At 35.4% G+C, this 72,089-nt stretch overlaps 2 long non-coding RNA genes across 2 annotated transcripts; one reads left to right on the forward strand and one right to left on the reverse strand.

Annotated features, from left to right (window-relative positions):
* Window positions 1–42,165: 42,165 nt before the first annotated feature.
* LOC141482989 (uncharacterized) lies at window positions 42,166–42,464 on the reverse strand. Its single transcript, XR_012465836.1, has 2 exons — window positions 42,338–42,464; window positions 42,166–42,279 (listed from the first exon to the last, which is right to left on the reverse strand). It is a non-coding gene; the product is annotated as an uncharacterized lncRNA (long non-coding RNA).
* Window positions 42,465–43,397: 933 nt separating this feature from the next.
* LOC141482990 (uncharacterized) lies at window positions 43,398–44,629 on the forward strand. Its single transcript, XR_012465837.1, has 2 exons — window positions 43,398–43,503; window positions 43,794–44,629. It is a non-coding gene; the product is annotated as an uncharacterized lncRNA (long non-coding RNA).
* Window positions 44,630–72,089: the final 27,460 nt, after the last annotated feature.

Below are 72,089 nucleotides of genomic sequence, written 5' to 3' on the forward strand. Positions count from 1 at the left end.
TAGTTGGTTTGATCCGATTTAGGAATCTCTCCCACCACTTTTCACCTTTAACCAACCTTGACCTACGCCACAGGACGCAGACAAGGTGACTTTGAGGTGGTGTTTTGAGTTCGACTCCAATTGAACTTGATATGCGCCAAATATTTTCGAGAAGATGAATTTTATCATGAATGAACTCGAATCAGTTACGCGGTTATCTTGAAGCTCCAACCTGATTCGACCTGGAATGACCTTCAAGTATGTGGACTAAGTGGCTTCTAGAGTCATATTTTTGATTACTTTGACCTTTAATGAAATGGAGCTATGTCACGTGACTATTTAGAAGATTTGAGAATTCTACTTTCAGCTGCATTGACGGAGAGGCTTTTGGAGTGCGTTTCTGTTTGACTTTGAGTGAGTTCCTGTAATATTACATGCCTTTGCTAAAGTGAGTTTGAGGGTGCATATGCAATCTCTTTCACTACCCCACCCTTTGAAAGAACATGAAAAAGAGGGGCCACTCACTCACAGGAGTCAGTTTGATATCACGTGTACTGAATATTCCTACAAATATATGAGTGCGGTAAAAGTTTCAGTTGTAGAAATAATATGCGTCGACTTCAAAAGTAGTTCTGCAGGCCGAAAGATAAATTCACAGCTCAAAACATTGAAGTACAGAATTTGAAAATGGTGTGGAAATCATCAAGAGCGCATTAAATTATAGGATCGTTGGCTACAGGGGCGCATTTAGGCTCTGAATTATTTTTTGATGAAGTAAGGCAGAACGTTTTAACTTCGACTGATCGAATTATGCAAGTTCATAACTTTTGGAAAGTGAACACAGAGTTGTCTGTGAGGTACATCCTTCAAACATAGATAAAATTGGAGGTGAAGTATTTCTACAGCCAAAGTCAAAATTTTGATCAATCTAACGACTCCGAGGAGGTATATAGGGATATTTGCCGACACATTGTCAGCAAAAGCTGTGGAATTTAAGAAACGTGATTCAGGTATATTATCTACATGAATCTGGAAGTTTTCTGTCATAAAACAAATATTTTCATAGGTTGGACTCTGGAAAAAGTTGTATTTATCGGAGTAAACATCAGCAGATACAGTCCCCTCGGTGAATCTTCCTACATAAAACTTCCAGAATTAATCGTTCTGAAGAATGCAGTTATTGATGTGAGAAATGAAGAATACTCCTGCTTCGCTTGGGCGGTGACATCATCGCTGCGACCAGCGCAAACTGAAGTAGCATCATATCCATCCTTCAGAGATGTACTGAACGTTGAAGGTATAGATTTTCCAATGAATTATGTGATATCACACGAAATTTGAAAATTTAAACAATTGTTTGGTAAATGATTTTGAAAACAACAAACCGAAATATAAAATTGTTGGTCCGCCTGATTATACACGGCGGAAACTCGGACGCCATGTAAATTTATCACGATGTGAGGTGAGTACTGACTGGATGTATTGTTCCATTGTACCATTTATTGTACCGGCCAGAACTCGAGTGATAAAAATCCAACTCGAATTGACTCAGAGTCTGAATTTGTCAGTTAAGTGTGATCCACCTAATAAAAAAACGTTTAATATTTTTTCTTCCTGAGCTTACCACAATTGATCAAATTGCAATTTTCAGGTTGATACCGGAAGGATAACTATGGATTACGATTGGCAAAAGACAGTTGTCAATAATATCCCCCGCAAATGTTTGAATAGTGGCTGTACCTAACAAGGAAATGCGACTGACCATCAAATGATTTGTTCATTCAGACTAGTTTTCTGTCCAATGATATTTCGAATTGGTTGTGCTTGGATGGCTAATACGAAGAAATCGAATGCATATTGATTTGATGAATATTGTGGTCTTGTATTCTCAAGTTCAATGGAAATTGAGCTACGTGTTTTCAGGCACATATAATTGGAGCCTTCTAGTATATTCGCTGGTTTGGCGTTCGATAAAGTGTTCAGATTCTCGATGGATTTTAAAGCACTAAACAGATCATTACGGACCGGTTGCTATTATTTTGGGGAGCTACCAGAAGAAATAAGTTTTAGGTACGAAATATCGTTTAGCAAAAAGAGCAGTCACGCCTCAGATCCATTATTCTGTATTATTTATTGCCCTGTGAAATATGAGTATAATTTTTTTGATGGCAATTGCTATTTATGCATTGATTACTCATACTGCTAAAATCATTGCGATGATACTGGGACATTGCATCTAGGAGTAATATTCGATGATACTGAGGAATAGGAGTCATGAATTGTTGATGTATTGAAGTAGTAATGGACGTACCTACTTGAAATAAATCATAGTTTGGTAACTATACGTAATAAAAAAGACGAAGATCGGTTGCGTTGATTTATCCCATAAATCGTTTGAGTGAAGTTGGTGTAGTGTTATTGAGAATTTTGTACTTTCTTCCTTTTGCAATTTCTTTTTTAGTTTTATTTTTGAAGATATGTTTTTAATATTCAGGTACTAAAAATTGAATATACTTATTCGTAATTATTTGTGTATTTTTTCCATTGATTGAAAAGAGAGCATTCGTATCAACAGAACTGTTAGGTTGTAGCACGAATATTGTCGTCACGTGGTACGTCACTTACGATGAACACTTATAAAAGCTCTGTCTATTTTATGGGGCCCTTATCACAATATGTGTATTTATTCGATACTATTATCATTGTATTGTTATTGTATTTTTCAAAAGTTGAATAACTATCGTTATTTATTCATAACAATTTAGTGCCTGTTTCGTTCAACTGAATTAATGCTCTATTTCTATATATTGGGAAAGAACGAAGAAAGCCACATTCCATGGGTTTTTGTAAAATATTCTCACCCATTTTTTATATTTATATTTTAGAAATATGTGGGAAACTTCCACAGGAACAAAAAAAAAAAAGAAAACTGCAAAAAATCCATCATAAATATATATGTTTAAGTGGAAGCCATATTTTTTTAAATTTCATCTACATAATCATCTTCAAAGCTGCCGTCTCAAAAACGCTTTCAAAGTGACCCTATCAGTTCAATATATTTTTACTGTTCCGTTCCAGACCGACTGAATTCAATAGACAAGTATATCTGTTTCGTGGAAGGAAATGATTTCTCGAATACATCGTTTGATTTCAGAATTTCTGTATATCTGCTAGGAACGTGATACAGCTGTATTGCACATGTTTCATTTACATTAATTGAATCAGAAGTGTGCTTCTGTTACCACCTAAATCGCTCCAATACCTGTGGGGGTTCGCAGAAAGTCAACAAACTTTAATTTCTGTTGAATTTCGATCTCAACTTTTTGTCTCTTCGTTTTGGGAAATTATATTTATTGAATCGTTTCCACAGAAGATTTCATTAAGGTTGAAATTCCGCTCACAAATTTGATTCATAATTTCAGTCGGAATATTTCCTATCACATTATGAGTAACTATAACAGAATTAAAGAGTTTTCCTCAAATTCCACTGATTGATCAAAAAATAATTTGAAATAATTTAATGCAAATTTTATTCTGTTTTTCTTGGCTTATTTCAAACGAATTCAATGAGACTAAAATTCAGTAATGATTTTCTACAACTTCATTGTTACTATTCTAAGATTTGTAGCAGAATAATGAAGATTTCATTAAGGTTGAAATTTCGCTCACAAATTTGATTCATAATTTCAGTCGGAATATTCCCTATCACATTATGAGTAACTATAACAGAATTAAAGAGTTTTCCTCAAATTCCACTGAGTGATCAAAAATCAAAAAATGATTTGAAATAATTCAATGCAAATTTTATTCAGTTTTTCTTGGCTTATTTCAGACGAATTCAATGAGACTAAAGTTCAGTAATGATTTTCTACAACTCGTATTGTTACTATTCTAAGATTTGTAGTAGGATATTCTTGATTCGTGAATTGATGAACAATTTTGCCTGAAATCTGTTTTGCAGATGGGTTTTGTATAATGAAACATGTGTTGCGTCTTTTTCAAATTGTTGAGTGAAAATCGGTCCTATTGGAAAGGAAAACTTATCAATCTGTACCAGAAACTAATTATCATATGTGTATTAAGAAGTGAAAATCTTAGCGGGGCAAAAGGTGTAAATTGGATTGCCTACTCCTCAGGAAACTTTCTTTAAAATCAATTAGGATTACCTTTGGTGAAATAAAAATTCAATGAAAAGTACAGTACGCTTTTATAAACGCTACAAAATGTTGAACGTTTTATTTAAGAAAAAACAGAAAGTTCGCTGTCGCTCATTTTATTGAGGAAATCAACAAAAGTAATTAAATGGCAAGAAAATCAACGGATAAAGTTTTCAAAGTGACCTCCATCTAGTTCCATGCAATAATACTTTCGAAAGCGTTCCTTACATTTTTGAAGACGTCCGGAGTCAGAAATCGGCATTCTCGAACAATTCTCTGCCGCAGGTCTTCTAGATTTGTAGAATTTATTCAATTAGTAGTAAACGTTCTGAAATAGACGACATATTAGTTTTTTCTGCACTGGTAGTTTTTGTTGAATCTAGTTGTCGCAGAACAAAAAATAGATCAAGTAGCCATCAATACTTTAAACAGTTAATGGAAAAGTTTCGAACTTTAGGTTCTGTTCACAACAGAAAACATGAAGTATTCCGTCCTGTCAGAAATGACGAAGTTGAAGTTGCAGTTTTAGGACATGAATAATTGGATGATCGACAATCTATCATACAAGTAGCTAGAGCGTCTGGTGTATCAGCTACTAGTGTTTTTCGGGTTTTGAAATCCTACAGTTTCATACTTCCAAATTTCAGGAATTAAACGAAGATGATCCTGATCGTCGACTTCAGTTTTGTGAGGTGTTCAGCGAGAAATTGACCAATAACCCAATACATAGACGAAAGTTCTTTCACGTTGAATGGTGAAGTGAATAGACATAATTTACGTTACTGGAGCGATGTGAATTATCATTTGGTGATGGAAACATATTCACAAACTCCACAAAAATTCAATGTCTGGACTGGCATTCTGGGAGATTATATTGTTAGACCATTCTTCATTGAAGGTCATCTCAATGATGGAGACATATACTTGTATCTGTTACAAGACTGTGAAGATCCTATAATTACAGACATTTTAAAAAATGATGATAATTCGGTAGAAAATGAAATAATATTCCAGCAGGACGGTGCACCTGCAACTTTTGATATTCTGGTGAGACAGTTTTTAAACGAACATTTTCCAATGCATTGGATCGGCAGAAGGAGTCAAGTGGAGTGGTCACCTGCTTACCAATTACAAAAAAAATTACATAGATAATATAGGGACAAAAGATCTTTCAAGCGATGTATCACCTCCACCAAAAATAGGGGAGGTGAAGTTTTGGGTGATTTCTGGGTGATGATTTCTATATCAGAATTAGTTTCGGTAGATATAAAAATTGACGTCTTTTTCAAAATTTTCGATTACACGTTCGTTTCTGACTGAAAGGGAGGTCAAGTTTTCATTGTAACGCCCAGTATGATGATTCGGTGCACATTTTTTTCAATTGATTCACATTTGTTGTTTTTCTTGAGAAGGACAAAGAAAGCTATATTCCATGGGTTTTCGTGAAATATTCTCTCCCATTGTATAATTTTCCGAAATATTTCTATTGTTCGAAAAAATGCTTTTTGGCTTTGTACTTCTCTAGGATTTAACAACAAATGTGGTAAACAGCAAGGCAAAAAAATAACTGCAATAAAAACCATATATTTTTGAAATTTCATCTGCGGATTTGTTTTGTCTTTCTTAACTTTGACTATTATTTTAGTTTCATTGTCTTTATCCAGACCGGGTGACAAGTCCAGACAATAGACAAGTCTAGACAATAGACAAAGTCAGTCTGATGAAAGACAATAATACCTCAAATACATCGTTCAATTCCAAAATTTCTGTTTATTCGCTAGGAACGTTATTCAGGTGGGTTGTGCATGTTTAATTCATCATAACTGAATCAGAAGTGAACTTCTGTTACCATTTAAATCACTTTCCAGGACTCCAACTGTTTGTTATGATCACATAATGCCAATAAACATCAATTTATGTTCGTTTTGGAAAATTTTATTTGTTGTGTCGATTGCATAGGCATAGAAGATTTCATTAAGGTTGAAATTTTGCGCACAAAAACATGATTCATAATTTCACTCAAAATCTTTCCTGTCATATTTGAGGAAATATTTAACCTTTCAGAATAAAGAAGCTTTTCTCAAACTTTACTGACTGTAAAGAAGAAATATGAAAAAAATTCTTTCCTTTCCTTAATTTGTCTTCTCGATTTCTGATGATAATGGAAGCGGGTTTGAGAAGGAAGGGAGTAATTGGGAAAACACCACCCTGTAGCCTAATGAATAACGGATCGAAAGCACCCTGTTGCTAAATCATCAAACAAAAACTCTTCATTCTAATAATGAAAGACTAATGTTTCAACATACCTTCCATCCTGATTTTTTTTCAGCTAACTTGTTAACACCATGAACAAATAGTTGTACTGAATCGGTACAACAATAACAATATCTGATCCATTATGATAATACGAAATGTAAATATCCCCAAAATAAAAATTTCATGAGGAATATCAATTCAGTAAAAATGAATAAAACAATATGTGAAATAAAGATATAAAAAAAAAAAACTCATTTTATTGAGTAGGTAAAGGACACACCTTAACCACCGATCTAGAGTAGGTGCCTTTATCAGTCCTTATTGTTGCAATACGAATAATTCCATCCTTCTCTGGATGAACATCAATAATAATAATAGCTAATGGCCAATGAAGCGGTGGCGAATTATCATTTTTCATAACACCGGTTGTTCCGACCTTTATATAGGGACATTTTGTATTCCATTTCTCATTCACTTGTAAAGTGAATACTCTAAATGCCAACGTTTCCAATGATCTTGAACCATCCTATCTATTAGCTGGACCCGACCAATTCTGTTTATATTGATATCTGTCAAATTATCTGCAGATAAACCTTTCAATGGAATTGTTGTCAAAAAATACAAAGGAGTCAATGCCTCAGGTGCTGATGGGTCCGCTAATAAACTACAAAGAGGACGAGAGTTTAATAATGCTTCAACTTGTATCAACAAAGTGTTGAAACCCTCAAAAGGTGAAAGTTGAGTGCCTATCACTCTGAAGATATAAGTTTTCGCACATTTAACATGGTTTTCCCACAATCCACCCATGTGTGGAGCCGCCAAAGTATTGAGTTTCCACTCAATAACATTTATAGCTAATTCTGTTTGAAATGCCTTTTTGTACCGGTCGGAATTGACGAACTCATTAATTTCCCGAAGAACAGTATTCACGCCCACGGAATTTTTTCCCTGATCGGAATAAATAACACTGCAAGGTCCTCTCCGAGATAAAATTGCTTTAAAGCCTGGAAAAAACTATCTGTTGATAATGAGCTAACAAGTCAATACCCGTATGAGAGAAAACTTTAGCTTGATGTAATCTTGATGTCGGCAAATCGGCCATCAGAGGATTTACTGTCTTGGGTTTCAATCTGAAATACCTATTACATGCATGAACTCATTGTCGAATGACGTTTCTGGCTCCCAATATCCAAAACGTTTGCCTCAAAATGGTTTTCATCAAATATGGACCGTTATGAAGATGTATTTTATGATAATAATCTATTAATTTCTCCGCGAAAGGATCTTTACCAGGCAGAATGCTAGCGAAAGATACGGGAGCATTCTCTAACCTACCCCCCCCCATAAGAACTCCGTTTTGAAGAAAAGGGTTCAACTTGCGCAATCTATTTGATATTTCTTTTCCCAGATCAAAAAGTTTGATATCGGATGCAAAATATTGCCATCGGAACTGGTCTCACCAAGACCAGTTCCGCTCTATTCATATCACTTGCTGTGATTATTTTTTTCACCGGAAGGAGCTTCACGAAACGAAGCACTCTCATCATCATCCGCAAAATTGTAATATATGATGACGACCTCATAACCATCTCATACAATGGATGCGTTTCCCGTTCCCCAATTGAAACAAGACATTTTATGGAATCGATGTCTTGCCCATAATCCTCAAAACACCTTTTCTCACTAAAAGGCCAATCTGCCCATTAGTGAGTAATTTTATCCAAGTTGGACCTGAAATCCACCAGCAGTTTTCCATCAATTGGAAAGGAGTTGCATCCCTAGAGAAAATATCCGCAGGATTCGTTAACACAGATATATGACACGCAGAATTCATCCATTGAAGAACTGTCGTAGAATGTGAAAATGCAAATATTTCTGAAATACATATTTTATTATTGAAAATTTCCGAAACATGCTTGACCAACCGAGATAGAAGAAGAGCTGCCACTAATTCTAGTCTAGGAAATGTAACTATCTTGAAGGGGAAAACCTTTGATTTCGCATATAACAAATTGATAGCAATTTCTCCTTTTTCTGTTACTGTTCGCACATATACCGCGGCTTCATATCCATCCATACTGCCATACGCAAAAGCTACTAACATTACTGGAAATGTTCTCACGGTTCCCATGTAATGCAAAAACTGAATCTGCCCAAGTACCGACTATTAATCTTTCAGATTCAACCACTTCTGGGAAATTTCTTAGGGGACTATATCATCCCAGCCTGTTTTGAGTTTCCATAGCTCCTATATCAAACGTTTCAAATACAAAATGAACGGTGCCAACAATCCTACTGGATCATAACGTCGCTCCACCGTGAACAAGATTACTGTAGTTTTTCAACTCAGTTATTCATCTCGTATTCCAACGTCCCTTTATAAATAATTTTTTTAGGGTTTTGTAATCACACGTAGCTAGATTTATTAATTACTAGTTGTTGCCCGCGACTTTGCCCGTGTAGAATTTGGTTTGTCACAATGAGTTTTGTGACAGACCATTTCAAACAAATAGTTACAATATTTTTTATTAACCCAAAACTTCAGGTTTCCAACTTCAAAACCGACAAAATTCAATCCAATCTTTGAACCCCTATTTTTTTCCCTTGGAGTGGAAATTCCTGATTCCCTTTCTTGATCCTTATTTACGCTATACAAAGAACCTACCTGCATATATTGAGATTCTAGTTTCAGTAGCTTCGGCTACACGGTAATTTAAGAGCGGGCAACATATAAATTTATATTTCAACAATAGAAATCCAGTTACTGAAAAAATATGCCAAAACTGCGCTAAGTGATGAATAGCTTCGAGAATTATGTTACCTAGAGAGAAATTCGCAAAACTAACACAACCGTCAACAACGTCTGCCTTCAGGCGTATGCTTGCGTACGGGTCGCGTTCTCGGCAATGGCACTTCATTGCTTAGACCGCCCCTCTACCACTGCGCATCTTCCCCTGTTGCCTTTCAGTAAACGCGACGCGTGGCTTACTGCGTTGCGCCAAGTTATCGTGATAACTTTTAGTTACTCAATGTAAAAGATAATGTTTTTCTGTATTAAATACCATATCAAATATTATTAAATATTATCTATATTAAAAAAGACAATTGTATTAATTTTTATAAGAATTTGATAGATATTTTAAAATGTACATTGAAAAAAAATAATCCAATTCAATTGTATTTATAGCTCAGTATTTTGCATATATTGGCTATCGCGAACTTTTATTTACGGTACATTATCTGCGTGTAACTCCAATGGTATAGGCAGCAAGAATTTCATCGACTTACTTAATACTTATCGTTATATTACGATCAAAATTACACAAAACCTTTGTAAATTGTAGCCTATCTCTTTGAACCCCTATTTTTTCCCCTTGGAGTGAAAATTCCCGATTCCCTTTCTTCCTGATCCTGATATACAAGCTGTGTTTTTGTACCTGGCAATGCGAACTTTCAATGGCCTCTTACTTTCACCGATGTATGATTCTTCGAATTCGCAAAGTATCCGGTAAATGCCATTCTTGGAATCGTAGTCCGCGTTTGGTGTCCTGATTTTCGTGAGGCTACTACGGATAGTCATCCCAGATCTGAAGCAGATCTTGGACCCAATTCTTCTTATTCTTTCCGACAATTCTCTGATGTAGGGAAAACTTACCAATACAAGTAATTATGCAATAATAAGGATGCTGTGTACGAAACTACTACTTCCAACTGAAGGACGAATTCTTTACGCAAAATGAGGGAAGGCCCATGGGATCGTCACGTTCACCGGTTATAGCCGACTCTGGTTTGAAACTATGGGAATGCAGAACTAGACACCTTCCTGAAGCACATAAGTAAGTCCTTTCATCACTTTCACAATGGAAAAGGAAGTCCACAACGAATTGCCGACTCTAAATGGGAAACATCTGTATACTGAAAAGCCACTCACACGGGACAATATCTGAACAAGAAATCCAACTACCATCAATCGACTGAGAGAGTAATCATCAAGACTCTAGAAGACCTCACTTTCGGGCTCTGTAATACAAAAGAAGATCTCGAAAAACAACTAAGCATCATTAAAAATAACCTTCGACTGAATGGTTACTCCTGAGTGGTGGTGGAGCAGGCTTTAGCTAGAAGACAGCAAGAGGCTCACAAGGAAGAGAAGCCGCCACAACCAGTACTTGTACTTCCCTACATCAGAGAATTGTCGGAAAGGATAAGAAGAATTGGGTCCAAGTATAACATCAGAACCTGCTTCAGATCTGGGAATACTATTCGTAGCACCCTCACAAAAACCAGGCCACCAAACGCTGACTGCGAATCCAAGAATTGCATATACCGGATACCCTGTGAGTGCGGAGAATCATAAATTGGTGAAACTAAGAGGCCATTGAAAGTTCGTATTACTGAGCAAAAGAAACACACACAACGAGGAGAAACCAGCAAATCGGGCATAGCAGATCATGTTGACTCATCAACATAACGTCAAGTGAGCTCAAACTGAAATCATCCACAAGGAGGAACACTGGTTTAGGAGAAAATTCAAAGAAGCCCCTTATATATTGTCCAACAACGCATTTAGCCAAACTAGCATAGATATACGCAATATATGGAAACCACCAAACAAGCGGAACACGACTAACTCCCGCCAAACGGTCAGTTTCCGCTAAAAGCTATGAAGCGGAGAAAGGGAAGAGGGGATAGGTGAAAGCCCTCAAATGACCTATAAATAGTCAGATCTCAGAGGAATAAGTCATGTTCTCATCCTAAGACAATTGTGGATACTAACAATCGAAACGTCGTGAAGTAACTTGGTTTGGAATCATTTAAATTTTTTGAATTGAAGGGGTTATATTTTTAGGAGTGATTAATTTTTGGAAAAGAAAGTTTTTGGCTTTCTACTACTCCATCTTGATACAAAAAACAAGTTTGAGGGAATCTTCCAAGGAAAGGAAGGAAGTAATCAATTTTAAAATAAGTAACTCTATACATGGATGTATAGATCATGCAGAGAATTACTTTCAGACACAAACTGAAAGAAAGTCCTCCTGAAACAGCTACTTTCATATAAACATTGAATTACACGAAAGAAAAAAATTCTTTCGAAACAAATACTTCTATATGAACACTGAATTATACAGAAGATACTTTTCTCTACTAAGTTTGTGTGTCAAACATTCGTTGTGGAATAAAAATTAGATATCATTCACATGAGTTCTACTTTAAATGAATGGTAATGAATTGCACTTACATGGAACACTGTCTCCCTCACTGGTATACACCGATGTTTCGCCTTAAGACACTTGTTAATGATTTTTTTTTGTTTTTTTTTTTAATTTTCATCTCCTGCTGATATTTCAATTCTTTGATTTTTTGGTTATTGCTTGTATTTTATTTCATTGTAATTTCAGTTTGTTTGCTTGATATAATTGTTATTTTTCAGCTAATCTTTTTAATTTTTTACAGATTCTTCCAGGGATTTGAAATCATTTTATATCGTATTAGACGATGGAAGTCCTAACTGATGAAATGCAAATCTTTGAAGTGTATGGTCCGTGTATTTTTCAAATTATCGGACATTTCTGCATTATCTTATATTCATATATTGTTCATTCTCCAATTTTCGCCGTCTGAAACTTTAGCTGGGAAACTTATGTTTCGGTGTCATGTGGTCCGCGAACATATTAGATGTTCATATTACATATAGGTCAGTGAGTTTACCAATCTGGACCACCAATTGGCCCACCTTGCTTCACTCCTTATTTTGAGATATAAGGAAAGACGATTTGAAACTCTGAGCAATGCAGCTGTTGGAGTGGTTTTCATTGCTCCCGTTATTATGGCCACCAGACCATAGATGCATATGTGATTTTGCATTTAACCATCATGGTGTAGAATCATGTTTCGTTTCAGTCACATATCTTTCCATATGTATGTTGGCATTTCCAAATTCGCGACTCTCTTTACCACCAGGGAATTTTTCCTGAACGACCTTTTAGGGGCGAGGTTTTGTGTACTTTCCGGTGTTTTCTTAGGTTATTCATCGAGTATCTTCATGAGTTGTCCCTTATGGCGTTTTTATATTGATGCCATACTCCTGAATTCCTGGCATTTTCTGAAACGTTTCTAGTTTGCTGTGTCATAGGTGCCGGATCTCTATTTCACCAATCTCTTAGATCTCAGGTTAACTAGTCCTGTATTCATAAGTCCGTCTGGTGTCAACCAATCCCCAAGTCTACCTTATACGCTTCCCAGTTAGTTTTTCGGATGTTTTGATAGGATATGATACTCTCTGATGTCAAAGTTTTGTATTGTTGATCTGAACAACTTTCCCGAACAGATACATTTCATTTCCGAGTACAGTTTCCTATAAATGTAGTACCTAATGTTATTTCAATTGCTTTTTAAGTCTCGTGTTCACGAAAATATGGTTATTTTCTAGAGTGTCTAACTTATTTGTCATGATAAACTGTCGTAAATACTCACCTCTTCCGTTGCTGTTGGTACTTCCCCAGGTGCTGGTGTACATTGTTATCACAGCTGGAATATATCTGTTCACTAAATCTTTTATATCCTAGTTGGTGGTCGATCTGAATTATCGCTCACCTCTCGGTGAGCTGATCCGATGATGATTTCAAATCTTTCCTCGCGAGACCCCGCTTCAGTTCAACTAGAGTCAAGGCCCTGAAATAAATATTACTCAAAGATAGTATGTTTATTTGTTTACGAATAACTATGCATATTCCGGGTGATCTCTGAGTTTCTGCTGATTCCCCATAATCCCGTGATTGGGAGAAATCAATATAAGTGATAATATCGGGACCCTCAAAGTAAACATGCTTAGCTCATAATGGGCCCTGACCATACTCTCCTCCAGGGTCATGGAGGATCTTTTCAATTGAAGTGGCTAGGATTTCCTTTTCCTCTTTTCTGCTGAGGAGAAGCCACTTTTCCACTCCCAGGAATTCTTTTTACTGATACGTATCCTCATTTTTTTGATCTGAAATGAACACTAGGACGCTTTGGAAGTTTATTGGCCTCGACCATTATCGAGTACGCCTCTTCTCAAGGCCCCGATGCTGAGCCATTTTTTTGTTGTTTCTTCATTAGCACAGGTTATCCATAGAACCCTCGAGCCATGACCTAGTATGTATATGAAGACTCCTGGACTTTTTTATTTTCTCTGTGGGGGATTTTTACGCCCTGTGTTCGACATTTGCCATTCCTGCAATTACTGCTTACTATTGAATATTCTTCACATATAGTACCTCAGGCTTCTAGAGTAATTCAACTTGTAACTTTTATAAAAAAATTCAATTAGAATTCCAGATTGTGATATATCTTCATTATTTTCATTTTCTCTTCTAAAACTAATCGAAGGAATATGTCGAAACTCAGCTAACCTGTCAACTCAACATGGATGATATTCGGCTAACTTCGGCTAATGATAACTTGGATTTAACTTGGCATAGTATAGGCATAGGGTTTTTTCAAATTTCACTAAATGTATGGGCTGATTAATTAGATTAAAATTAAGTCTCTCAGCTACTGTTGATAAAATTTTGCGAGAGCAGAGCATCGGTATAATTCTTGGAAAAGCACCGCCTGGAAGTATCCCTTCCCTCCCGGTAATCAATGTTGTACATCTAGTGATATCTAATATGCAATGATTTTGACAATTCCTTTTGCAACAAGCTGACTGATGGTCGTATCGTGATGTTTCATGCAGTGCTGTTTCATATTGATTTCACTCCAACTTGTTTTAGTATAGCTAATTCAACCATCTGAAGTGAATTCCCAGACAATTATTAATATATTTTGCCGATTGAGTTTATATAAAGATTAAACGTTCTAAAATTCGAATCAGAACTTCTGCGATTCCAAAGAGTCCACCTGCTTGACAATGTGAAGCACCTTGTTGATGTTGATCTTTGTTAAGACCAATATGCTATATCCAACTCATGCTTCGCCATCTGGACTCTCATTTGTGAGACAATGGACAATCTCCACAACGGAAGGATTCATGTTGAACCTGATATCTCTCAACAATTGAACTGCATTAGGATAGTTTCTGCTCTTTCAATTTGGACTGATCTATAATTATTACTATTCTTCTAATTCATTTTCATTTATTCTTCCGCCCACATATCCGGTTTTTCGGAGAATAGTTTTTAAGCTGTAACTTACAAAAACGTTCTGTATGGAGTTTTCTTCAGGAAAAAACACAATCACCACAGAAAAAATTCTTGAGGCGCCCTAAGAGCGGTGCCTGTGCGAAAGTAGCGATTCATATTGCATTTGAATCGCTGGATTTTAAATCCATTTGGAAAAACGTTCTCAGGAAGTTTATTCCACATAAACGCAGTTTTCCAAATGAAAGAATTCTTGAACAATGAAGTTCGAGGTGTACTGAGTTGAACCACAAAACGATGAACAGCCATAGTCTGTTTTAAAAAAATTGTTTTAAAATCTGTTTTTCCGTTAACTAGCTGACGCTCCCCTACGAACGACAACCCTCAGAAGTCGAATCTTGTGCAAGCCAAGGTAAGGTTAGGTTAGGTCCAAAGTGAGTGGATCTATTCGACCCTCCACCGCAACCTGCAAGGGTTTATTGTGGCTCACACCTATTCACACTCGACTAAATAAACCCAGCTTCTTAACGAAGCCAATTAGTTTGTATGTTGAGTGGTCTTTCAGGTTAGATGGTGAGACTACGGTCCTGCCGAACTCTAAATACATGATTCGGTCCCCAATAGAGCAGGCACAAAGTATATGCTCTTTTGTTTCATCGTTAATGAGGTTGTCGGATAGTCAAGGTGAAAGATTCCCACCTTGATATCCGCGATAAACTTTCCATATGAGGGTTTTTGCACGTCAGCTACTCCTGATGATGGCTTAGATTCACCCGTGCAGGGCTTTTCGACTCTGGTTTTGGTAAATTTTCACTTGAGCGCAAACGTTTGCTAACCGGCTCATGGGGTTTTTTCCTCCACCTGTGACAGATTCTGCATACGCCGCTCAAGAATTTGGTGCAAGGCGGTTTCATATGGTACCCCGCTCTTGAGGAGATGACTCAGTCGTTTCCTAGCTGCACTACCAAACCTTATTTTTAGGTTCAGTTATTGGATCAGGAGTTCGAGAGTTGAGAAGCTCTCGCTCCTGATCTTAATTTACAGGGAGGTCAGTTGGAGTCGTAAGCTCGACATTCACCTGCTCTGTAGACTCAGCGTTAGAAAGCATTTTTAAGTTTACTCTGTTCATGAAAGTCCCACGAGTAGCTAGGGGAAGAGAGTCATTCACGGCAGAACCCCGAATTACCATGACAAGGCGATGCCACGACAAGAGGGCGCCCGGTATCTCGAAGGTTTCGTAGTAACAGCTGATAGGCTCAGTGTCATTCATCCTCTCAGCACGGATACACACACCTTAGGAGTAAGCCGTCGTTCATAGTTGGGATGCCATTCAGTTAGGAAATAACAGAAACACAAGTGATTCTGTCATTCCCGTATCCAGCGGGGCTGGATGAAAGTAGGCATCCGATGGCCAGTTTGCTCAACCCCTACATCCCAAGCCAATGCACTCGCCAAAAACAGCATGCACAGTGGTTCAGGAAGTAAAAGATGAACAAGGACAGTCAACCCGTCGCGAGCTAAGAACTAACGAGGTCTTACCGTTCAATGTGTGATTCCTAACACGTGCGTCGCGTATTTCTGATATGTACTGCCCTTGGTGGAATCAAATGTGCCGAGAGTCTTGAACACTTTTCGTGAAGGTATCTACAGGAGATGGAAAAATCTCCAACCTTTCTTCGATGTTCCAGATTATCAAGTTTGCAAGTGTTCTTCTCGTCTCCAATTAGGCAGATTGCTCTTTTCTGGATAGAATCCAGCAGCTTCAGGGTATGATTAGGGGCGGAGTTCCATACATGCGAACAGTACTTCAAAAATGTTCTGATCTGCACTTCATAAAGTATCAAAAGTTGCTGAGGTATGTACAGTTTTCTGGTTCGGAACAGTGTTTCAAGCTCTTGAGAAACAGCCTTTGCAATTTCAATGATATGATTGTGTCAAGACATATTGGTGTCCATTTTAACCCCCAACAAACTTATCGAAGCAGAACGCGGAGTGTTAAAAGTTAAATGTCTCCAGTTTGGAGACATTTAACTTTTATAAGAAAACCGATGCCTGGGGTTTTGTGGCACTGAATTGAACTTGGTTACTTTCATCCCAATTCGAAATGACTTCTAGATCCTCATTAAGGTATGAAACCTCCTGCTGCCGGTGAAGACGTGCATCATCAGCCAATGTCCTGGAATCCAAATCGAATGACGAGACAAGTATGCTGTCGTCAGTGAAGCAAAATATTGGATTCTTCGTTTTTTTCAATAACTCATTGATATACAATAGGAAGCGGGTTGAAGAAAATATGGATCCCTGAAGAAAACCAGCATTGATAGTAATATTATTCGAGAGATATCCATCGACGGCCACTCGCAGGAAACGTTCCTTCAGATAGCTGGAGTGCCTAACACAAAAATGATCCGAGAAGCCATAGCATCGAAATTTGGCCAATAAACCTTCATACCACCCACGGTCAAGTGTCTCAAAAATGTGAAGCTCTTGACTTTCCATTTTTCTTGATTGCGTTATTCCAAATATGGGTGACACACGATAGAAGGTTGCTTGTGCACTTGGAAGTTTTTGTCAGAAGGCGAAATATTAAAAAACAGGTCAGAAGGCGGAATATTAAAAAACAGTTCAGAAGATGCTTTCGAAATAAATGCATTACTTATCAAAGAAACATTGGAAGTAGCAGATTACAACCGTTTCTGGGCCTCCCCCACCACTATAACGTATTTGCTTTTCATTTGTTTAGTAAAATCAAGGCGATGTGACCTTGAAGTGTCTGGTGCATAGATCATTCAGAATTTTTTTCATATGAGATTTTGTGTGTGTGTGTGACATAATGACGTAATAACACTTGGTTGATTAGGGTGTGAGAATGCACGGTACAGGGTTTATCATGTGCGTGTCTGTGAACAAACATACGTCTGCATACTTCAAAGATCCTCCAAGTAATGCATGTTCCATCGATGTGAGCCCACCAAGTTAGTAGTGGTGTGATGTCACAGCAGCAACCGTTCAACGGTAGGAGAGCAAGATATTCACTCCACGGCGTGTGGCTGAGTAATGCGTATTCATTGGTGTGTCCTCACCTCTCTCTCGATGAGGCGATGGCTGTGACGTAACGCATCGCTCTACCGTCGCTGTCGATGGTGACGCGCAGGCGGCGAGGACTGTGTTAACGTCTGTCTTCTACGAGAGCGCAACGAACACTGTTTGTTCGTATCGACATCTTTTAACGCATCCAGTTGGGAGGTGGGTTGGTGTGCATCATCAGACTGTATTTAAGAAGTGGACGAGTGTTGGTTATGTCAGTTTACATCAAGTGAGTTAGAGAGAACGTATCATAGAAAATGTATTTCTGTGACTGTGGTAAATCTTTCACTCGTAGTGATGATCTTCGTCGGAATCAGCTCCAGAGTTGCTAAGGAGGGTCTTCAGTGAAACGGATGAGAGTGGACAATGCAACACCTATGTATACATGCAATTGTTGTAATGGGACAGCCTATGACCCAAGTGAATTCTCACCAAAGAACCATAAGTCATAAAAATAATGCATGTGTTCAATTGTCTGAAGGTGTTCAAATCATAACGAATGCATTCAATTGCCGCATTGCTACATACAGGGTGGAGAATTCGATTGTATCCACTGACTACATGTCTTTTTTTAATGATATTAGGCAGAAGGTCATTGAATTACCATCAGGATCCATGAAATTATCAAAGTGAATATAGAAGTTTTTGGGAATTATATTCTTCAGACTCAAGATTTGAGGGACACGAAGTCATTCAATTCTCAAAATAAAATAATGGAGCAATCTTCTGATTTGAATGCCGTTTTTTATGGATTCCGCGATGTTATTGTGGCTCAAACGACTGAATTCCAGGAACATGACTCAGGTATTTATTTTTTTGTAAATTCCAACGAGATTGAATAGTAATATTTATTTTTTTTGTAATTTAGGTTGGACTTGTGAAAAAATAATGATTCTCGAGGTCAACATTAATAAATACAGTTCACTGGGAGGATGTTCATATGTGAAGCTGCCCGAATGCATAATAATAATAATAATAATGATGTTCATTTATGATGCATCTCTATAGGAATTTGCATCACAAATCGTCCGTTCTACGGTTGTACTTCTCCCGACAACAGAGAGGTCGTGGACTTTTGAGTTTGGAGTGTCTACATGACAGAATGGTACTGGATACAGCCTGTAAAGTCGTCAGGAGTTCGGATCACCTTCTCTGCATGGTCTGTGACCATGAAAGAGCAGGAATTGGAGCATTTCTCTTTAGGGCAACTGCCTGAGCAGCTGATGAACTCGGTATAGTTTTCGACTCTGAACGAGGTGTCGCCGAGTTGGAACCCGTTCAGCAAAAAGCTCAGATAAAAACCGCAGAGATCACCTTACTTCTGCGGAGACGGAAGGATAAGCCACTGCATAAGGTCTTCTTCGATAACATTGGAGACCTTGGCTTATCAAAGCGCCTGACGTTTGCTTTTCTCAGGTTGAGTGGGCTGGAGTTGGAAACTGAGGGGTTCATCATGGCTTGCCAGGATGGTGTCTTCAACACCTTAGTCTACCGCAGTCGCGTGATGGGTATAGAGGTTCCTGACACAGGGTGCAGTGCCTGCCGCGAGGCGCCCGAGACCCTAATGCACTTGCTATCAGAATGTGCAGCATATGCGGCCTATATCCATCGACATAACGTGGCCGTAAGAGTGCTATATTACCATCTACGGCATTCTTACGGTATTGACACCGGTGTTCCCTTACGCTCCGGGGGATATTGATTCCGTTTGTGGGGAATGAGGCTCATAAAAGGCTCATAAAAGCTAATAAGCCTGATGTAGTCCTTCTCGATCACCAGAGCAAAACAATATTTGTCGTGGAATTTTCAGCTCCTGACAAGACGAATATCGTCAGAAAAGAGAAGGAAAAACGGATAAAATATCGAGATTTTCTCTTCGAACTCCACAGACTTTATCCAGATCACTCTGTCAAGATGGTTGTTCTGATTATTGGAATCCTTGGTGGAATGATGTCCTCTCTACTCTCTACATCTTAGCCGCACAGATGCAGAAGGCTGTCATTCTTGGTTCACTGCGTTTGCTCAGGGCTCAGGACCCAACGATCACTTACCCCACGGTATGGGGAGTGGTCATTGGTTGATAATGCTGGCGCACCCTCCCGAATGTATCGGGGCTTCGGGGGATAGGGCCTGACCAGCGCACACTACGATGAAAAAAAATTATCAAAAAATTACAATATTGAATACATAAGTTTATATCAGTAGTGCCTGAGAGCTGCATAAATAAACAATGGCATCACTGAAGAAACAATCGCAAGATTGCTCCTTGTGCGTGATATAGCCTCTAGAAAAAATTAAAAAAAAACAAAGAAAAACATTTATGTGGACATAATACAATATTTAAAATATCACAATGATTGGTTATCAGTTTCATGCAAGATATTACATGAGATAAAATATCACAGTCGAGTAGGTAAAAACGTCACATCCAGATCACGATCGGTTTGAAATCTCAGTGAACATACTATACATATATCACATTACAAATTATCTAAATATCACCAATAGATGGTTAACAGTTTTATGCAAGGTATCACAGGAGATAAATATCACAGTCGGTAAAAAGTCACATTTAGAGTCTCATCAGAGATATATATCATTGTCTTTTGAATAGGACAAACAATTTGTTAAAACTAATAAATTATAAGAGGTATGAATTTTTGCAGTTTTTACTATTTAGCATAACTATTTAGCCAATTTTTAACTTGTTTCTTAAACTTAACGTAGTTTTGACTAGTTTTTTTGGTTTTAGGTAGTAAATCCCAAGTTTATGGACCCAGATAGCTGCAGTGCCTCTGTCCCACTGTTTTGATACATTTCGGAACCACAACAATATGTTTTTGTCTCCTAGTATTTGTATGGGTGATCCGAGAGTGTTATTTTAATTTCATTTTTGTATATTTTCTGCAACATTTTTTGGCAATAGAGTTGTCTAACATCGAAAATGCCACTTTCTTAATATAAATTATCGCTTGGATACATCCTTCCTTTGCCCAAGTTGATTTTAAGAATTTTTCTTTGTACAATATTGAGGCAATTTAAGTGTGCGTCATTTACTCTTCCCCATCCTATTATGCCGTATGAAAGTTGGGACTGAACTAAACTATAATACACAGTTGTCAAATGGGCGATATCAAGGTATTCTTTCAAGAGTTTGAATATTGATATGAATCCTCGAAGTTTATTTGTGAGATACGATATATGTAAATCCCATTTCAAATGTCGGTCAATTTTTATACCGAGGTATTTAATGGAGCTGGCTTCTGGAATTGATATATTCTGGTTTATATTCAATTGCCCCATATTCGGCAAATTGTTAGTATAGGAAGTGAAGGGTAAGTATTTGGTCTTTTCCACATTCAAAGTTAGTTTATTGTATAAAAACAATTTATTAATATTGATGAAATCTTTTTCCGCCTTCGCTTTCAGTTGTTGCCATGTATCGTCACTATAAAATACTGCTGTGTCTTCTGCAAAGCTCAGAATAGTTCCTTCAGAGGTCATTTTCAATAGGCTCTCTATATAGATGGTGAACAGAAGAGAGCCTAAGAACGTACCTTGGGGAATCCCGTAGGTAATCGTCCTTGATATACTTACTGCACCATCAATATCGACTACTTGTTTACGGTTTAAGAGATACGATTTCAATATATCATGCGGCTTACCCCGCATGCCAATTTTTTCCAAACAGTATCAAAGGCTTTGGAAAGGTCAATAAAAATGCAGAATGACGGTTTGGACATGTCGAGTGATTTGTTGATATGAGTCATCAGTTCCAATATTGTATCTTCTGTAGATCTTCCTTCTCTGAATCCATACCGTTGTTGGGACAGGATATTATGTTTTTTCATGAAATGTGTCATTCTTTCTTTTTTTATTTCTTCAAAAGTTTCTGCTATGTGTGATATCAGAGAAATAGGTCTATAATTTGGAATTTGTTGTTTATTACCACTCTTGAAGAGCGGTTTGATAACACCCGTTTTCAAAATGTTTGGAACGATTCCGTTTTCGAAGCAACTATTAATTATTTGGGTAAGAGGGACTGTTATAAAATCTGCCATATGCTTCAACATTTCTGCAGTAAAACCGTCGTGTCCAGAACTTTTTTTTAGTTTTAGTTTTTGTATTATTCGTAAAACTTTTTCAGTGTCAGTGGGATATAAGAACATATTTTTATTGATTTCAACTGTTTGGTCTTTAAAAGAACCTCCATTGAATGGTGGAAAGCTGTCGTGAATGTTCGTAACGAAGATCAACACTGTTTTGCTTGGGCTATAACATCAGCATTAAATCCTGCAAATGGTCGAGTGTCCGAAGTTACGTCATATCCACATTTTTCCAATGTTTTAGATGTCACAGATATGGATTTTCCGGTTAAAGTTAATAATATGAGTATTGAGAGATTCGAAGATAGGAATGCTATTTCAATTAATGTTTACGGTTCAGAGAGTAAAATTTGACAAGGGTAAAATGAAGTATGACGTGATTGGTCCATTGCGATACTCACAGAGAAGACTCCGGAGACATGTCAATTTATTACTTATAACTGATGACTCCGGTAATAGTCACTATTGGATCAAAGATCTTTCAAGATAAGTTTCTAGTCAACTATCAGCTCATAAACACAAAAAATATTTTTGTGATGGATGTTTGATGTATGTTTCCAACGAGAGATTGCTTTTTCGTCATAAGATGAATGATTGTAATCTCGTTAGTACTACAACACCAACCATCAATTTTAAGATCAATAAATATTTCCTCCGTGGGAAATGAAACCGATTGAAAGCAACTTAGATGTTCTGTATTCAACAAAGAGGAAATCAACCCAGCGGTGATCAGGTCTGAATTCAAAAGAATAATTGAAACATAGTCGATAAAAGATTTTGATATTAACGACTTCGTTAACTTTGCAGATGTGCCGGAACCAATTGAGCAAATTGTTGTTGAAAATCCAATCGTTTCGCAATACCCTTCATCTACCCTTCCTCTTGGTGTTGATAAGAAATCTAGAACAATCAAGAGGAAGGTTACTGATGTATCTTCATCGATTGTCACTGACTTCAAAGAAAATAAACAATCGAAAAGTGGTGTGCGAGAGAAAAAACCCACAAGGAGAAGTAACAGATCGAAGAGGAAGACAAAAGATGCACCTAAAGAAATGAAGGGTGATTTGAAAGCTGAATCGCTATCTTGTTTCAGTCCACTACATCGGTTTGGAGATATGAAGAAGAAAAAAAAATGCTGCCTTGTAAAGGCATAGATGGCTATTGCTGAACACGAAAAGAGTGAGCGAGCTATTAATGTTAATAAGGAAACTCTTCAAGCACCTTACCGGTATACGACTGAAAGAGCTGATGTCTTCAATGGATACCCACTTTCCAGATATATATATAAGCTAGGATTCTGCGAGTTTCCCCCGTGGAAAATGAAACCAATTGAAAGCAACTTAGATTGTTCTGTATTCAACAAAGAGGAAATCAACCCAGCGGTGATCAGGGCTGAATTCAAAAGAATAATTGAAACATACTCGAATAGCCATATAGTGTACACGGATGGATCGAAGACTGAGCAAGGAACTGGAAGTGCTTTCCCATGTCTGAGATCAACCCACTTCTGGACCTTACCGAATCAAGCGAGTGTTTTCACAGCAGAACTATATGCAATCTGGCAAGCATTGCTATACATGGACTCATGTAATTTTCATTCATACATCCTTTGCACAGACTCGCTGAGTTTTATTCAAGCAATTGAATACTCTTTCAGTAAACATCCGTTAGTACAAAGAATCTCAACACTGATGAGTTGTCTCCAGCCCAAAGGAAAATCGATCATATTTGTTTGGGTTCCTGACGCTGCAGCAAGAGCTGCAACCGAGAATGATGTCGATCTGAATATACCTGTGAGTCCAAATGACACAAAAATATTCATAAAAAACTCAATACTCAACACATGGCAACACAAATGGAAAAACAACGATTCAAAATTGAAAGATATCAAACCTGATATTGCAGCCATGAGACTTCCACAAGGGCTAACAAGAAGAGAACAAGTCATAATAATACGACTTAGGATAGGACATACGAACTTAAGATCCTCTTATATACTGAGAAGACAAAGACAACCATCCTGTAAAAATTGCTTTTTATGACGGTTAAACACCTTCTCTTAGAATGCCACCAATATGAAGCCGATCGACAACGATATAACTTATTGGATAATATCAGAACTTGCCTCAGTACTAAAGCTATAAGAAATGTTTCGAACTTTCTGAAAGCAACATACCTTTCCAACAAAATATAAATATTTATCGTATACTACAAAATGGCTAATGACCTCAGTAGTCGATGCCAGAATAATAATAAAAAAATAATGAACTTCAACATTACTTTATTCATAAATACATTAGTAGATACATTCAAACCATATTTGATTCATCAATCCAAGAATTTTCTTCGCTAGGAAGGCCTAACCACTTTACATATACTTTATTTTCTCTTCTCTTCAACAACTTCTCAATCAGATATACGTCAGGATTTTTGGTTCGTAATAACTCTTCTTCGTAAAACCATCCTCTTGTTCATTCATATCTTCAAGATCATAGGTCGTGGGGGTGGTTTTATTAATTTTAACAATCTTGAAGAGCTCCGTGGTAAAGTTGGCAGTGTAAGAATTTTCAAAAATATTTTTGTACTTGCCTGTACGTACAATATCATTCAATTGGAATTTGGGTTTACTTTGTTTTCCTCCAATTCCTTTCATACCTTTGAATTTCAATTTTGTTGTTGAATCAACATTGACGGGTGCCATACCCATTGTACAATGAACTTCATTGTTATATCTACTAGTTATAGTTGGAAGAATATCAGGCCATTTGTGGTGACCTCTCATCGGAAATTCCTTGTAGAGCCATGCCTTTATTGTACGAATCACTCTTTCCGCTATAGCCACCTTCTTTGTGCTAAATGTTGAATAATGATTGATATTATATTCTCGAATTAGAGATGAGAAGCTTCTATTTAAAAAATTACTTCCCTTGATCGCTTTATATATGTTTGGGTTAAAATTTGGCTTCCTTTAGTACATGTTTCATTGCATTAGTCATTGTACTACCTGTTTTATCTTTAACTGGAACAGTCCATAGATATTTTGAGTAACAATCAATCACTACAAGTATATATCGGTATCCTTTATTACTTTTTGCGTAACGTTGTAGTTCAATTAGATCTATTTGCCATAGATCTGCAAAAACTTTGATGGTGGTTATTCTTCTGCGGAAATTACGTCTTGCAGGTATATGTAATTCATTAACAACTTGTCGTTTGACATCACTCATTTCATTAGTCATTCTATTTCAATATGATTAAAGAGAAAAGGTGATAATGTTACTGCATTGTATGATGATGTGACAGTGATCTTTACTTGTGGATATATTAATATATTATACCTTCTTCCCGTAATTCTTCAATTATTGAAATTATTTCATTGTCATGTCCAGTATGCCCAGCTGAATTTGAAGCTACCAATAGTCGTAAGTGAGCAACTAACTCTTTCGGTGAATTCCAGTACACATAATTCACAAGTTTAGAATTATATGTTTTCTCCATTTTCACCCCTTTGAGTGCTCCACCAATTTTACTTCTACTTCTTATTGGATATTGTGGTGAGTCTAATAGAGGTTTGATAACTTCACGAAATTTTTTAGAATTTGTCTTTTCAAAACCATTTTTCAAATGATATTGTTTATATAGAGCATTCGTTATTTTCAATATTATGAAATATACTTGACGAATTCCTTCATTATCAACATCTTGTGGATTCTTCAAAAAGATCATATACAAGTCTGGACTACCTGCGCAATCATATTTTTTCACTTGTTTCCATCTTTGAAATGTACCACTAGACTTCCCATTTTCAGCTTTTGTGTAATAGGATACATACGTACACCAATTGTTCCATTATATGCTGAATTCCTAGATTTTGCATTATCCAAATGTTTCGCCAAAACACCTTCACGACTTTCATTCATATTAGGTGAGGAGTCAGAATCCGGGGATTCGATGTGGGACGATGATGGTGTTTCGAATAGATTTGTTCTCATATCGTCTTGAAGTGTGCTCATGTCACTATTCACAGATGATACACTACCAAAAGATTGTTTTTTTCTATTGGAGTACTCATGGGATAATTTGAAGTAGATTGAACATTTCCATGGTTTGACGATAACGATGATGATTTCGAAGTAGCATTTGATGATAAAACATTCAATGGTTTCGTTACGGGCTCATTCTTGATATAGTTGCATTTCTGCCTGACAGCTTTTGTTGTCTCTATTAGTTGACGTTTCAAATTCATTTCATTGTTTTTATTTTCAGAAACATTTTTTGTATTCATATTGCCTTTTTTAAATTATATCTTAATTAACTGATGAAGTGACCTCTACAATATTCAGTGATCGAATAAATTTGAATAACAAGATCATGGATATACAAAACTATCGAATCTTCTGCAATATCTACCTTCATCTATTTTTCTGTCCTTATCAACGACTAAAAATCCATATTGGTCCTCCCAGAATTTAACACGCATCAATTTGAATTGCTCGAATGTTACATCGGGTGATACATGATCTGAATAAATGTGGTTTAAATTCGTTTGAACATTATGATTATGGTTGAATCGAAGGACGCGAGTATTGGGGAAAGAGCAGCTGCATTACTTGTCACCAACATTATGAAAGCGAAAAGACATATGGGCATGGGTTGTAGTACCAATAAGAAAAAATGTAAGAGGAAACAAACGAAGAAAAATAAAATTAAAAAAGTTGCATTTGGTGCTGGGATAGTCCATAAAGTGCGAAATGTATTGAAGAAAGCTGGTGGGAATCAATTTGTGACGAATAATAGCAAAAAAGCTATCACTGTGGCATTGCAGGCGGCACGTAAATACCTTAAAGCTGCCGGTGGAAAGAAGAAAATCCGCACACCACGCATAATTCCTGTTCCCAAGATCGGTGGACTTTTACCATTGATACCAATTTTTGCTGGACTATCCGCACTAGGAAGTTTGGCGGGAGCCGCTGCTGGTATTACCAAGGCCGTGAATTCGGCAAAAGCCAGCAGAGCGGCTTTAATGGAAGCCAATCGTCACAATAAAACCATACAAACCCACAAACAAAACAAAAAACTAATTAATTCCCTACCTCAGAGGCTTCTCACCGATATCAATCTCAGTTATTATGCACAAAAAATGAAAATTCCACATTTTCGTGGTGTTTTTATGCATGACAGATTACCCTCTTCAGGTCCAAGACAAAACGAGACAACTATTGTCAATTTAGATGGAATAGATGAACCAGAAACACATTGGGTGGCATATAAAAAATGTGGGAAAGAAGTCGTATATTTCGATAATTTTTGAGATCTACCCCCACCATTGGAATTGACTCGATTCTTTCGAAAATGTTCAAATGTAAAAATTAAATATAACTATGATCGTCAACAGAAATTTAATACAGTTCTCTGTGGTCACTTGTGCTTACAGTTTCTCTCTGAATAATTTTCCAAATGAAAATGGATACACCACCAAAACTGGATCGGGAGGCTATCAAAGGAAAGGGGGTTTTCAGTTGGGATGTTTTCAAAATATGGTACCATAACGAAAATTGATGAAGTGATGCTTGCAAATATGCCCAAGGAAGTGATACTTGCATGCGTTGCACATGAGATTGCATATGTTTGGGAGAAGTTACCCAAATATCTACAAGATGAAATCGACATAATGAAATATATATATTGTTACGAATACCACCCCTATAAAAATTCAGATTCGCATGTGAATGATGGTCCTATACCTCGAAAATCTGTATGTTGCATTTGTAATATAGAGGATATGAATATCGGTATCATTAAAAATGATATTTATTACAATGCAACATCTTCGAAGAAGTGTAAATTGTCTCAGATTCATCAGTCATGTCACGAAAGTTCGAGCTACAAGCTGTCGGGACAAGTGTCTTGAGTGGTGATTTTTTTCCACCTATTGAATTGGATAGGAACAGCTGTTATGGATTAGGACTATTGGGATTACATGGATGCAATACAATCAATAATCTAACTGAAACTAATAATTTAATGAGTTCCAGATTCAGTAATGGCAACTCATCGATACTCCAAAAGTACACAATTGAAATTCCATGTGGTGCTTACAAAATAGAAGAGATCAATGCCGTCATAAAGAAAAATATTATGTACAGATTGTTTCATGTCAAAAAACGAACTGATATCGATGCAGATGACATTTTCTATCTACACGCCAATAACAATACATTCAAATGTGGAATGCGATCCAAATATGAAATTGATCTGACACATCCAAATTCTATAGCCGAAATGATGGGGTTCGCTCATGGCATATTTCCACCAATTCAGATACATGAATCCTCATTACCAATAAACATATCTGGTTCATATGTAAATGGTGAAGAATCCCACATTTTTTCCTCATTCGATATTGATGTTGAACCTGGATACAATCTTACTAAAGAACCACACAGTATTATATATATGCCTGTCAATCCAGAAGGTCGTCAATTGATTCACAACATTACAGTGCGTATTTTGGATGAAAAATATAACCTCATCGATTTTGGAAGTGAAGAAGAGATTTTCATTATTTTGGAATTGAAGAAAATCGAATAACTATTGTTATGGGTTTCATTTATAATAGACAAAATCGTATTGAACAATCCCAAACCAAAAGCAGCTGCACTATTTAAAAGAAAAGTGTGCATAAAAAGAAGCTCATTCCACAAGTGTATGCTAAACAGTTAGCACATAACGCTCTGTCTGTGAGTGATCTTGAATTTTTGATTGGATTGAAAGTGAGAAAATAACAATGGTGCTCGAAACAAACAGTGAAAAGTTGAATATATTCGATGAACCAGTGCTCGATCATTCTGCTATAAGTTTACATAAGCACACATATAATCCATATGTATCACCGCTATTCAGGAATCCAGATGAAATTAGAATTGCAATCAATAATCAAGATGTTATACTAGATATTGCCGAGAGCTTCATTTATATAGAAGGTTAATTCACCCCCAAAGACGTAGCGAAAATATGCTATCTCTCGAATAATGCAATTGCATTTCTCTTTGATGAAATTCGTTACGAAATGGGTGGTGAACAAGTGGCTGTTGTTAGAAAACTCGGGATAACCATGATATCATTTGGACAATGCTAACACATTATTGACATCTGGCTGGGGACTTTCACAATTGAAACAAGATATCTTGGATACGAACAGTCATGTATTTAGTGGAAAACTACCACTGAAATATTTGATGGGTTTTGCTGAAGATTACAACAAAAGTATCTTGAATGGTAAACAGGAGTTGATTTTGATTATCGCTCGATCATTCAAAAAATATCTAGGTGAGGAAATAAATAAAATCGAATGGAAAATAAGACATATTGTACCAGATGATAGCTCAAACTTTTGAGTAGAATAAACAAGAGCGGTTTGAATGCCAAAATCAAGTTGGCTTATCGTATGTGGGACCTCTATGAACTACCATCATTACGTGGGACTTTTTCAGACATATGGACCATCAAAACAACTAATGCTCTGGAAACTCCTCGTTTTGTCATCATCGCATTCCAAAGTACTACCACATCTGAAGATAGAACACAGAATATTACAAAATTCACAACTGCCGATATCAACAGTATACTTCAATTCTGAAGTTTATCCATATGAGCATTGGAATTCGAGTTTCGATAAAAAACTTGATGCTCCTGCTTATTATGCTTTTAGGAGTTTCCAACGAAGTTATTATGATAAAGATATGAGTGAACCTCTGATGGACATTGGACAATTTAGAGAGAATCAACAAAATCATCAACTATTGATATAAATATTGAGTTTGAGACGAGGAAGAATAAGTTTCCAGACAACACTAAAGTATATGCATTAATTTGGCATGATACAGTTTCAACATACAATGCATTGGATGGTTCAGTTCACAGCAGATATTGACACTCTTTAAATTATCGATACTATTTCATTTTTCCACTCTATCATGTACTGTTTTATGATCTTTTTTTTATTTGTAAGTGACTTATATCATGTATTGTAATTTTTTCCTAATTCCACTTCATCTTCAATGTCCTCTCGATTTTCATCATTCAATTCAAAGTGATGAATGATCCATTCTGGCAAGTATGGTTGGAGGCTATACAGGAACCTTCTAAGGTTTAGTTCAATCATAACCTCACAAAGTTGACACAATTCCAATTCATTACCCAAAAATTTGTTACAAACTTCTGCACCACTGCGATAGTTCTCAGCATCACGAAGACATAATTCGATATATTTTTCATCATAGCATACACTCATATCATAAATGCTAGTATGTTCGGCTCCATCAACCAACACCAACAACATCAACATTCAGTCGACAAATGTTGAACCGATGATTTGAGATCTACAACATCGATCCAATCTTGACTTGCATACTGCATCCACATCTTTGAATGATGGAACTGAAATCGAATAAAAAACAATAAGCAACCTCCAACTTGTTTCCATGATATAATACTCACATTCCCATTTTACTTATAGTTATAAAGTGAGTGTATTCATAACAGCAAAACTTTGTGGGCTCTGACCTAAATACACCATCGTATATTTACCACCCGATGATTTGATACAAGTTATATTGTCATCACTGAATTGCAACGAAATAAGTTTTGGTAGCCATGTTTTAAATAATTTATCATTGCTTACATTTTCCAAAGTTGATAAAATTGATTTACCAAACGTTGTAGAATAAGTTGACATATTCTTAATTATGTACACTTTATCAATTGGCAATGATGATTGCTCTAGTATTTCAACTTTCTGTACAATCAAATTATTTATTTTATATAAGTCTACTTTTGAAACGGACATGATGAAAATATGTATGAAAATATAAACAATTTCCAACAGAAAAATACACTCACCGTCTTCCTTCCATTACGAACTGATTTAACACTCTATCAATTGCTAACTGCTGCAGATATATTCGTCTACTGATTTCATAGTGTGCCAGACATTTCTTTTATGTTAAACAGTTTGAGTCACCCCTACCATGAAACCGTACTACATTTCGAAAGGCGCACATTGCTATTTGTTACCTATTAGAGATGCCTGACGTCACAGCCAAGCCCACCTCTCAGTTGGACGCGTTAACAGAAGTCGATACGAACAGGCAGTGGTCGTTGTGCCATCGTAGAAGACAGACGCTAACACAGTCCTCGCCGCCTGCGCGTCACCATCGAGAGCGAGGTTAGAGCGATGTGTTACGTCACAGTCATCGCCTCATCGAAAGAGAGGTGAGGACACACCGATGAATACGCATTACTCAGCCACACGTCGTGGAGTGAACATCTCGCTCTCCTACCGTTGAACGGTTGCTGCTGTGACGTCACACCACTACTAACTTGGTGGGCTCACACCGATGGAACATTCATTATAAGGAGGATTTTTGAAGTATGCAGACGTATATTTGTACATAGACACGCACTCTGTACCGTGCATTCTCATACACACACACCAACCAAATGTAATTACGTCATTATATCGCGCACACACAAAATCTCATATGAAAAAAATGATCCATGCACCAGACACTTCAAAGTCACATCGCCTTGATTTTACTAAACAAAAAAACAATTAATACGTCATAGTGGTGGGTGGATGCCCAGAAACGGCTGAAATCTGCTACTCTCGGACATTTTGCTTGAACCATTGGTTGCACTTATAAATTAGTGTTTTTGAGATGGCATTTTCCCGGATTTATTCAAAATCTCAAGAGTTTTGCCTTAAACGAAAAAAAAACCTTGAAACTATGGAAAACTTTCTCCCAATCTAAATAATTAACACGTTTTCTAAAATTATAGATATTTTGCTCAAAGAAAGTTTAACATATGATTTTGAAAAGAATAACTTCCTCGCCAACACTCAATTTGGTATCCACTAAAACAAATCTACAATAAGGGCACTAGTGAAGGTCGTGAAGGACATTGTCGATGGCCTTGAAAAAAAGCAACATTCCATCCTTTCTGTGTGCGATTTGTCCAAGGCGTTCGACTGTGTCTCACATGAGCTACTGTTAGAAAAGTTATCTTATTATGGGGTTAGAGGAACACCACTCATATTGATGTCATCGTATTTAACAAATAGACAACAACTGGCCAAAATGAAAAAGACTACATCCGAGCTCAGGACAGTGAAACATGGAATTTCACAGGGATCGGTCCTTGGTCCTTTGCTTTTTATCATTTACATAAATGACATTTGTCAGCATATGCTACAGGATACAGCCACTATTCTTCAATAGTTCGTCAGATTTTTATAGCCTCAAAATTCTTGCTGACAATTCGATTGACCTTGCTAGAAATTGGTTTTCTGCAAACTCCCTACAACTGAATGGTGAAAAAACGCAACAACTGATTATATCCAGTGACAATAAATACACATCAGGAGAACAATGTGAACTTCTTGGAATTACAATCGATGACACTCTCAGCTGGCACTCTCATACTCAAAAACTGAACAGCGAGCTTTCCAGTACAATATTTCTCTTAAGAAGATTGAGATATGTTGTAGGTCCCGAATCACTCAGGAAAATATATTTCGCTTTGTTTCACTCGCGTATTAGCTATGGAGCCATTCTATGGGGAAATTCCAGCAATGCGCTAAACATCTTAAGATCACAGAAGAAAGCTATCTGGCTGGAGTCGGACTGAGAGAACACTGTGTTGTCCCCTCTTTACTGACATGAAAATAATGACACTACCATGCATTTACATATATTAAACCCTTTGTGAAATACACTCAAACAAAGGAAACTATACTGTTTCGTCAGATCTTCACAAATACGACATGAGATCAGCCAACCAAATAACACTGAAACGTTTCGGGCTAAATAAGTCGAAGTCAAATTCTCTCAATTTGAAACTTCATAACAAGTTGAGGCTAATGTGAAATGTCTACTCCTAAAAAATTGTTTTTATAGTGTAGAAGAATTTTTGAATTATTCTTTTTAATGTAATTAAAAATAATATTTTTGTGAATGACCTGATTGAATTTACATTTTTACATATTGTCTCCCAATATTTGTTGTACTATGTGACGTGCTGTAAACCACTGTGTGAAATAGTCAATGAAGTCTATCTATGTATCTCTCTAGTGAATAATGAATATTATCTGAGTGTTATGCGGCGTTGCGTTTAATAGAGCAAATTCGTCGAAAAAGACCAGATATTTGGGAAAAATTATGACCTCACAAGGCTATCATTGTGAAACAAGTTTTGGCCGAAAATTCAACAAAACTTATCAAACAGTCGCCGATTTTTTCCCCAAAACTCAAATTAACTCTTCTAGGCACCCGTTTTCAGTCGAAAGATAACATAAAAAATAATTCGCACCAAGTACTGAAGCCGATCCCATAATATGTGTTTGAAAAATGTTTTGATGATTGAGTTGTTCATTGGCATAGTGTAGGTAGGTACCTATTATTTCGAAAGGGGTCTATTTTGAAAGCGAAACAATAAATTTTGATGGATAATACAGATTTGACGTTACACGGACCAGTTTCAGGTACTATTTTGACATAGTAGTATAGTAATTGCCTCATCCACATGGTAAACGAAATTATTTGAATTTGCCTTTGTTTTTGTGAATCTGCTACGGATTGTGTGTCCGAACAGCAATTTTGAATATTTCACTTATATCCAACTTGGGCGGGTTGGCTGTCCTTCATTTTTCACTGCCTAAACCACTGTGCATGCTGTTTTTGGCGAGTGCATTGACTTGGGATGTGTGGGGGTTGAACAAACCGGCCATCGGATGCCTGCTTCTACGTAGTCCCCCTGAGTGATGTCTAATATGCAATCATTTTGACAATTCCTTTTGCAACAAGCACTGACTGATGGTCATATGGTGATGTTCGATAATTTCTCCCGATTGAACACGGAGTGTTGTTTCATGTTTATTTCACTTCAACCTGTTCTAGTATAGCTAATTCAACCATCTGAAGTGAATTCCCAGACAGATATTGATCTACTTTGCGTAAATTTCTGATGTTTTGTTGCTTTTCCTTGATGAACAAAGTTCATGTTTCACATTTTAATGACGATTGAGTTTATATAAAGAATAAACGTTTTAGAATTCGAATCAGAACTTCTGCGACTCCAAAGGGTCCACCTGCTCGACAATGTGAAGCTGGTGAAGTACCTTGTTGATGTTGATCTTTGTTAGGACCCATATGCTATATCCAACTCATGTTGCGCCATCTGGACTTTCTCATTTGTGAGACAATGGATAATCTACACAACGGAAAAATTCATATTAAGCCTGAGGTTTCTTAATCATTGAACTAAATTAGGATAGTTTCCGCTCTCTCGATCTGACTCCAGTCCCCTTCTGATTCATTTTAATTTATTCTTTCGCCCACATCAGCGGTTTTTCGGAGACCACTTTTAAAACTGTAACTTATGAAAACGTTCTGTATTGATTTTTCTTAGGACAAAACACAAGCCCAACAGGAGCATTCCTAAGGCGCTTGTGGTATAGTCCAATCATGCATATTATATGTCAAATCACACACAATCACAGATGTCATAGTGTATCTGTAAACTTACCTTCAGTCCGAGTTGCAAGTCAGTTGTCATTCTGCTATGTATGTGAGTTGTAAGTCAATGTAATGTTGGAAAAATTATTAAAATAAAAAGGATAGAAAAATTGAGTTGAACTGATTTTCATAATAAGAAAAAGCTAGCATCTTCAAAATACAACAGCACTCTAAGAGCGATGCTTGTGCGAAAGTAGCGATTCACACTGGATTTCAATCGCGGGATTTTAAATCTATTTAAAAAAACATTCTCAGGAAGTTCATTCCACGTAAACATAGTTCTCCAAATGAAAGAGTTCTTGAACAGTTCGAAGTGTACTGAGTTGAACCTCAAAACGATGAACAGCCATAGTACGTTGCGTATTTCTAATATATACCGCCCTTGGTGAAATCAAATACGCCCATTCTCTTGAACACTTTCCGTGAGAGCATCTTATAAAAGAGAGACAAATCTCCAACCTTTCTTCGGTGTTCCTGACTACAAGGTTGCATGTGATGTTCTCGTCTCCTATCAGGCAGATGGCTCTTTTCTGAATATGATATGCTTAGGGGAGGAACTCCATACATGCGAACAATACTCCAAAGATGGTCTGATCTGCACTTCATAAAGTATCAAAAGTTGCTGAGGTGTGTACAGTTTTCTGGTTGTAAACAGTGTTTCAAGCTTTTGAGAAGCAGCCTTTGCAATTCCAGCGACATATGATTGTGCCAAGACATATTGGTGTCCATTTTAACCCTCAACAAACTTATCGAAGCAGAAAGCGAAATTTTCTGTCCTGACACTATTATACCCAGTACAGAAACATTCATTTTTTGAAGAAAACCGATGCCTGCGTTTTTGTGCCAATGAATTGAACCTGGTTACCTTTGTCCCAATTCGAAATGACTTCTAGATCCTCATTAACATATGCAACCTACTGCTGCCGGTGAAGATGTGCATCCACAGCTAATGTGCTAGATTCCGGTTGGAATAACGAGATAAGTGTGATGTCGTCAGTGAAGCAAACTATTCGTCTCTTCATTTTTTCGTCGTTGTTGATCTACAATAAAAAGAGGGTGGAAAACAATATGGATCCCAGGGGAACGCCAGCGTTGATGTTGAGAGTATTCGGGTATTCGGGGAAAGTTAGTGGCAGTGTTTGCTCACTTAGTGAAAACATATTAACCCTTTCACAGCCTTGCAAAGTATGTTGAAAGTTTGTTAGAAATGAAAAAATCAAACCTTTCAAATCCATTTTATCAACTGATATTTTACATATTGTTATTTTAATCACATTAAAAAACTTCAACTGAAAAGCATTCCAACTTCTTTTATTACTAGATCTATCAGTTGAAGGACGGTAGCCAGGTGGATTGATGTGGGTGATCAGCTGTAGGTACTCAGTCGGTCAACCGTAGTGCGAACCGGTGGTTCGAACTGCAAGGCCGTGGACGATCGATTTTCACTTCCTATCGTCCAACGCTTGTTAGGAATCACACGTTAAATGGTAAGACCTTGTTAATCCTTAGCTCGCACACGTTTCACACTTTTGAAAGTTGTCGTTTGTAGGGGGGCGATAGCTGATTAACAAAAAAATCGATTTAAACATATTTAACAGAACTTACCATCGAATATTTTTATGATTTGTCGTTTAGTTTTTCGTTATTATGATGTTATTGAAATCTTACTATATTTGGCTGAAGGTATGTATTGTAGTTTCTGTCATTAAAAGTTGCGATAGTTCGAAGAAATTTTTCCTACTTTTTGCCATATTATGATTTGTAAATGATTATATCAAAATTCAAATTCTAGGTATATTTTTTTCGAGAACATCAGAAATATCTTATACCACTAGAAATTATGTACGTAGCAAAATAAACTAAAAATTTTAATTCTAGGTCGAAGAATTTGAAACAGGTAGACAGCATAAAAATCTAATCCAGATCTCGAATATCTGTTAAAATATTTCAAGAATGCAAATAATCGAGGCTAAGTAGGTTTACTTCAACTTTTCTCGGGAGCAAAATAACTTTTCAAAAAAAAAGCTCATTAAAATTACGACAATTGCAAGACATGTTGAATAATTTTTATGTCATTCGAAAAAGTGATTTAAGGAGATTTTGATATCAAGAATATGTTTTTCAACTATATTTCTCATAAATAGATGTAACATTTACTTACACGGAAAACTCCCAATCTCCAATTTCATATCAGTAGGTAGGTACTTATCATATATCACGTTTTGATACCATCGTAAATAATACATATAATTGGTATTTGTAACTAGCTGTTTTCTTCATTTTGTAACTGCAAGTAACTTGCTTGATCTGTACATCTTCATATAAGTTGTTATTGATATTGTCGAATATTTCTTCCTATCTTCCCACTTTCTATATAATGATGGAGATGTAGAAAGCCAAAAGATTTTTTCAAAAACTAATCTCGTCTAAACGTATTCCCCTATCTCATTGGCTGTATGACTGTTTTCACGAAATTTTTACTCTCTAATTCCTTCCTTTCTTGCCGCAGCCATGTTCATACGGATTTATCGCCAGTCTGAAATAGTATCGTGTAGGGCAACAATTCTCCTAGGGTGATTTACATGAACTATTTCGAGCTCTCTACTCTTTTAATTTCAATCCGATAGCTGTCTCCATCTACTAGGAGGTAGATAAACTAATAGGGTGAAACTGTCCTTACCTCTTATCCTTTCTATATTCACAAGGAGGGTCTGGACGTAAAATGAATAAACATCTGAACAATATGTAAATCTTATATATTGTAGGTAAGTAATATAACTTTTCGTTTGCTCAAGAATGAGAAGAAGGTGAATACATTTTTGATAACGGTTGACAAGCAAATTTATAGAATATGACTGGTTTCTTGATGCCATAAAAATATAAACTATCGTTTTTGTCCTGTTTTTTGAAAAGTTTTCACTGGTATTGCTTGTTTTCAATATCAACTGTCGTCTCTTTGTCATTTTATCAAGGCAACTTGAATCTTTGAATAAAAAAAGGCCATTCATTCTAAAAATCCTATATTTAACTTTGTTTCAGAATACTTCGGATCTATTCAGAAAACTATCTAGCTTATCATTGCAAAGTTAACAACTACATTTATTTCATGACCTGAATTAGTCAATTTTCATCGCGAATAACAATATCGGAGGTTGTTTTCAATTTTTCCTTTGTTGAATATTTTGAAAATTAAATATTGCCATAAATACATTCGTTTCTCAATTATAATTTGCATGACTTAGTATAAATCATTTTCAATTTTGTTTCATGTCATATCTAATACAGACCTCTTCGCCTTTAGTAAGTTCTTGAATGGAATGTGAACTTCTGACAAGACTAGACATCTATTTCACATATCTCCATCCTTGACTTGATGTTCACCTCAATTATTTCAAATCCAAAATTATATTTTTATTTTCGAACTGGTTTGTCTTTTCCAAATAATCGACTTATTTGGTAAGGCCAATTATGAATGGGGAAAACGTTGCAAAATACTATTTTAGCTGTCACAACTAGTGACTCTAAAGCTTTTTTGTATATAAGGACAAAACACAATCACTACAGGAAAATCTTTGAGGCGCTCTCAAACTTATCGAAGCAGAAACCGGAATTATCTGACCTGGTAGTTAAATTTCCAATTTATCATATTACCTGATTTTTATTTTTGCATACCTGCGGTAAAACAAGTTTCAAACATTCTCTCATATATATCTTAATAGGAAAACGTCCCTAGAATAGTAATTTTTTGTAGTTAACGCTATGGAGGATAACTTCCAACAAGTTTCCTTGCTGGTGATTCCTGTTTTGCGCCTTGGAACAAATATTAGTCAAATTTCAGAGCTGCAATTTTGGCAATCTGAATTTGTGGTTAATATTCTTGTCATAAAAATATTGTTTACCATAATATCATGAAGTCTGGTTATTCGCATTTCTATTCCTTGTTGGGAAAGAAAGTTCTTGGCTTATTACTACTCCATCTTGATATGTGGAAATCTTCCAAAGAAAGGAAGAAATCAATTTCAAAATGAGTAACTCTATACATGGATGTGTAGATCATGCACAGAAGTAACTTTCAGACACAAACTGGAAGAAAAATTCCTCCCAGAAACAGCTACTTTCATATAAACATTGAATTATACGAATGAAAAATTATTTCGAAACAAATACTTTCATATGAACACTAAATTATACAGAAGACACTGTTCTCTACTCAGTTTGTATTCCAAACATTTGTTATGGATTAAAATCAGTTATCATTCACAAGAGTTCTACACTGAATAAATGGTAAAAAAATGAACTTACATGGAACACTGTCATCCTCACTGGTAGACATCGATGTTTCGTCGTAAGACACTTGCCTTAGGGCTCTTCAGTACCAATCAGAATAATATACGAAAAAAAAACAATGAATTACGATTTTTTATATCATGGAATAAGTTTGATCTACTTATGTCATCGATGACATCGTAATGACATTCTTTCACCTATTTGATTAAATCCCAGCCAAGAGGAATCTTTTTTAAATAGAAAGGGTTATATTTTTAGAAGTGGGAAAGAAAGTTTTTGGCTTTCTACTACTCCATCTTGATTTAATAAAATGTGGGAATCTTCCAAAGAAAGGAAGGAAATAATCAATTTTCAAATAAGTAACTCTATACATGGATGTGTAGATCATGCATTCAGTCTCAAATTTTTTTCAACCCATCACCAATAACTTCACTCATTGTTGTAAGAAGGTAGTAAAAGATGAGTTCTTCAATAATTTACTTTCCGTATACTGTTATCTAAAAAATGTGGAATTTGTTAGAAAGTTGCCGATTATAACAATGATTCATGTATTTCACATTCGACAAATCTTGTTCCCGGCGACTTCGCCATAATTTGTAAGGCGAAAGAATTTCAAACGATTTATTGTAGTTTATTTCGCTCTTGAGGTAAAGATCATCATGCGTTAACGATAACAGTTGTTTTCGCTTTATCTGTTTCATTCTCCCTAAATTTACGTTTTCTACAAGGTTCTCTACACTTGAATCGAAAATCGCAGAAAATGTCGTCCAAGTCCGTGGAATGAAATCTAACCCATCCAATTCAAATCTGCTCATGAAACGATTAACAATGAAGAGGGAAATTTGGTTTCTCATTGTCATGCCTTCATGCTATCTGTCGGAAGAGTTGTTCAACTGGAAGCAATTCTGTTCTATGCAAATTTTTATTAATTGTATATAGTCTTCGATTACTTCTCCACTGAGAACAATGACCATCAGAATATCACTAAACTATTCAATAGTTTTTGGTATGAAGAGACATGGAAACAACAAGGATACATCAATGATACGAGTACTAAAAGTTCTCCATCTCGCCACTCTACATCTTCAATCTTCTCTATGGAATCACGATAATCGACAACACCCAATTTCAATTGTGAGATTGACAGAGTTTGGTCAGCTATTTAGCAATTTCATAAGGATATGACCTTATGGAGGAGACAATTGTTCGCACGGATTTACTAGGCTTACAACTTTCAGTCAACCGTATATTTAGGAAACTGTAGGATTAGAAATATGCAGACTCCTGTTCAAAGCCAGTGTGATGGAATATTGACATTTCTTGAGTGTGTTTTTCACTTCTGGAAATTTCTTAGGCAATAGGTTCCTTGGTAACCTATTGTCGACTGTTTTTAATGATATGGAGTTGCGATCCAACACAAGACAGCATTGTTTCGATCCACCAGGTATCATCAGTGGAACTAAGATGATTCACTGAACTATTCTGAAATGAGTTCGCCTGAAAGTAAAAGCGATGACAACTCTTCATCTATGATGTCGACAAAAGATTCAAACTTTGAATATCAAAGATAAACTAGGCTCCTCAAGGCGATCAGTTGCAAAGCCAAGCTTTGACATTGCTCACCGAAAGAGAGTCGTCCTTTGTCTTTCACTCTTTCACTGCATTTGAGGCAGCTAGATGGACATGGATCCAACACTAGACAACGCTGTTTGACCTACCAGGTCTCATCAGTGGTGCTAGGCTGAACCAATGAACTGTCCTAAATCACTTTAGTAGAAAAATAAGTGTCCAAACCGTACCACTTACAATTTACAATTTTAGTTTCATTCGATGTAAAGATTATGTTCTCCAACATAGCGTACAATGAATGTAAGTTTCTCATTCAAAATATATTAGATCAAGTGAAAGAACAACGTGGGTGCTTTGTTCACTCAGTCAATCGATCGGTGTGCGAGTCGATGGTTCAAGCAAAAGACTGAGCGCTCGATTATCACTTGCTATCGTCCAACCAGTGTTAGGAATTACATGTTGAAAGGTAAGACCTCGTTAGTCCTTAGCTTGCACAAGTTTCGAACCCTGGGGTTATTGTTCATAGGACCGCTTTCGATGTATGCCTAAATCAGAATCACTTATAGTTCAGTAACAAATTTTATACTAATAGGCTCACCGTTTAGTTCACTTTTTGCAGATACATTCATAAACAGTTTGGAGACCACTATAATGAATTTCGACCTGAGTAACAAATATATTTATTTTTGGTACAGTAATCTAGACGATATTCTCGCCTGTTTCAGGGTTACTACATTACAGCTGAACCGATTTATAACATTTAGAACAAACATGAAAGAAACATACAATTCACATTCGAAATAGAGATATAGAAGCAGATCAATTTCTTAGGCCTAACCATCACATATAATCATAATAAATTTGAGTTCAATGAATTCAGAAAACTGAGTTTACAGAGTGATTCTTTCCATCTCGACAGTCATAAATTATCAGCCTACGATTCAATGTTACACAGAGTTTACTCGTTTCCTTTGTCTGCTAACAATCTAGATAGTAAAATTAAAATAAATATACAGATAGGATACAATAACGGTTTCAATGCGGACACAGTTCAGAAGTTAATCAGAAAACAAAGCCTCAAATTTAATCAATATACGTCCAGATCAAACAATTAGAAATGAAGAAATTTGTATCTTTGACATATTTTGGTAAAGAACAGATTTTTCAGATAAAGCATTGTAACAATCTGTTTAGAATCTGTTTAAAATCTGTTTATACGTTAACCAGCTGTCGCACTCCTATGAACGACAACCCTCAGAAGTCGAAACTTGTGCGAGCTAAGGATTAATGAGGTCTTACCTTTTAACGTGTTATTCCTAACACGGGTTGGACGATAGCAAGTGAAAATCGATCGTCCAGACTAGGGCTTGAACCACCGACCAACACGGCAGTCAATTCGAGTGAGTGAACAAAGCATCCACGTCGAACCGCCTGGCTACCGACCGACCAATAATAATAATAATAATAAATTGTTTTTTGCTTGCTGGTAAAATAATTGCAGAACTGTGAAACTTGACCTAAAAAGGCAGCAAAACAAAACGAATAGCCTTAGGTCAGTTGACCGATTCTTCCACATTCCACTAAAAAATTGTAAATAATAAATCATCAATGAAAAATCTACCTACTTATAATAAGGTACGTACCCATAATCTATATAAATAATCAATACTTATATCACTGGTTAACAAATATTAACTATAAAGATACATTTTATTCACTAGGTTATATCATTGGTGGGTCAACAATTTTTTTTTGTTTTTTGGAGGAATTCAAAGACAATGCAAAATTGGGAATATCCAGTTCAGAGGTAGTTATAGCAATCTGATAAAAGAAGGAGGATTTAAATATATCTTTTTTATGCATTGGAATATCAAACAGAGTATTTCTCCTCGAATTAAGATTATGAACATATGTCCTGTATGTGACTCTCCGGCACAGATATTCAGGTGTATTAGTTTTGAGGAATTTTGTTACGTTTCAATTTAGCACTAGATCAAACTGCTCTTATGTGACCTTTCAAAACACTACCTTACCTTTTAAGATCTTTATTCAGAGGATATTAACAATGTAATTCAGTTACAAGTTCATTTTATTCATTTAACATCATAGTAATGGGAATCTTCCGTTCCATAGAAAACCATACCTGAAATGTACAAGAATAAATGTATGCTCCCTGACTAACTGCTTTGACCAGTACTTACGCATTCTCCTTTTGCCAATCGACGTTGGAGATCCGAAATTCCTCGCTAGGTTGAAATAGTTGTTATTGTTTGTTTCTCAGTTTACTTCGCCTATCATTTTTCAGCCGTTGCCTGCCTTATTCTCTATACCTTTCCGAGAATATTTCTTGCATAGATTGTTATTCATCACTTCCAGAAGGATTACTACATATTAGAGCCATATCGCCTGAAAAACAATATTAGTTAGCTCTGGTTTCTGAATACTGTTTGATATTTTCGGTAAATAATCTGAATAATACGAATGCTCTAATATTTGTACTGAAAGGGAAGGATGTGGCGACTTACCTTGTATGTTTCTATTCCATCGCATGAATAAGGATTGGTAAATAGTTGAAAATAGGTTGGAACAATATATTTTGTAAATATTCGTAAACAAGGTTAAGAGACAGCTGTTGGTTGACATCTGCCGAACTTTCGTAGTGTCGTTCCGTCGACTTACACCGAACTAGTTCTACAGTTGTTCACGGGTGAGGGATTGATCGGTTACTCAAGTTGTCAAGGGTTGTTTAAGGGTTGCATTGCTTTGAGAAGGAGTTTTGATGGGTCATGGACTTGTTGATATTGTCTCAAGTGGCTGTGGAGGAATTGATAGATGTATGATGTTGTGCACAGCGCCCCCTTGGTGCTTGTAGTGTAGATTGGATGCACTGTGGCAACAACTGGTTAGCTGTCAGATGTGGCAGTCGCTTGGTATTTGGAAGTTAACCTTCGGTGAGCTTGGTTCGGAGTTCAAAGGGTACCATCAGACTGATTGTAGGATATATTTGGTTGTATTTGTGCCATCCTTCACGGGGATTATTTCTACAAGTCAGGATTGTATAGTGGAAGACTGATTGGTCATTTTGGTGTGGATATTTGCAGTCTGAAACTTAAGCTCTTTTGAGGATTTGTGGTGGTTACCGAACTCGTGCCAGGTGGGAGGATTTCCGAAATTAGGTATGTCTGAATCACTGTCGCATCTCTCATGTGATCTTAGCTATGATATCACTTCTTCAATTCTACAACCTTCGTTTCTCGTCTCTAGATTCATAAGAAACAGAAGGCCCTCAGTCACTCATCAAGTCCCAGTAGGACTTCCGTGCAGAGCACCGCACACGAAGAAACGTATAGAAAACCCCTTGGCCAGGGTAAGAATTTTACCATTAAATGTGTTTTTGATGAGTTTAGTAATTTCTGATTCCATCGTTATATCTCAAATGAATATTAGTATTGAAGAGAGGTTTCAACACTCATTCAATTTTCTTGATTTTTACGGATCATATGGTTATACAGGGCACCCAAAAATATACTCTTGTTATCTTGCTACTTTGCTTGATGAAAATATACCAGGGGTATTGATTAGTCAAATAGTCCTATTGAATGGGGGTTGAATCTCACCTTGTTTCATCTGATTCTGATTGAGAATTTTCTTCCGTAGGGTTTTTCTTCCTGCTTTTTTCTTCCTGTTTTTCTTCCTGCTTTTTCCTCCTGCTTTTTCTTCCTGCTTTTCTTTTCCTGTTTTTTTTGTCTTCGTTCCTGTTTCCTTTTTCTTTTCCTGTCTTTTTTTTCCCCTATTTTCTTTCTGGATCTTATTTGGTGATCCATTACTGGTCCAGCTTGTCGTGCCCTACAGGGTGATCTATCTTGGTGGTGCTACAGGGTGATCCATCTCCGCCGTACTACAGGGTGATCCATCTCAGCAGTACTACAGGGTGATCCACTTCCGCCATACTACAGGGTAGCCTAACACCATATACCGGGTGGCCCAAAAGGAGCACGCAAGTTATGATTGATTTATTTGAAATTTGTGCAATACTGAGATATTTAAATAATTGTTTGCCCTTATGTTTATTGATACCTGTTGATATAGTGTTGTTTATCGTTTATTGATTAAGAGTTGTTTATTGATACCTGATTGATATAGATATTTGTGAAACGGAAATTGAGGTATATTCTTCCTTTCACGATTGCTGATTGACACCGATGCGCCTACGCCTGAGCTCACGCGACGCAAACGAGTTTGTCTTACCATCCGATACTAGTATTTACGATTTCACCTACTCAATTTTCGTGGTAGTTTTACTCGACGTATTGTAGTTTTTTGAGCGTCGTTACTACCGTAATTTATGGCTGATTGAATTCGTGGTTAGATACACCGCGCTCTTGTATGGACATTTGAACATCGCGTAGTAGTGTGAATATTGCATTGTTGTCTTAGAAGCGTTGTTGGTTAATCCATGTAAGTTAGGATTACTGAATAAATCATATTGGGGATCTTATCTTTTATTTCCAATATTAATTGGTAAGTTATTGATATTGTGAGTTACTTAGGGTATCTGGAGGATTAAATTTACCTGGCGCCCATTAAGATCTATTTGAAATCTGCTAAGTTGTTTAACCCACTCCCGTCTCCACTGTTTAGCTTAGCCGCGGATACCCATCTGTCTTATTTGTTACCGACAGATGATTTAGTCTCCTCTTGTGGTTTGTGAGGTGACAATTTATAAAACAAAACAACGAGAATGTAGTAAACGACAATTAGACATACTTAACCAGCCCATTTCCTTAAGCTTATGTGAAATCCTATCTCTCCTTTTGAGACTGAGAATTAGTCGTAGACATGAATTTTGTACCTTTTGGATACAAAATGCATCTGATTTCCGAAATAAAAGACCATAAACTATATTAGAATGGTTGAAATGTGATAAAACCATTGACTCGGATAACATTTTTTTGTTTTTGAATTGATTTCGTTTCGATGAGGATATAACAATTTCAGAGCTGCGTATGCCGCGATTGTCGCGATAAGTCTGCATTAATTATAACATTATCTTTTCAAATTTTGTCCACATTGAAAGAAAAATTCACTTGAGTATCATTGGCATATAAATGATATTCACAATAGAAAAAAAGATGAAAGTTTGAAGTATACAATGTATATAAAAGAGGGTCAAGAGTGCTACCTTGTGGTACACCTCATTGAATGATTGGACTATCTGAAATGTCACTATCTATCTTCACATGTTATTGACGATCTGTTTAATACGATTTGAGGAGTTCTATTGATATCCTGCTGAATCCAAAGTAATGTATAATTGATAATAGTAGCTCGCATGGTTGATCGTATTAAAGGCACGGGAATAATCTATCATACCAAGAATGCATATTTTGTTGTCGTCTAGCGTCTTTACTATATATCATCAGTAACAGCACTCAAGGCCGACGAACAACTGTATCCGTTTTGAAGCCAGACTGATGTTCAGGAAGTAGTTTTCTGTTTGAAACATAGGTGCGGATTTGTTTTTCTAAAAAATTTTTTAAAATTTTTGACAGAGTTGGAGGAATACTTATATTTCTCAACTGGCTGAAATCGATTGCATTATAGGAACTTTAGGCAAAGGTAAAACAAATGCTTTTTTCCAGGCGATAGGAAAATAATTTTCATTTATACAGGCAGTGAAAATATTAGTCAAAAAGAGTACAATAAATGGACAACAAAGTAAAATGATGTGGAAGTGGCATTCAGGCCACATGCCAAGTTATTTTATTTCCTATGCAATGCCTTGGAATGCAACTACAAGTTTCCGAGCCTAAACGATACGGAAATTTTGCACCATGCAAGCAAGGGATTGGAAACTCAATCTTTTGGAGTAGGTACTTGGAAATTCATAAGCACACACATTGCGGATGTAACCTACTAAACGACTAAATCGATTTCATCTACTTTTACTACTTTTATCGACACGTTTTTTACTACTCTGCAATGCCTTGCAGTACGTTTTCGATGGACCGCCCAGTATATTTGTTAAATATTCAGAATGATTGATACAATATCAAATAATTCAGAAATACAATTGTGGAAAAAAAAATTTTCTCTGTGTAGTTTTAGTTGATTTCAGGTGACGATCGTGCGTCCAGTATCAAATCAAATGCTTTATCTCTCCTGACCATATCATCGTGCAATATTTAAAGTGATTTCCATCGGCCTCACGGTAACATTTTGTTGATTTTTAGCCGAACTAAATACATGTGGGCAGACATCATGGCCTCTTTGAACGAGAAGGATGTTTGTTGTCAACTACTTAGATGTCGCCAGTCCGAGTAGTTGCGGGTTCATATCGTGACACGTGATGAGTAGAAACGAGTGCGTGACTCACGAACTATTACTATTTCCTCTTACTGAAAGAAATCGTTCTCTCGTTTGGTGCTCGGTTATTGATTCATATCATTTCCACTATTTTGCACTGATAAACTATTTTAATACAATCAAAATCATCTGGAATGGTGAAAGTCGATTTGCTTTGTATCATGTGTATAAGGGTGATGATTATGTAATCGATAGGCAATGTTTTTTAAAGTAAACCATTGTTTTTTGAATTCCCGCTCAAAGGGATTGATGCAGCACAGATTTGTAACACTAGAAAATTCTCCATTTCTGATCAACTTGGGTGATTTTTGGTTTGTAGATATAATAATAATATTTATTTACCAAAGAATTAATACATACACTTTCAATTCATTATGGAATAAGATATATGAAATAATTTCACGCTAGTAAACAAACACAAACACACTCACATAATATTAAATACTAATGAGGAAAAAATGAAGAAAATCGATAATACTAATTGAAGCACAGTCACATATATATATATATATATATATATATATATATATATATATATATATATATATATATATATATATATATATATATATAATTGATATACTGAATGGAATTTATAATTTTACAAATGATACACAAGTAGATACGATTTTAGAACATGGGTACATTTCAATTTGCATTTTTGAGGTCTATCAAACACTGTATCTCATTTCTTGGTTTCATATTGATCCATTTCTTGGCTTCCCGCTTGAATAGGGACAGTGAATTGAGATTCTTAATTTCAGTTGGAATTTTATTGAATACTTTGGGAGCAAGAGAAACATAACATCTCTGTCCAATAGTTTTAGTCATCTTAGGTACTTTCAAGGCTTCTTTCTTATATGGAGTGTTGTATATATGATGTACGTGTTTGCTAGATGAAATATATTTTCTTTGGTATACTAAGAGTGTGAGTAAAAAAGTTTCCCTATAAAGATCATTACCAGAATAGTCAGAATTGACAGATTTAACAAGCCCATCAGTTATCCAGGGACTCCTTTCCTGGTTTTTTTGTTAATAGTGAACGTATTACTACTTTGATCTATATGTTTTTTAATTTATTAATAAACGATTGCGTAATACAATTTATATCGGTGGATATAAATTTCCGCCCATGTTTCCAGGGCTAATCTTTCTTTCAGTTCATCATAATTTATATATGTTTTTTGACATACATTTGATTTTAATTTTTCTTTTACAGATTGAAGCCTACATTGCAGAATTTCCGAATAATGGTCCGAGAGGGACGATTTTAACACTATTGGAATTAAGTCCTCATATATTTCTTTAGTTTTTATAAAAATATGATCAAGACAGCTGCTGCTTTGACCTTGTTCACGAGTTGACTCGTTAATCATTGAAATTTAAATATTCTTTCCTATCATCACTCTCTTTATGGAGATCTATATTTATACCACCCAGTATGATATTAATATTTTTATTGTTATTACAAGTTTCTAAATTATTCAAGTCAAGATTGAAATTATTGACATCTGTAGACGGTGATCTATAAATGGATACAATTTTGAAAGTTTTCCCATTCACCTATAATAATCAACAAAAAATCAACAACTACTTTTGAGGTAGCTTATTGAATAATAGTTGCGAGCAAGCTGTTGCGTCTTATCTTTGTTAGTAAGGTCATCGATAGGTCTTCCCCGTAATATCAACGCAGATGTTTCCTATTGATTTATATTGTATACAATACTTATTCTAATATGCATTAATCAACTTAATATTACTTTTCTGACGGAATTAGGTTTTTAAAGTTCAGCAAAAGCCGTACTCTCACCATCTGATTTGAAAGACCTCTCACCATACAAACTAATCGTCTAAATTAGGAAGCTGGGTTTATTTGGCCGAGTATGAATAGGTCTGAGCCATAATAAACCCTTGCGGGTTGCGGTGGAGGGTTGAATAGACCCACTCACTTTGGACTTCAGCTGCTTTGCCTGATCTACACGTCTTTATATAGAGTTGATGTATTGAAATTGATTGCTTCCTTCTTTCCTTTGAAAGATTCCCACACTTTCTCATATCAAGATGGAGAAGTAGAAAGCCAAAACATTTCTTTCTACTGATATTCATTTGCCAACTTTTGTAAGTTCACATAAAAATTAAAAAATCGGAAACAACAAAATTATATTTCTAGTAAACAGTATCTCAATTTCTAGGGCCAAGTTTATATCATTCCTCTATATATTTCATTTGATGGAAACGAAATTACCTGGCCTTGTTCATATTCCACAATGAGCGATTATTTAAACTAAGAGATGTTGACAGTGACGGCTCGTGCATTGGAGAACAGGAGAGGCTAAAGTCATAAAGACTGTATATACACACAGAAAAGCCCGCCGGAGGCGCTAAAATTTTCTGGGGTACCGCACCTATTTGAAGCAAAATACGTAATATTTGCATAAATGCAAACAAAAATTTTCTATTGCCGAAAATTATACGTATAAAACTTACCATTAAAAAAAACAAAAACAAGAAAAAAGGGTTGTCTTCCAGTTATTTAATAATAAATTTTCATTTTCAAACATCAAGTTTATTAAATTTGAAGGAGATTTTGAAACATTTGAGGGTCGCTGAACATTACGATTAATTCATTTTTCAGTTGAATAACATCGAAAAATGGATACTGAGCTATTAAGTCGTTATACAATTTTTGGGGAAAGTCTTTGGTATACTTAGGACGAACATTTTTCAAACAACAACCAATCAAAGTAGTTTAATTTAAGTAAATTTTCAAATCTAACTTTGATTTGCATTAAAAAGGTGTCCAATATTTCATTATAAATCTGTTTATAATTTTGTCTCAAATCGGGTAAGTCTAAATTGGTTTTTCTTTATTTCGGCGCCGGCGGTTCGAGAGTTAAATAAATTGATTCGAAAATATTTAAAAAAATGTATCGTTATTTCTAAAATTCATCAAAATTTTTGTTAAATTGTTTAACCGTTTTTTGATTAATCAATATCTGTTGCTTTATTTTGAAGAATAGAAAAAACAACATCGGTATGTTGAAATATTAATTAAAATATTTCTAACAAGAAACAAAACTTGTGATAATTTAAAATATATTTGAAACCTCTCGCCTCCCTAAGACTTTTGTCGTTGGTTTTAAAATCGTCACTGTTCAGGATAAAATCAAAGACATCAATCAATTTGTCTTTGTTTGAATACACTGAAATTACTGCTCTAGATGTAGAATTCCAACGCGTAGCAACAAAGGTTGGCATCCGGCTACCACATATTTCATTTAAAACATAGCTTCTTTTGGTGGATTGTGAAGAGAAAGCCGAAAATCCAGACAAACTTGAAAAATACGCGGTAATCTATTGTTGCACGTTTTGCTTAATACTAAATTTAGGCATGAGCATAACAATTCGTAAAAAGTGCATGAGGAGCTTGTTACGGTTAAACGTTACATCATTTATAATAACTAAATTTATCAATATTATGAGCCCACTATCTAATGACCAAGAGTAAAACATTGGATTCGTTCAATAAATCAATAATAATGATTTCATACATGCCAGAGCATCTTGCGGAAGATAGCCGAACCATCAATCAATCCAATCTACACACATTTTTACAGAACGCAATATCAAGTTCGTGTCAGTAGGTATGAATAAAATAGGCATGAGCAAATTCAATTTTTCTCGAAGGGACAAGGGCTCACTCTCTTCCGTTCTGACGATGGTCGGAGAAACATCGATTGAATGATTTATCGCTTGAATTTATCACGTTGTTTAAATATCTTAATATAATCTTCCTTTTCCATTTAGAGATTTAATAAAGAGTTCGTTGGTTGAATTAAACATCAGGTACGTGAAAGAATAGTTCCTAGAATTATTTGTTATCTTAATTTAATTTATTGGTTTTAAAAAAGGAAATGGCGATATGAATGATTTCATGCAATCGATATCTTGTTTTATCTTTGTAATTCTTGAGTATTAGAGTGGTTATCTCTTTCGTTCATGAATGTATACAGGTTGTTTATCGTTAGGGATCTATCAATTTAGTTTTCTCAACTCCGTGAAACGGGAATTCTTGATTTTTAAGAATTTGACTGCGTTTTTATTTTCACAGCATTTGGTTGCATGACGAATGAAACCCCAGAAAGGGTCCTAATTAATCAATTTGTTCGAAATAGAAGCTAAAGGCTGTTCCTACTGGGAAATTATAATTAGAACCGCAGCAAGCCACATGGATTCCTGTATATTAATGCTGGAGACGATTCTGGGTGAGTATTGAAACACACATTTTGTCTAATTTTATAAATCAATAATTGTGTGCCTAATCTCACCCAGAGTCACTTTGAAGCCGTCAGGTCCAGTGCTTCAATTTACCTGCATTTGTAATATTTTGTATATATTGAAGGTTTCAATCATATATATTTCTATATATACATTCAGTGATGAACCTTAGTCCTAACGCTTGCTAAAATATTATTGTGGAACTGTTGTTCAAGATCTTCGATATTAGAATTCATGTATATACTTTTTCTCTTCTGTACTGAACATATTGTACTCAATCAATTGTATATTCGCTGAAAGACTCTAGTTATGATAGACATCCAAGGTTCAAGTGTAGTGTACATCTATCTGGTTCAATCTGTCATTAGTTCATATCGTTTTCATGATACCACTACCATGCTGAGCCATATCTGAGCTGCTGACCTCCAAGGTATAGTTGTCAAGGAATACAAGGGTGAATATAGAAGCCTTGCTGAGACCTCCTACCAATCTACTAACCTTTAAATCGACGCTCAGTTTCCAAGGTGAACATAGTAGCCCTACCGGGTGCAGTCTACTATTGTAAGAACGACCCTAACAGGTACCTCTGTAAATATTCTATTGTATTTATATACAATTCATTGTCATAGAATTGCATAATAATTTTATTATATTTCATATACATTTGATTGGTGTTTTACTGTTTTTTGCAAAATAGAAGGAAATTACCGTTATATACTTTAAAAAATTACCGTTGCATATATTTGAAGGAAGTTTGAATTTTTATCCTTTTTCTAAAAACAAAAAATTCTGGCGTCCAGCCAAAATTTAATTTCAAGAACCTTGCTTGACTTTTAATACAATCTGAAACTGGCAAATCAGTCCAAAGAATACCACTCCAATCTCCACTGCACTAGCCTGGTAAATCTGCAGTAATTATAACGTTACAAGCTATGGACTTTATTTTAGTTTGTAAGCCATTCAAATGGCCGGCCATGACCGCAGCCCCATCATAGGTTTGCGCAATTAACTTTTGCCTAAAATTATAGGTGTCACACGTATGAACTAAAAATTAATCAAATCGTCAGCTGTGCGCCCAGATGAAACATCATGAAAACCCATAAAACGTTCTACCACATTACCATCTTTGACATATCTAAAAACAATTGGAAGTTGTGATGTACAGGTAGTATCGGTAGTTTCATCAATTTCCCATGCAAAAAAAGAAACACTTTCAATCTCCTTGCTTATATTTTCCTTAATAATATATGCCCCACGTCTATAAGCTCATTTTGGATGGTTTTTGAGGTGCCCGAAAAAACGCTACCGTTCAAAAACGTGCCAAATTGTGAATCATATTTGCCCCATAACATTAAAAGTTCTTTGTAATTGCCGCGATTAGTCGAATCTTCGGTTTCATCGTGTCCGCTAAAAGCTAATTCTTGGGAACCCAATAAATCAAATTCGACCGATTTTCCCTAACCTGATTATTAAAAGATATTATGGCCTCTTTTTGAGCTGTATCTGAAGCTGTTGCTATATTTTGTTTGCTAAACAATTTTAATTTACAAGACGAAAATATATGCTCCTTAGATTTAAAATGTATTTCTGTAGAACAAGGTAAATTTTTTAAATCGAAGTATCCCATTTTAGACCACGTTTGGTATTCGGTTTGTACGGAAAATGAAACACAGGGCCAACAAAAAAGTTTTTCTCGTTTAATGGAGCCGGTTAACCAATCGCATTTATTGTACCAACTAATATTAAATCCTCGATTTTGTCGTTCATCTGACGCTTTGATTCAAATCAAATTTGGTTGAGGCCTTCCCAGAGTTTTAATAATGTAAAATTTATTATCATAAGATTAAGACTTGAAATTATTTGTCAGCAACCAATCGACTATATCTTCAGATTTTGTAATTTCGTCCAACTTATCCATAATAAATGAAAAAAAAAAACTTACCGAAAAGTGAAAACCTGAAAACACCTTGAAATTGATAGAAACCACTTTAAAAACACATTCAATCCATTACCAAAAATCACTGCTATAATACAATACTGCCTGTTTTATACACAAATAACAAATATTATCAAGAAACACTAAAACGATTTACCGAAATATTTTTCAGTCCCGGTCCGTCACGGCATCCCGTCCGAATAATTAAATTAAAAACAAACCCAATCGTACACTAACGGAGATCAACTGGAGACTAGCCTCCTCTAACACTATAATTTCTGCAACTAAAATTACAAATCGGAACGTATGTCGCTGGTTGAATTGGTCTCGCGGAGCTTGTGTTTTCTAAAGTGGTCGGAGGCTTGGCTCCATTGCAACGTATGGCATTTATTATTTCGGGTTGATGCTTTCTTGGTTATTCGTTCATGGGCGGTGAGGATGGAGGTTTGTTGATGCAGGATACAGTGTGGTACGTACTACGTAGTGAGTGATTGTGTTTTTTCGGGCATATTATGTATTTATATTAAAAATTAATGGTAAAGTAATGATACCCAACCATTTTTAGATAAAAATAATCATAATTATTTGTCAATATCTTTTAATTTATTGCGATGAATAGCCTCAAATTTTATGGGAAGGCTAAGCCTCCCTTGCCTCCTCTGACGGCCCCCGCTGGCTGTAGATGAAAACAAGCTGTTACTGTGGATACTGTGGATATCTGTTAGTTTTTTGTTTGCTACCAGAGCAGTATCAAGTCAATTGAAATTTGTCTGACTGTTGCAAAGTATATCTCTTTTCCCGTTCCACTGAGTTTTAATTTTTCAACTCCACCATGGGTATCTTGTTGCACATTTGTATAATCTTCACCAATTTTATATCTGGAAAGAGTTGGTTTGTTGAGAGTGTTACATAATTTGATCACTTGATTGGCTTAGAATAATTAATTATCGAGTACATAAAAAAGATTTTATATGTACTATTGATTAGCATGGTTGACTATTGCAATGTAAGTGAATCGCATCACAGTTGTCGACCAAAATTTTAATACAAAACTGGAGTTGAAAAATTCACGAAATTTAATGAAATTCATATGTTAGATCAATAATCCTCCACACAATACTTTATTGGAAATGGAGTACCCAAAATTCAACTACTGACAAACCATAATGAAATTTGTTTCAATGTGATCGACAATGTGTCTCAACTCCCATTGTGCAAAAAAGTCTTGAAAGATTTAAATTCATTAAGGAAAAATAAAATAAAATAATAAAAATGATGAAATACTAAAAATATCAGGATCAAAATTTTCAGACAAATGACTATGAAATTTGAAGAACATAAAACACTTATTCGCGAAGAAAAAAATCAATAAATGATTATTGAATAAACAATGAGGAAATGTTAATAATATACAGACAATAAAATAAAAAAAAAATAAAACTTAATTAGCAAGGAATGAATAAGAAGACCAAAAAAATGTTTCGAACAAGGCTACTTCACAAAATGTTGATTGGTATCCACCATCGTCTTCGGTGATAATTCAACATTTGTATGTATATTATTGACATGCCACTTCTTATTCGACCTATATATCTAATCATTTTTATTAGTTATCTTTACGAATTAGCTTTTTCTATCAAGTCATTCGAATTTTAGATTTTATCATTTCTGTTGAAATATATTTCATTTCATATATTTTCAATAATTTTCACTGAAAGAGTCGAATGACTACCAATTTCAAATATTCATTCTCAACTAATGTAAAAGTGGGAAAAAAAGAAATTCACAACCGCTTGGGAAAGAATCGGAATTTGTTGTTCGTGTCTATCTTATGGCTGAGAAAACGATTATTGACAAAAGTGTTCACAGCAAAAAAATGAATAGTATTCGTATTTATTAATAAAAATCCTTTGCCTTATCTATCAATGAAAAAATAAACATTCTTGATGTTCTCAATATCTTTGAGTACTGAAATATTGTAGAATGTGTAGATGAAGAAATGAAATATGTTTATATACGTGTCGTATATCACCATTCACGAAGTTATACGAGACAAAAAGGGTGAAAACGTGAAGCAATCAAAACCATCCCCAGAAGGAAAGTTGGAAAACTGAATAATGAAAAAAATCCGATGAAATATTGTGGAAAATGGTGTGTGAAAGTCTGCAAAAAAGTGTTTACACAACGGCATGGCCACAGTGCGATGGTTGTAGTTATTTCCTGTTATGTTAATAAAAAAAAAGTATTAACCTTTTAACTTCAAATAAACGAAATAGAAAAATGATTTCATAAGTCTTTTTTCGAAAATATTATTTTACACCATCAATCCGTATAAGTATAATGACAAAATGTAATCATTGCAGGATTTTTGCACAAAATTCATACGGTAAATTTGTAAAGATTTTGTCTAGATGCGTATATTATTATTTTATGATAATACTATTTGGCATATTTCATGATGATTAGTGTGAAGTAATTGGATGAATGAATTTTTAAAGTTCAAATGCTCATTCAGCTCAGAGAATTATTATTAAGCATTATGTCTCACTAAATACTGCAAAACGTGTCAAATGAGTTTTCATCCTTGAATGAAAAGGCAATCAGTAGCAGAGAAACTATAAACTTTGAACAACATAATGTATTTTTTACAGTCCGTGCATAGAACATAAACTCCATCAGTATAATGTCCTCAATTGCACATTGTGAAATATATAATTCCACAGTGGTCTTCTGTGCGGTGGGAAACAATTTTACTTAGAAGAGGAATGGTGTGGTCGATATCCGATACAATAACACTTCAAGAACTTACAGCGGGTGAAAGTGCAGGTGGTGTATTTGATGTTTCCATTTCTTCTTTCTCTGATTTTCGAACTCATTCTTCAAACTCATCTAGGATAGTATTGGAGTTGGGTATACAATATTTTTCGTTTATCCAAATCCGTCGCTTGACTCCGGTGTCCATTCCGTTTGCATTAGTATATGTATCTCTAGACTAGGGAGGATGAGTGTAAGTCCAGAGCAGTTGGCCACATGTGACCCATTGTACATCCTCCCAAGAAGTTGTTCCCCTAGGTCATCGTCCATCCTGCTCTTTCCAGGAAGGTGGACAGATCACTATATCGGCAGGTGCAGACCAAGACTCGCCGAACGCACACTCCCTTATTGACGATAACTCCATACATTCGCTTAGCAAAAGTCTGACAGTTGCATCTTCCTGTTCACACATCCTGCATCCTGATACCAGCTAGTTATGTTTGAACCACGCTGGTATTTTTTTTTCATTCTTCAGTTATTCCTTAGGCTTAGTGATCTGGAGTACACACCACATCTTTGGTTTTTGAGCCGTCTGTATATACGCGTATTGTATCTGTAGCATCTGACTGTGTTCTGTTTCATTTGAATTCTGTAGGGTTTATTGAACGTAAATCTGGGTTTAATTGCATTACTGGCTGCCTGCAGCAGAGGTTGCGCATTAAATGCTTCTCGCCATAGGCTCAGCCTCAATGGGGAATATTCCTCCTGACGAAAATCAAGTAGTTTTCATAAAAGGGCTCTAAAACAACGCATTTCAAACTTATCATTTCAACCTTTTTCTAAGCTAATAAAGGACAATGAATCTGTTACCTGTATGAGACAAACAAAGATGACATATTTCAGAGGAGTGCTGTTCTGTTTACTTATGTTCCGAGTTCCGAGACATTCTGTTACATATGACATTTTGTGCACCTAAACTATCTTCTTCTATATAAATAAATAACAAAACAACTGTTGTTTATGTGGCTTGTGGGGGTGGTATTGAACTATAATTTATATTTTGCCTTGATTGGTGATTTATAAAGATAATTTTTCGTTTTTAAAGTAGAATATCTAGGTACCTATAAATTATTCCAACTTGATGTAGGCGCTGTTGCCAATATATGAATTAGAAACAAATCCCTTTGAAAATTGAAACCCAACATTTGAAACATCAATTTGAATACTTTTCGAAGTGAATTTGAAAAACTCATGAATTAAACTCAACTTTATTTTGTTTAAACTTGCATTTGCTATAATAACCCAAATTGAGGAACATTCCACATTAACCCATTCCTACTTCGAGGTTTACACCAGCCGTGCGCAATCGTAACATGCCCATTAACGCAACCTCCTTAACGTACAGGTCCAGAGGGGTTAGACCACTAATTATTTTCATTGCCGCGGTTCGTGTTATTCTCATGGCTTCTGCGATGTTTAAACAAGCCAATCGCTGTATTTGACTGTATTTGATATAATTTGGATGGCCGTTGCGTGTAAAACTTTTGGTCAATATGTAATGACTCTATACGTTAACATAGGTCTTATTATTGCAGTGTACATCCAGGTGACCACACGGGGTGAAAGACTCCATGCACGTCCCACTGTCCTCCGACATTGCTCATAAGCCACATATGCTCTTTTTGCTCTACCCTGTAGGTGAGAGTTTCATGTCAGCTTCCTGTCGTGGGTAGTACCAAGGTATTTAACCTCTTCAGAAAAGTTCAGTTTGCTTTTGAAGATTTCTGGAGGTTTCAGGCCGGATAAACTTTTTTACCTGGTGAAAAGGACCATCTCAGTCTTCTAGTGATTGATCGACAGTGAGTGTTCCTTACACCATGTTTCTATTAATTAGAGCCCATCCTGCGCTCAATCGCAGAGTGTTCACAAATTTGCCGGTCTGCAAGATAACTATGTCATCTGTATATGCAATGGGGAATGTTTCTCAATTTGGATTATTGCAACAAATGCAAGTTTGAACAAAAAAAAGTTCAGTTCAATTCATGAGTTTTTCAAATTCACTCCGAAAAGAATTCAAATTGATGTTTCAAATATTGGGTTTTAATTTTTAAAGGGATTTGTTTCTAATTCATATATTGGCAACAGCGCCTATATCAAGTTGGAATAATTTATACGTACTTAGATATTCTACTTTTAAAAAAAGAAAATTATCTTTATAAATCAACAATTAAGGCAAAATATAAATTATAGTTCAATACCACCTCCACAAGCCACATAAACAACAGTTGTTTTGTTATTTATTTATACAGAATGTCTCGGAACTCAAGACATAAGTAAACAGAATAGCACGCCTCTGAGATATGTCATTTTTGTTTGTCTCATACTGATAACAGATTCATTATCCTTTATTAGCTATAACCGATGTTGCCAAATGGTGAAATAGAAACGAATCCTTTTAAATGTTAAATGCATTATTTCATTCCTCTTTTTTAAGTATTCGAATAATTTTTTGGAGAAAAAGGTTAAAATGATAAGTTTAAAATGCGGAGGAGCATTCCCCATTGTGCAGAATCCATTATTGTTGAGATGAATAATCAGGATATCCAATAAAAGCAAATTTTACATTTCGCAAGTTTACTGGCGGAAAGTACTTGCGGCCACTAAACTTGTCATGTGTAAGCCGCAAGAAAGTGCACTTGCTACTTGACCGGACTTGCCTGGCAAGGTTGACGGACCGGCTATATAGTTTACTCTCCGCTACGCTGAATATTTGTATTTACTTTCCATGTGTAAACGGGTCCGGACAAGTAATATTTCGTTACAATCACTAAGTGGGATGGAGATTGGATAATGTCATTTTTGAACTTATATGAAAATTATGAAATTTTGTGGAATATAACGTTAAAAGAACACATGAATGAATTAAAACGAAAAGGGGCATTTGAAAATTTCTCAAAGGAGTTACGAGAATCAGGATTTGAAAACACTGACATGAACATACTGAAAGCAAAGATAAAAGTAATAAAAACTGGTAACAGAAGGATGTAAATAAAATTTTGAAGTCGAAAAAAATTGGAAGTCTCATGAAATTCCTATAAGAATTGGGATCTTCACTTGATATCTCCTTCGAAAGTCATTCTGACTCACCCAGAGTACTCCTGCGTCTTATTCCATATCTAATTCAAACACGATTTTTTCTACTTTTCTTGCGTTGTAACATAACAATCAAATCGTTGGCAATTTTACTGACAACCAATTCAATAGCAGCACGTACTACGGCACTTGAAGCCATTTTATTTTCGACGGTGTGACAAATAAACTTGAAAATATGTAAACAACAAACAACAAGTAAGTTTAGTGGCGGCAAGTATTTTGGCCCAGTAAACTTGCCGAATGTAAACGTTGCTTAAAGGACAAGCAAGACAGCTGAAAGTCAGACATTGATTTCTGAAGGTTCGGGCTATACAGGGTCAGTTGATATATTAGATGAGACACTGGTCATCAGTTGTTCATGGTGCGGGTTGAAACACCACTTCGTGGTGGGAGTCAATACCACAGAAATTATCGCCGATGACGACCACCCTCCTTCGCATCTTCTTTCTCGTGCCTCATCTTGACCAGTGAAGTCGTCGGAGCCAAGAAAGCGTTCGTCAAATATGATATGTTAATTGTGAAAGAAGGGACACCAAATCGCGTTTCATAGTCATTTATACCAGAGCCACATTATCCCACATAAGCATATAAATATCATATGAATCACTCCTGAATACATTCATCTTTTTCAATATCGAATCATCAATTGAAATTTGATTTCTTATGATAGAAATTTTGATATCTTTGGCCTTTCTCTATTATATCTAATACACTCTGAATGTGATAGGCTTTGGCCTCAGTGTCATGGAAACTGATTATTGCAATATTCAGGAGTTCATCCTTCGTGTTTCCGATCACAGATTCACTTACAGGAAAATAGAATTTAATACTCAAATTGATTGACATTATCAATCATAAAGGATTGGGAAATTATCTGTCATTGTTTTTAATATCGAAGAATCCGTATCGGTACATCAAACAGACGCTTGAGGTTTAAAATGTTTGTTGATGACATCGTAGAACAAATTGTAAAAGACAGTTATCTACATATCTGATATTGAAAAACTCAAATATAATATTTTATATCAAATTTCATCATTATCCATATGTATGATAACAAATATGGAAAATGTTTTGAAGTTATTGAATTGTCGAAGCATTGTTACCCTTACTCTTCTAATAGATTCCCAATATGTAACAGTCTGATTTTCTCTTTAATTTTTATCGTTTCCCTTTGTCACACCTAATATCGAGTTCACGTTCAGTTTGAGATAACCCTTTTTGAACTTGTTAGTGGCTTCATTTCTAGATTTGTTTCAAATTCGATATATTTTTTCAACCATGGTGATTGACTGAATCTAAGAGTTATATGAGTCTTCATCATCTCATTTCAAATTCCTATAAAGAAATATATATTTTTTTATCATTTGAATTGTATTGTGATTTGAATAGTTTGCACTCTGAACCAAACAAATATGATGAGGCTGAATTATGCATTTTGACGAAGTAGTACACAACTACTTCAAGAATGTAATTTCGAGAGCTTTCGTCTGGAATAATATCAATATCTAGCCGACTTATTTCATTGGTGGTCATCCAAATGAATCCGAGGGGTACTTTTTGAAACATACTATAACCAAACAGATTCGTCGAATCCAAATGTAAATGATTATGATATGGAAAAATCTGATTGTTCATAATATGAGTAATAGTTACACGTGTACCATTTTGGAAAGGAAGCATAATATCGATATTAGTTAATAATTCTAACTCGATACCTATACACCTTAATATAGAGTCCCAAGAAATACCTGGAGATGTAAAATAATGAGCATGGTCCAATTTGTATATGCCCAAACTCATATGTATTTCTGAAGTTATCGAAAATATCACATAGCAACAGAACATCAGATTTCAAGTAAATGTCAGAAAAATCACGAGAATTGAACATATTTTTATTGAGTTTATCATAAAAGTTCACCTAGTATTCACCTAGTATTCACGATAGTATACTTAATAAATCCAATTCATCAAAAGATTCAACAAAGATGTATGGAAAAATCCTTCCTGTTTCATGTGCTGAAAATGTTTTCAGCGCATGAGAAAGAAGGAAGTGTTTTCTAGTTTCCACAGAATGCTTTCTATCTGAATTATCATCCAAATTTTGAAGAGATCTGTTTAAAATCTGTTTTTCCGTTAATCTGCTGTCGCCCCCATACGAACAACTCTCAGAAGTTAAGAAACTTGTGTGAGCTAAGAACTAAATTTCAGCAGATTATCTATTGATTTTACATTGTTCATTGACTTGTTTTGGAAGAATAATAAAATTAGAAATTTAAGATGAAGGACTGGAATTATCAAAAATTGTTTGTTTGAAGGTGATTGACAATGTTTCATGATGAATTTTACTAGTTCGGACTTCCATTGTCTAATATATAGAATGATTTGAAATCCCTGAGACATCTAAAAGAGAAGAAAAAAAATGAATAACTGAAAATAAAAATTATATTAAGCAAAAACCTGAAATGAAATAACAGTGAAATAAAATACAAGTAAAAATAGAACAATTGAACAAGAATCAAATAAAAATGAAGGAATGAAAAAAGAAAATAAAAATACAAAGTTAAGAGATTCCAAGCCACGTTAGTTCACGACGTTTCGATTGTTGGTATCTACAATCGTCTTCGGGCGATGACCTATAAAAATTGTTTTATTCTTTGTGGGATACTAATGCATTGCGCTTTTCCAATATATAGGGTACCCAGTATAAGTGTGATTTATCAAAGTTAGATTTTTAAATGGAATGCTTTAGGTTTCTCTTGAGCCATTCCCTGCTTGTCCCATAATTGTGAACGAGTGAACCGTTCAACTAAAAAATCAATTCATTCCCTTACATTCAGAGGCAAATTTTCCAGGAAGTCGGAGAATTCATTCTCTAGGAAATAAACGAATAATTCTCTATTCAGTGTCGTTCAATAAAAAAAGGTACTAATTATCTTTCATTTAGTATCCCACACCACACATCCACTTTTTGGGATATTTGATTTCGACAATTCGCCACCCAGTCCGGATTTCAGTCTGCCCAATATCTCATATTCTAATAACATACCATACCGTTAGTGGTGAAAGTCGCCTCATCACTGAATAATAAATTTTTCAACAAATTACTGTCATTTATGTAACTGCCTTGTACCTACCCACATACAGTATTCCATTCTTCTTTGTTCATCTCCATCGTGTAAGGTGTGAAGAGATTTAAGTTTGAAGGTATGCATTTTATGCCTTTTCAAGCATCTCCAAATTTTATTTCAGCACATTTCCCAGACGTATATGGAGATCAGCACGATATGCTGCCAAAATGGTATCATCATATGACTTTTTTTGAATTTCCTCACCTTCATTACTTGGCTGGTTCTCTTAAACTGTTTGTAAATTTTGAAAACTGTTCCAGAGTACACAGGTGTATCAAGTGGGTGTCTTCGATTAAATTCAGAAGCTGCTTCGCGATAAGACCTCACACCTTCTCCAATCATCAGTATTATTTCAATTTTCTCTTGTATAGGTCGTCGGGACATGTTTTATACTAAATCAATATAAAAATCAATAAATAACTATCGGAAAAGAAACTTACAGGGACACACAAACAACAGGATCAATAGGATCAACAGGAACGACAACAACAATCGTTGAAAAACATATACGTTAACCTGAGTGTATCAAAATTGAATATAGGTACGTTAATAATTGAAAATTTAAATGGTAACATTTTATCATATATAAAACGAAAATTCCATCGGCTGCCAAATGAGTAGGATATTTTCTCTGAGGTAATATTTTGTTAAAAAAAATCTGTTTAAAATCTGTTTTTCCGTTAACCACCTGTCGCACCCCTACGAACGACAACCCTCAGAAGTCGAAACTTGTGCGAGCTAAGGATTAACAAGGTATTTTCTTTTAACGTGTGATTCCTAACACGGGTTGGACGATAGCAAGTGAAGATCGATCGTTCAGACTAGGGCTTGAACCACCGACCAACACGGCAGTCAATTCGAGTGAGTGAACAAATCACCCACGTCGAACCGCTTGGCTACCGACCGACCAAACTTACTTTCAATCATTTTTAGATCAACAATGGTAAGGAGTTAAACAAATTACACTTTCCACAGTAAGCAGAAATACAATCTGTAACTCTAAAAAACAAATGAGATTGTTATGTATGCAGTCAAAGTGAGAACAAGACTAAAATAGAAAAGTTATGAATTTATCATTAAAGGTGGTTTTTGAAACGAAATTAGTATTGGGATTTTCATAAGGTTTTTATGGATGAGGTTATACAACCAAAGTTACACATCTCTGTATGTTTTTTTCATGTTTACTTAGGGTAGGTTAGTGTTTTTGGTATATTCTTCAATTCCTCTGATTCCACAATTCTACATCAACGATTACGGAAGATACGGGGGTTGCTTCCAAGAAAAGTGAGATAAATTTGGATTTTTTAGTGCTGATATTTTTTCAGGAAAAAGATGAATCCGTAGTAATTTGGGGGTTCTGATCACGAATTTGAAGGAATTTTCAGCCTATTTTGCTGTTCTTCCATCTCGAATGGTGAGCAGTGTATATTACTTTGGCCAACACCATGTAGCCGTGTTAGGAATCACATGTTAAAAGGAAAGACCTCGTTAGTCCTTACCTCGCACAAATTTCGACTTCTGAGGGTAGTCGTTCGTAGGGGTGCGACAGATGGTTAACGGAAAAATAAATTTAAACAAATTTAAATTTGAAATTCAATCCTTAATAATTACGGAAATTACGGGGGATGCTTCCATGAAAAGTGAGAGACACTGTATATATCCACGAATCCAAATGTTTCTAGAAACATGTGAATTGTTTTCCGATAACATTCCAGGATAGCTTTCCAAATTTCTGCTTCCGCAGTTGTCGGTTTTAGATTGGTCAAACCACCAACGCCGACATAAAAACTTGGCAAGCTAACTTGGGTGTCATATCAATAGGTGGTTTGTATGTTATACTTTTCTTTGTTTCTCACATATTGTCTTCAACCGAGGACCGCCTCCTGCCCGGTACTATAGTAGATGCTCAACAGACTGAAACAGCTGTCTACCAGTGGCTCTTAAATTGAAATCAAACCAAAAATGCTGTTTTTCATTTTTTTTCGAATTGTTATTTTAGAGAATATCAAAAAATGGAAAGGGAAAATATTATTGTATTCGAAGTGTACTATGACGATGTAATAATAAATATTTGATAAAACGTTTCGTGTCAACATGGCCACCATCATAATTTTTTTTAATGTGGACCTGTCTTTTTATTATAGATATTGATGAAGCAATACATTCACAATCCAAGGGTATATCACATTTGATATTTTCATAGCGTTTTATTTGAAATAAGTACCATCATCAGTGACAACAATTTCAAATTACGGTTCTGTCGGTACTTCTTTTGTAAATTGTTTCGATTCTTTGCCGTAATCCTTCTTTTAAGGCTTATTTTACGAATTATAATTCGTAATATTTTTATGATTCTCAATCGTGGAATTAACGAAAATATCAATTTTTGGTTAAAATTCGATTGTTGTATAATTTGGTATGATCAAATAGCATCTCAATTTATTTAACATTTTGAACGCTTAGGCTTTCCCTGATTTCTATGACAGGAAAAATGGTTGTTGATATCTGTTGAGAACTGAGAGACGTTTATGAACTTATCAAAATGTATTCAAATTATGAAAGGACTGATATGCTATTCAGTTATGCAAAATCAAATAGAAAATCTCTTTTGGCAATGAATGTCTATGTTAAGCTATACCCGAATAGTCGTATTCCGAACATCCAAATGTTTAGACGATTAGAAAGAAATTTAAGGAACTAAGGTGCATTTGATAGGAAGAAAACAAGAAAATGTGTGGTTACTGGAAGTGTGAGGAATCAAATAAATGTTATGGATCAGCAAATATTAACACATAGGTACAAATTTACACAGTGAAAACATCTTTTGTTTAATTTAGGCTTCGCTGGTTACAAAAATCATGCTGATCAAGATTGTTCTTTACGAGAAATTGCCCACCAAATGGGGATTTCCGTAAAATCCACCAGAACTATTTTGAAAAAGAACAAATAATAAATGTTACAGGAAACGCAAAGTTCATCACTTCAATGTAAGGGATTTCGGAAGGAGAGTACGATTTGCGAAGTGGTTAAGACGTAGAAATATGGAAGTTGGAAATATTTGTAAAAAAATAATATGGACGGACGAATAAAAATTCACCAACAATGGTTGATTTAACAGAAGTATCCATTATAGGTGGAATAATACAAATGAACAATTACAAAGGAAACCAATTTCCAAGAAAGGTCCGGAATAAATGTTTGGTTGGGAATTGTGGGAACAAACATCCTTGTCCCTTTCTTTTACAATATTCCCAAAAAAATGGAAACAATGGGCCAATTAACTGGTCAGTTTTTCAACACGAAGTACAGATATTGACCATTTCAAACAAAAAAATTAAAGACGAATGTAATACACATATTCACATTCAACAAATAGGTCGTCAATTCGAGCATTTAATGGAGACTGCCATGTAGCTTCGATTTTCCGTATTGATTTGATTTTTCTCAAAAGTTCATGATAAAATAAATTGTTTTTCTGTTTGATTGTTGTCACTGATGATGGTTATTTCAAATGAAATGCTATTAAAATATCAAATGTGATATACCCTTGGATTGTGAATGTATCGCTTTATCAATATTAGTAATTAAAAAGACAGGTCCGTATTTAAAAAAACAGTTGATGGTGGCCATGTTGACACGAAACGTTTCATCGAATATTTATTATTACATTGCCAAAGTACACTTCGAATGCAATACAAAAAATGTTCTCCATTTTTTGATATTCTCTGAAATAACAGTTCCATTCGAAAAAAAAAACGAAAAAACACCATTTTTGGTTCTCTGTATAACTCGATTAGTTTTCACAAACAATAACCACATTCATCGCTCGTTGAATAATATTTGACCATTCAGCTCATAACGAACTTTTGAGTTACTTTATAGGCGCACTGTAGGTGTAGTATTGACGAAAAACAAATCTTTTTGAAACAATGTTTCATACTGACTTACTTTTTCAATTGGGAAAGTGAATTCAGTACCAATATCTGATAGTATGATGCTCTTTCATTTATGCACCTGTCAAAATGTATTGTGAGAAGATTAAGAACCATTTGCATAATCAGAATGAAATTCAGAAAGAGTCCGCACTGATAACATTGAAAGGATTGTAGCGAATGAATATTTCATTTGCAAACACATTCATACTTATATCACAACGCAAAAACAATGATCCGATGGGATTCATTAAATGAAGTGCGGAAGAAGCTTGCGGCAGTTTGACCCCTGGTCGAGGGGCCTTGTCGTGACAATCAGGGGGAATCCTGGCTGTAATCGCTACATCCGTGATGCAATACCGGATCCCCGTTAATTAACACCGGACAAGTGGAAAGTAATGGCATGACGCACTGAGAGAATTGTTTAAGGCTTCAACCATTGGAATGTTGATAGGTGAAAATAAGAAAATATCAGTAGGTTTGTTGTTATCTTCGTGATGTCTGTGATTCTTCGATTATTTAACGGTTAATATTAAGATTTTTTTTGTATTCATCATGAGGAAAACTTTATATCAACATATATACAGGATGTTTCCTTAATACGGTACGAAACTTCAGAGGATGACTCGCTAGGTCGTTTTAAGAAAAATAGTTCCTATGAACATATATCCGCGGAGTTACTTTGATTCTGAGATACAGGGCGCCTGGTTTACAAAATATCATAAATCTCCTTACACCGATTGGGTTGAAATTTGCTACAGCTATCTCAAGTAATAAGGCGCTTATTTAGCCCGAACTATATTGACATTATGAGGTCCAGTGGCGTCTCAGTGGGCACCAAAGCCAACAATATTGAGACAGAAAAGAACGCCACTAATTTTTTCGCAGATTTTTATTCATTAGATTGAGCAACTGAAAATACAACTTTTTTGTCGCTTGTGTTTTCTTCATATCAAGCTTCGTTTTCGAGAAAAAGAAATAACTTTTCAAAACTATTCATGGACAATATAAAATTGAAACCAATAGTTAATCATAAACAATTTCGACCTCAAAGTGAATGAACCAAATGTCCACCTTCTGATAAAATACATGACTGCAATAGATTTGTCATCGATTGTCTGACACGTTCAAAAATACCTGGAGTATTTCTTATGATATTGCAATTGTCAATTAATTGATTCCTCAAGTCATTCACATCTAATACATGCGTTGTATAAATAAGAGTCTCCAGATAACCCAATAAATAGAAATCTAGAGGATCCATATCATAACTGCGAGCTGGCCAATTTTGAGGGCCTGCACGTCCAATCCAGCGATTGGGTGTTGACGAACAAGAACGCCAAAATGAGCTGGAGCCCCGTCGTGCATGATTCATATGTTGCCTCTTACAAGTACCGGTACTTGTTTCTAACACCTTTCAATCTTGCTGGTAGAAAAAATGGGCCAATTAGGTAGTCATCAATCATTCCTGACCAAACGTTCAGCGAAAATTGTTGCTGAAAATGACTTTCTCTAATAACGTGGGGATTTTCGTCGTGTGAAAGTTCATAATAGCATCTCGTGATAAATTTACTTCCTCGGTAAATTATTGTGCGCTATCGTAAAAAATCAACCACCTGCAAAACATTAATATTGGGTAAAAATCTCAAGGCAGTAGAGCTCGGACCCGCTGTATATGATATGGGTATAGGAGGTTTCTTTTTAGAACTGTCTATACGGTTTTTGGGTTAACTTCCAGCTGCAGTGCAATCTTCCTGATACAATTAAAAATATCTTCCTATTGCATCACATGCAGCTTCTTCTAGTTCAGGAGTTATTACAGTTTCTGGTATTTCACCACCTACATTTTTATTGAAACTCCCAGTTCCACATAATCTTGCATGTAGCGTTCTAAATGTTTTAGCACATGAAATTACTCTGTTGAGAGGTCTGTCCTGGTGAATTATCCGTGCTTCTTCCGCATTTTCATTTGCTAATCCATAAATAAAGTGCATGTCAGCTATTTCAGCGTTAGTGAAATTTTTCATGTTGGAATCACTGTTGATTGATAACTCTGTCTTTCACTGATATGACAATATTATCACTGTTAGCTGGTGTATAAAGCAGGTGTTCATGATATGAACGACCTCAATTTCAATATTTCAAAACAAAAACACTCAGTATTCAGAATTTCATCTTTTAATATTCCAAGTTCATAGACATCAAAATCAATACGATCACAGAATATAGAAATATAAAACAATCTCCAAATACGCAAACTTTGCACAGATTGCAAACTGAGCATTTTATTTCAGTACAGTGACCGGATCAAAGTTGCAATTTCAGCGTATAAATCTTCATAAATATCGAAGGAGGTCGGTACTGTAGCAAATTGCAACTAAATCGGTGTGAGGATATTTATGATATTTTATGAATAATTTTTTTTTAATTTCAACGCTTTGTATCTCAGAAACGAAGCAACTTCGGACATATGTTCATATTTTTTTAAAACGACCTAACGAATCATCCTCTTAACTTCCGTACCGTAGTTAGGAAACACCCTGTATACCCTGAACATATTTGGTTTGACCCTATTATTCACAAAGATGTGTAGATCATGTATAGAAGTTACTTTCAGATACAAAGAAGAAGCCCTTCCGAAACAACTACTTTTACATGGGAGAAAAAGTATATTCCACTGTTTTCATAAGAAAATATCCGTTATGGAATTGAATTTGATATCATTCACAGGAATACTTTATAATAAGATATATGAACGAGTTACGACATATAATTTGACTTACATTAAACACTTTTATTCTCAATGGCGTATTTCAAAATTTTCGAATAAGACACTTTTCTGATTAACTCATTAGCACTCTTCTGGATAAAATTACAAGATGATGCATTCAAATCTTTCATAAAATAACTACTGTATGTCATGGATACGTTGAATCTACTCATGCTACTGTGACAGTACTGTCACCGCTAATTAGGATGTAAGTGTTCCATGTAAGTGAAATTTCATAAAGTAATTCTTCCATATACGCGTATTATATTGTGTAGCATTGCTATGAATGATATATGATTCAATCCCATAACGAATGTTTGAATGGGAAAAAGTAATTTCCGTATAATTCATTGTTCATATAAAATTAGTTGTTTCAAAAGTACTTTTCCCTTCATCTCTAGTTCAATATTGTGTGAAAGAAGTTGTTTTGAGAAGCCTTTTCTCCATTTTGTATCTGGAAGTAACTTCTATGCATCTACACATTTTTGCACTTAATTAAAGAAGTATAAAACCAAAAATTTTTCTTTTCCGAAAACAACTATCTTTACTGAACTCATCTTTCTTTCAATTTGAATAATATTTCTATGGCTGGGATTGAATCAAATAAGTGTATAAATGTTTTTTTGTACTGTCATTGTGACATGAGTAGATTTAATTCATGGGTGACCTAATATCCTAATTTTATTATAGAATTGAGTACATTATCTCATATCGTTATCCAGAACGTTGCTGATAAGATAATAATTTTCTCATTGCGAGACTCCGAAGTCAGTCATTGAGGATGATAACTGTATATATAAGTGAAATTTCATATCTTAACCTTTTCAAATATTTTACTGGTAGAATTCCTGTGAATGATATCTGATGCAATTCCGTAAGGAATGTTTGTAATTTTCATATGATGCAATCTTCAGATGAAAGTTGTTATTTTGGGATGGCTTTATCTCCAGTTTTGATCTGAAAGTTACTTCTTTGCATGATGTTCACATCTTAGTAAAGAGTTTATTTCGAACCTAATTGCCTTATTCGTTTAGAAGCATTCCTCCTTTTCCGTATATGAATAGAGAAGTAGAAAACCAAAAAGTTTTCTAAAACTATGTGACATTGTGATATTGCATTCTAGGTCATTTATACAATCCATAGTTTTTCTAAAAGTTTCATTCCAATTTATACTGAAAAATATCTTTGAAATAATTGCCGACCCAGATACATCGATGATTTTAGAAAAATAAATCACTTTTCAGAGGAATTTGAAAAACAACTGAAATATAAATTTACAAACTTTCAATGGATACGTTTCACATAACTTATCTTGTTTCATAGGCAAAACTCAAATTTGTCACGAATGTAGTAAAAATTGAATCTCAGTAACATTCATAATTAGTTATTGTACAATGATGGTGAAGTAGAAAGCCAAAAACGTTTTTTTCCCGAAAACTACTCTCTCCTAAAATTATACTCCTTTTCAATTTAAATGCTAAATTTGTTTCACAAATCTGGGGTCAAACCAAAAGCCTTCAGGATATATGTTCCAATGAGGTTCTTTCCTTATATTGAATGCATATTTCTTTCTTTCTATAAGAAAAATGAGGTCAAAAAATTGCTGCAGCAGAAAAAACTTTCCATTCTTGCCAGTGGCTGATTTTTCACAAGTTGATTCCTTTCTGAGTGGATCTGGCCTTTGGTTCGTTATTCAAGTAACACTTATAACAACAACGAACTGATAATTCTAGGCAGTGTTTCAGACTGCATCCACCGTATTCGGCAAATTTGACCCCCATTGACTTTTTTCTGTTCTCTGTACTCGAAAGAATGCTCGTCGGAAATAATTTAGTGCCAATGAAGGACTGATCTTTGAAACTGAAGCCTCTTCGTACTGTAAAAATGTTATGAAAAATTGTATGACCGCTATAATCATTGCATCGCCTTAGAAGAATACTATATCGAATGATAAAATCTGTTACGTATTAGATTTTAAACAAGTATCGAAAAATTTCATCATATCTTATATTTTTTTTAATCGTCTGAACACGTATCAGAATAAAACTCAGAGGAGTTCTACTCAATGTTGTAGAGAATGAAATTTCCTACAGAAACATTTTACAATGTGAGAAATTAGTTTGTAAAGAAGACTCCACCATTATTGTCAGCTGGTGAATAATAAACATTCAATTGATTTCATATTGAACATTAGACATTTTTTGTGGATTGTGGATTTTTCAAAAGAACATAAAACTACTCATTACTCAGAAACGGCTGATCTGATTTCGAAAATAAACTAGTGTTGTGTAGAGTATTGAACGATTTATAAAATGAGGTATTACAAGACCACCCCATTTTCATTTTCCGAAATTAGTAAAAATAGTGCCTTTTTTCGACCTTGATTGATATCTTGTTCCGTTCAAATGTTACGCGGAGGAAGACTTTATACGTCCGAACTATATATGTCTGGCTTAAAGATGAGAATTTGTTCATTCATGCGATTAACTGATAAAAAAGAACTAATGGTTAATGTTAACGATCATAGATTGAAACATTTTAAGATAATACAGGATTTTCTAGTTCTCCATATCAATACAGAAAATGTAGGAAAGTTCCGAAGTAAGGGGGAAAGCAAAAACTAATATCTACCAACAAATATATCCCTTTAATTCGATACTGGAAGAATAACAAAGCAACGTCAGATTCAAGTTTTTTTAAAGACATCCAATGAGAGTATTTAATTTATTTTTGAAAGTTTCTCGTGATTCGATTCAATAAAATATTGGAATTCAAAATTTAAATTTTGTGTTCGAAAAGCTTACACTACTTCTACTTTCAAATTATGAATTTCATTGCCCTAGTAGGTCAGGTTTCACCTCTGTGAACTCAGATTGTTTGCACTGGGATATATGTAAAGGGTAAATTTGTTCCATTATTCAATGATATTTTTTGTGATAGAAAAAATTGTATAGCATTGCATTCAAAGAATCCATTCGAAATGATTTTGCATGATATTTAGGAGACATATAGCATACTATGAACGATTTCGACTTTTTTGTGCCTACAAAGTAGATTTCTCTATTGAAGAAGGAAGTAATACAAATAATGAAATTATGAAACAACAAAAATGAATTGGCGCTCCGGGGCACCTTCATTGATTCCGGTGGCGCATTTGCTTGCTTCAGCACCAGGAAAACCCGGAAAAACCTGCAGCACCATATCATCTGAAGATCTTGATCTGCCAATGTTATCTCTTTCATGAAACAACATGTAGGGTGTCTCCATAGGCTCCAATGAATTCAAAATATCGCTAGAATATTTAGTAACACCACTATCGTCAAACACAATCCAGTCCGATTCGTCTTTGACCAATGCGTAATAATGACCATATTCAACGCCCGAACGACAGTGAACAATGACTGCATGAATATTATAATAGTGGTCTGCTAGATTGAAGTGTCCATCTATTTCGAATTTTCGTAAGAGTTTGGTGCTTCCGTTAGGGGTTGAGTCATGTTTGAAGATCATCAGCGTTATTATTAGATTGACTGGTGCCTCACCTATACTCGTTTTCTTACAACAGTCAGTTAGTTTGACGCATGTTTGGCAATACAGTAGATCACCACCTGTTGAAAGTTCCATTTTCAGATG

The sequence above is a fragment of the Leptinotarsa decemlineata genome, unplaced genomic scaffold, assembly GCF_025532065.1.
Source record: "Leptinotarsa decemlineata unplaced genomic scaffold, Ldec_3_MD MMD2_tig00002159_RagTag_RagTag, whole genome shotgun sequence".
NCBI classification, from domain to species: Eukaryota; Metazoa; Arthropoda; class Insecta; order Coleoptera; family Chrysomelidae; genus Leptinotarsa; species Leptinotarsa decemlineata.